Genomic DNA, 72,089 nt, shown 5'->3' on the forward strand with positions numbered 1-72,089 from the left:
TAATCAATGTGCGGCGTGCGCGGCGTAAATTCTAATTAATCCCTTTCTCACGCAGGCCTTTATTATTGCAGATTATGCGGCGGCATCCATCACAAAGGCTCGCCGTGGGAATTTGTGCACGGGCCCCCGCGTGCCTCCCCTCTCCCAATCTATTCATACTTTCAGCTTAATCCTTTATCTTCCCTAACAATGGTGCCTGCGCGCTCAAGCGTAATTATCCTAACCATCCGTGACTATGCGCAAGAGCCCCTGCGGTCCCGCTACTCATGCTGTCCCGTCCCTCCCCTGCTTGCCTCGTCGACACGTGGGTGGTGTGTGTGGGGGATGCGTTTCAACCGTGGTGGCCGAATGCCCTTCGCCGCGGCCATACCATCTTAAGGCCGGTCGCAGCGCCGTGGTGCAAAGTAGCGTCGGGGGAGGTCGTCCAATTCCCTGATCGCCGGAAACCGTGAGAGTTAATCCCGATAAGGGTTTCTCGGATAAAAACCGGTCGATCAGGTGACCTCCCCTTCCAGCTCTATGGGGGGGGGGGGGGGGGGGGGGGGAATGCGTGCGGGTGTGTTCATGTGAGGTGAGGTGAGGGGGACGAGGGGTTGGCTCCGTTGCTTGGTGGTGGCGAGGTCGGGGATGGGACGCCTGCCGAACGGCTTCGTGGCGGCGGCATCACATAGCCCCCCGAGGTGCCAGTCCCCGTCCCGGGTTGACTGGAGCACCTCGCTTGGGCCGCGCCCACGAGGAAACGTTGCGGGGTCCGGGGGATCCGTCCGGACCTGGTGGCTGGTCTCGGGGCGGGTGGTTCCGTCCTCTGTAGCTCCTGCGGCGGCCTCCTCCTCCACTCCAGCGGCTCTCCCCGTCCTCCGGCACCTGTGGGCTGGGGCACAAACTCAGCAGCGGAAGGGTTTAGGGCCGTCGTCCGCGCCGTCTCCGGACTGGATCGGGGCGTCTCGGGGGCCCGGCGGGGCCCATGTAGTGTGCGAGGCCCCCCAACACGAGGGGTGCGGGTACTCCGGGATTTCGGGGCCTTCGGGTGACGGGGTTCTCTCTCGCCGGGGCCGCTTTCCACGGTTTTAAGCGGCGGACATTGACCACCGTCTCTCGACCCCTCTCCCCGCCATAAATTAGTACCGTCCAGGGGGAGATCTGCCGCACCACGGTCCAGGGTCCCCGCCAGTAGGTCGTCAGTTTCCCCACCTGCCCGGCCCCGACGCGAGGGGTGTGTAGCCACACCTTAGCGCCTGTCAGGAATAAGGGGGGTTCCATGCGGGGTCGGGTGCCCTGTTCCTGCCGCCGATGCGCGGCTTCCCCTTGCGGGTATGCTCGGCCTCGGGCTTCTCGCAGGGTCTCCACGGGGCGGCTTCCCTCCTCCGGCTGGGGGGAAGGGACGCCGAATAGCAGATCTGCGGGTAAACGAGACTCACGGCCGAACATCATTAAAAACGGGGTTTGTCCCGTCGACGTGTGTACGGTGGTGGCGTAGGCGAAAAGGGCGTAGGGGAGGTGTTCGTCCCAATCCCGTTGATTTGCGGCCGCCATACGTTTGAGTTTCCCCGCTAGGGTCTGATTCATGCGCTCTACCATACCGTTCGCTTGGGGGTGGTACGCTGTGGTTCGGTCCTTCTGGATTCCGAACTCTCGGCACAGTGCCTGGAACAGCTCGGCCTCGAACTCGCTACCCTGGTCGGTGAGGACTCGTTCTGGGATCCCGTGCTTAAGTACGTAATGTTCCACGAATGCCCGGGCCACCACCAAGGCCGTTTTATCAGGGATGGCCACTGCCACGGGGTAGCGGGTGAAATACTCTACTGCGACTAGGATATACCGGTTGCCTCGATGGGATCGCGGGAATGGCCCCTGTAGGTCGATCCCGACCAGCTGATTCGTGCGGCTGACGCGGAACGGCCTTAGGGGTACCTGGTATCGTGCCGGTTTCGGCCCGCACTGCTGACAGGCGCGGCAGCCCTGTACCCAGGCCGCCACGTCTTGTGCCAATTTGGGCCAGAGATACTGGCGACGCAGGGTCTCTCGAGTGCGTCGTTCCCCATCGTGGCCCCCGAGTGGGTGGTCATGCACCAGCCGTAGCAGCTGGGGTCGCACCTGGGCAGGAACACAGATGCACCCCGGCTGGCCGGCCTCGGTTAACTCCCGTACCACTCCGTTCTGCACACACAACCGGGCATACAAACCGCTCCAGGGTCCTGGTAGGGCGCTCTTTTCCTCCCGCAGTGCCGCCTCCACTGCCGCCAGATCCGGATCTCGCTGCTGGGTCTGTCTCAGCTGCTCGTCGTTTAGGCCCGGGAAGGCGCAGCCGACGTCCTCCTGGATCCGTCCGATCGGGTCCCGAGCCGCGGGTCCCGCGCTTGCCGGGCGGTCGACGGGATCCTCAGTGCCACCTGTGAGGGTCTCTGTGGCGCACACTGCACTCTCTCTCGCTGGGGGGGGTCAGTGGCCGCGGCCTCTCGGGGGTCCGTTGCCTGCCGGCAGCGTCCCCCCGTGAAACACGGGCAGGCCTCCTCCGCCCTTGTCTCGGCGTACACCGTGGGCCGCCTCGACAAGGCGTCCGCGTTTGCATGCGTCCGGCCAGCCCGATACTCGATTTGCAGGTTGTACTCCTGCAACTGCGCCAACCACCGGGCCATCTGCCCCCGCGGCTCCTTGAATGTAAGAAGGAAACTGCAGAGCATAATGGTCAGTGCGTACGCGACATCTCCTGCCGTACAAATACGGCCGGAACTGTTTACATGCGAAAATCACGGCGTACAACTCTTGGCGGGTCACGCAATAGTTCAGCTCGGCCCCACTCAAGGTCCGGCTGGCGTACGCGATGACTCGTTCCGTCCCATCCTGTACCTGTGACAACACCGCGCCCAGCCCGCTGCTGCAGGCGTCGGTGTCCAAAATAAAATCGGTGGTAAAATCGGGGAAAGCGAGGGTGGGGGCGTGGGTGAGGTGGTCTTTGAGAGTGGTGAAGGCCGTCTGGCAGGCCCCCGTCCACTGATAGGGGTGCTTAGGGGAGGTGAGTTGGGTGAGGGGGCGTGCAATCTCGCTGAATCCCTTTACAAATCGACGATAATAGGTGGCGAGCCCCAAAAATGATCTGATCTCCGTCAGATTCCTTGGCCGTGGCCACTCCACTACGGCGCGTACCTTCTCCGGATCGGTGTGCACGCCTGCCTCGCTGACGCGATGCCCGAGGTACCCCACCTCGCGTTGTGCGATGTAACACTTACGTGGCTTGAGCTTGAGATGAGCCGCTCGCAGTCGCTGGAACACCTCTCGAAGCCTGGACCAATGCTCAGACAAAGATCTACTGAACACTATCACATCGTCCAAGTAAATCAGGCACTGTTCCCATTGCAAGCCCCGCATCACCAACTCCATCAGCCGCTGGAACGTCGCGGGCGCATTGGTGAGTCCGAACGGGAGTACTCGAAACTCGAATAGCCCATCGGGGTGGTGAATGCGGTTTTCGGCCGATCCTCCTCCGCCATCTCCACCTGCCAGTACCCGGACGCGAGATCGAGGGTGGAAAAATATCGCGCTCCGGCGAGGCTGTCGAAGGTGTCGTCGATGCGGGGTATGGGGAAGGCATCGCCGAGCGTGACTGCATTTAGTTTACGGTAATCGACGCAGAACCGGGTTGACCCATCCTTTTTCGTTACTAGTACCACCGGGGCTGACCAGGGGCTCGCCGAGGGCTGAATTATGTTATCGCGAAGCATGTCCCCAACCGCCTCTTTGATTTGGGCGCGTTCGGGTGCGCCCACTCGGTACGCAGGGAGTTTGATGGGTCGGGCTGCACCGGTGTCAATTTGGTGCTTAACAAGATCGGTCCGACCCACGTCCGAGTCGTGTTCACTGAATACGTCGGCATACTCCCGCAGTAACTCGCGCAGCCGATCGGCCTCTCCCTTAGGTAAATCCGCCCATGGTACATGTAACGCGTCGAGCAGGGGAACGACCTCGGCTCGGGGAGTCGGGCCGACTCGCCAGGCCAGGTCCTGGTCACCCTCAGGACGACCGGGGTCCTCAGCCCAGAGTGCGAACACCGAGTCGTTAGAGTGGCGTGCGTGCAGGGGGTGTACTGTGGCTATCGGGGTGCGCCGTCGCAGTATCGCTGGGGTATTGTGGGGGTTAAACATCCGCATAAACAATCGGTCCCCATCTGCGTTTACCAACGTGGCGGATCCCACAACCCCATACCGTTTTGCCAACTCCGGGTGAGGAGTTAGCATTACCTCCCCTGATGGTCGGAGCGCGGGGTCGGTGGGGGATGTTGCCACCGGCACCAGCATCTCGGTGAGCGGGCCGATGGTGACTGCCGTCGCCAGGATAGCGGCCACAGGTGCAAAGCGGCGGCGCGTTGGTTCTCGTCCCAGGAACGGTATCCGCTCGCCGTTGCTCTCCATGGTGGCGCATCGCTGGCGGGGTTGCACGTTGAGTCCCAACCGTTCTAGGAGGTCGGTGCCTGCGATACACTCGTGACACAACGCACTCGACACGTAGAACTCCTGCGTGCACACCTGGCTGCCTATGCGGACCTCTAGGGTGGCTCTCCCCAGCAGCCCCATTCCGGCTCCGCTCGCAGTGTGCAGCGCGCGGTCCGGGGCCTGCAGGTGACGCACGTCGACCCCGATCGCGCTGCAGTGCGCTGCGCTCACGAGCGAGGCCACCGCCCCCGTGTCCAGCAGGATTCGGGTACGCACTCCGTTTACCTCCCCTTCCACCAGCGACGTGGCCCCCGTGATCCCCGCCACCAGCTCCCGCAGCCAGTCGCCAGGAGTCACCGTTTCTGTGGGCGTTGTTGCTGGAACCTGTGTGGAGATCACTCGCTCGCCATTATTCTCACAGCTTGTTTGTGTCGGGGCTACGTCGATTTCACCCCCCGGTGGTCCCCTCTCTAGGGGGCCTTAGTGTTTGACCTTAGCTCTTGTCTAGCTCGGGCGACCTGAGGACAGTCCCTCACTAGATGCCCTCGGCGATCGCACATATAACATGCCCGGGGAGGGGTGGCGGCTCCGTAATGGGCTCTCTGCCCACTCCCTCCTCCCCCAGTGCGCTGCTGCTCATACTCTGCTTCTAGTCGCGCTATCCTTCCAGTTAGCCCTCCTACCGTGGAGTCTAGTTCCCCCATCTCGGATCGGATGGTCTCAACGGAGGATTGCAGTTGGGTCATATTTTTATTCGTTTCCTCGCGTACTTGGTTTACCTTGTTGTCTATCTGGGTTACCTGGCCGGAGACATCCTTTATACCCGTTTGTATACCGGCAACCCATCCCGGGGTTGTCTCGCGGGACACTGGAGGCTCTCTTTCCCGGCCCCTTACCGTCCTCGCGAGCTCCTGTTCCTCCTCCTCGTCTTCCGAGAGCAGGCTCGCAATGGCGCGCTCTCGTCCCAGCCCCCGGAGCTGCGCGCGTTCGCTGTGAATTCTTTCACACTTACGTGCGCGCTCGACAAGGGTGTTAAAGGGAAGACGTGGGCAGCTCATGTCTGGCTGCCACCACGCCGTGCGAGACAGGTACCGCTGGATTTTCTCGGCGGCCAGTTCCTCAATAACATCAGTTGCGTACCCCGGGCGTGCGATCTTTGTTAACTCGCGCACATCCTCGGCGTAATCACGTAGATCTTCGCCAGGTTGGCGCCGGCGCGCCTCTAAGGCCGATTTTGCTTCCTCCTCGTCACGCGTGCCAAAACGCTGATCGAGTCGGCGCATCAGCTCCTCTAGCTGTGTCTGTGCGCTCGCGGGTAACGCTTCTACAAAATCGGCTGCCCGCCCATCAAGATTCATATTAAGTTGACGTACTGCCTGCGCGTCCGTCCATCCATTAATTTCCTTGGCCCCTAAGAGATTGCGGGCGAATGCCTTCCACGAAGGGGCCCCCCGGCCGGTAAATATTAGTCTTATTTTAGCGTGAGGTAACGCGGGGGTCCGTACCGCTTCTGACACCAATTTGTGGGGGTTGCTAGCCCCCGAGATCCCTCCCTCGATAATGCTAACGGCCGGGCTAGCATCATCAATCGCCCCCCCGCTGCTAAGCGAACCGCTGCTAAGTTCCTCACCTATGGTGTGGGAGCCGTCGCCCGCGGATTCCCCTCCACCGCGGGTCCGCGTAATGGGCATGGTTAATTACCGATTAGTATTCTGCCCCTCTCTACTACGATACTTCCCTTTCCTAATCGCGCGCCTGCAACCCACGCGGAGCGAACGCACGCACGCCCACACACACGCCGCTCCGCGCACTCCAACTCAACTCACGTTATACTCGCGCACCTGTATCACACACGGAGTGAACACACGCGACACCCACTCTCGCACCGCTCTGCGCAGCGCTCCCCCGAGGCGAGCCGCAGCACTACAGAATCACTGCGTACCCACGCGCAACCCGCGCGCTCAGCTCCGCGCAGCGCTCACTCACGTGGCGAACCACTGTGCACACAGCGCACCCACACGCTCACACTGCACGACAAGATCACGCGAGACCACGCTTCGCTATTAATGATTTATTATATGCCACCTGCGAATTGATGTTGAATCAGTGAGTCGACGAGGCTGGCCTATTCCACTAAACCTGTACCTATTCCCTATTTATCGGCTTACGATACCCTACTTCACCTCCCCACTCACTGTTTGGTGCCCGCGGAGGTTCGCTGCTCTCTGCGCTAACAGCGTACCTCGATGCGTCGCACGGACGTCCGGGTCGCTGGCTGGAACTCCTGCTGGTCCGCTGGCCTGGAGAGAAGAGCGATTTCCCCTCTCCGCTCCTCTATTTATCCTCCCTACCTCAAAGGGGATGCTGCGCTGAACAATGGGCTCGTGCACCCCAAGCCCGCGCACGGCGGTTCCCGGGCGCTGTTGATATGCTAATCAGTGCGCGACGTTGGCGGCGTACATCCTAATTACTCCCTTACCCTTCCTAACAATGGGGCCTGCGCGCTCAAGCGCAATTATCCCAACCCTCCATGACTATGCGCAACAGCCCCTGTGACCCCGCTATTCATGCTGTCCCGTGCCTCCCCTGCTTGCCCCGTCGACTCGTGGGGGTGTGTGTGGGGGGAAATGCGCCTCAACCGCGGTGGCCGAATGCCCCACGCCGCGACCACACCATATTAAGGCCGGCCGCAGCGCCGCGGTGCCACGTAGCACGGGGGAGGTCATCCAATTCCCTGATCGCCGGAAACCGTGAGAATTAATCCCGATAAGGGTCTCTCGGATAAAAACCGGTCGGTCAGGCGACCTCCCCTCGGAGCTCTATGGGGGGGGGGGAAATGAGTGCGGGTGTGTTCATGTGAGGTGAGGTGAGGGGGACGCGGGGTCGGCTCCGTTGCTTGGTGGTGGCGAGGTCGGGGATTTGGTGCCTGCCGAACGGCTTCGTGGCGGCGGCATCACAACTGCTCCAGCTGTTGCTACGTCCACGGAGGGTGACCCACAGATACAACTCCCGCCGGCCGCCTTTGTCTCTCTCAGCGCCACACGCAGGTACAGGCTGCTGCTGCTGCTGCTGCTGGAGAGATCAGCTGTAGGTGCCAGGCTAGGTGCGCGTGTCTCTAGATGTGGCACGTGTCTCTAGATGTGAAGTTTCGTCACTGCAAGGATCCACAATCTTTGGTGCAATTCTGTGAAGTTGTTGTTACTTTATGCTTACCCACGTGACTTCACCGAGTAGAGTAGGTGCACGTGCAGTGCTGTCAAGCAGCACGTGCAGTAGGCCTCGGCAATGTAAGGTAATTTACCCTTGTTACCGGGTAAAGGTAAAGGGTAAAGATACCGACATGCCAAGGGGTAAGGTAAAGGGTACAGGATAAAGGTAGCTAGGAAGAGTTACCCGGTAGGGTAAAGGAAGCGTGAAGTGTTACCCGGTAAACACGGCGCCTTGTTTAGCGCTAGAAACTCCGTGGCGCAGTCCGTGGCCTCCATATAATAAGTAATATTTTTAAAAACTTTTTTAAACACGCTTTTATTAAATGTACTAGTAGTGGCAGAACTACACGACTCCAGGAAGTGCCACAATGTAATGGACCGTGGCCAATTACAGCCAACGTCAGTTGAGCGTGGACAATTAGACCCAAGCCGAAACATAACATGTAAAAAATATTGTTTAAAAATATGTTTTTTTTATTTTCAATGATAGAATATAGTGTTGTCATCAGTATGACATCAGTATACCAAGTTTGCAGTCGATACCACATTGGGAAGTGGGTCAAAATTGAGTTACAAGATTTGAAGATACAACAACAACAGACAGAGTGAGTTCAAAGAAAGCGTGTACAATTGGAATCATCGAGAATATTCTATATGTATAAAGCGTTCTACCTTAAAGCATTTACCGTTATATACCTTGTTCATGTCGTAGTAGTACCTCAGTAATTACCCTGTAATCGGGTCATTTGTATGGAGTAAGGGTAAAGGTAGGCTCGTTGCTTTTTACCTTTTGCCTTACCTGCTAAAGGGTAAAAGATAAGGTAGAGTGATTGTATTGTGGTAAGGTAGAAGGTAGAGTAAAGGTAGGCTCGTTGGTGTTGACCTTTTACCTGTTACCTTACCTGCTAAAGGGTCAAAGGTAATGGTAGAGTGATTGTATTGTGGTAAGGTAAAAGGTAGGGTAAAGGTAGGCTCGTTGCTTTTACCTTTTACCTGTTACCTTACATTGCCGAGGCCTACGTGCAGTGAAACCCTGGATTGCGATTAACTTGGTCTCGAGTGTTTTGCAAGATAAGCAATTAAAACAAATATATGGATCAACCAGCGAGGTCTTGCAATAGGAGAAGTTTCATTGATCAAGTCGCACAAACAGATCCCAGTGAGCTCAGCGATGGCAGTGGCTCCGTTAGTGACAGGGAAAGTTGTCCTACACAATCACCATCCTCCTCCTCTCTCTCATCTCCTCTCTCTCATCTCCACGATTACATGTAATGGACACATTTGATTACTTTACATTGCATTTAAATACAAATTTAAAAAAAGGTACAGTACTTTGTAATTCATAATTTTTTATATAAATATTTTTTGGGTTGTGAAACGAATCGTCTTGAGTTCCCATGATGTCTTATGGGGAAGTTCGCTTTGATACACGAGTTGCCTTGGATTACGAGCACATTTCAGGAACGAATTATGCTCGCAATCCAAGGTTTCACTGTACTAGTAATCAATGCTCGATTGGTTTTAAACATACATCGATTCTTCTACCGTTCAACAAACGGGGACGATTCTATCAATCAATGATCGATTCTATGTATCGATTAGCGATTGTGTTGTGTGGGGAGCGGTGGGTGTAGTGGTCAGCGCTGCGTTGCACTACGAACCTGGCGACCCGGGTTCGATTCCCGCTCACGGCCAACACCGTCAGTGGCGATTATCGGAAACCGGTCCTGGGCCTCCCCTAGGTCGACTGAGCCTCAAATGAGTACCTGGTGCGGTGTGTAGTAAACATCGCTAGCACTGGGGAGACAAAGGCGGCCGGGCGTGGTGCTGGCCACCCACCCCTCGTGTGCCACAGCGCCGGTAGCCTTCACAGCTGCTGCTACTTGCTACTCGCTAACAGCACTTGCCCCTACAGTCTGATCCTGACCCTGACGACGGCTGCTGCTGCTGTAGCTGCTGTATGTTTGAAGTGGTGTCTCTCTGTTTCTCTGCCAGGTGCCCCTCAGACCACGACGAGATGGAGGAGGAGGAGGTGGAGGCCGAGCAGGAGATGAGGGGGGCTGGAGGTGGCGACCCTCAGAGAGGAAGGGGAGGAGGTGGTGAAGATGATTGGGCCAGGATGTGGGCTGGTTGGGGAGGGTGGCGTGGGCTTGCCGGAGAGGGGGCCTTGCGCTCCTATGATGGTGATGGCGGCGGTAACTATGGCGGTGGTGGCTACGGTGGTGACGGCGGTGGTGGTGGCGGCGGTGGCTACGGTGGTGACGGTGGTGGTGGTGGTGGTGGCGGTGGTGGTGGATATGGTGGTGGTGTCGGTGGTGGTGGTAGTGGTGGTGGCTATGGTGGTGGTAGTGGTGGTGGTAGTGGTAGTGGCTATGGTGGTGGTAGTGGTGGTGGTGGTGGTGGCTATGATGATGGTGGTGATGATCCCACGATCGATGACGTGCTACAGAGACTCCAGCTGGTGCAGTGGGGAGATGTAGGTGGAGGTGACGTGTCTGGTGGAGCTGAAGGAGGAGGAGATGTAGGAGGTGACGGATCTGGTGGAGCTGTAGGAGGAGGAGGTGGACACGATTGGGCCAGGATGTGGGCTGGTTTGGGAGGGTGGAGTGGGCCTGGCAAGGAGGGCGTCTGGTGGCGCTATGATGGCGATGACGGTGGTGCCACCATCGATGAGGTCCTATGGAGACCCCAGCAGGTGCAGGGGGGAGACGTGGGAGGAGGTGACGGATCTGGAGGAGGTGAAGGAGAAAGTGAAGGAGAACGTGAAGGAGGTGAAGGATCTGGAGGAGGTGAAGGAGAAAGTGAAGGAGAAGGACAAGAAGGAGAGCGCCAACAGCAGCAGGTGGTGAGTGTGGTGGTGAGTGGTGGTGAGTGTGGTGGTGAGTGTGGTTGGTGGTGAGTGTTGTTGTTGTATATATGGGGTCTTGAAAATATAATTTAAAAAATTTAAATGGAAAAAACTACTTTTGCATGATCCGTGTCTGACCTTCTCACAATGAACCGGAATTCCTTTGATTTTGCTCTCAGCCTGTGGGAACAGCTGTTTGTCCGGCCTGTGTGTGTGTGTTCTAATTCTATTGAAGTAATATAAGTTCCATCAAGGCCTGGATCCTGTCGCCTTCCTCAAAGCCTCAAATCTTTTTAATCCGTGGAAAACAGATGTCCCAAATTTCTACGCCCCGATTTATTATTTTGCAATAAACTCTCTTCGGAGGGAGTTTCTCCTTGTGAGTGCCATTCCCCGCCCCCCTCTTCCCTTGCGGTGGGTGTCACATTTGATCTCTTTCAGAGAGGGGCACCTCTTGCTTGCACGTGTAATGTTCTTGGAGGGAGACGGAGTCTTCTTAGAGGCAACACGCTTTATTTCACCAAACAGTTACACTAATTTTTCGATTTAAAGCTTTCGCGATTGCAGGGATTCACCTTCTTGGTTCTTTCGGTAAAGTCAGGTAGAATGGAAATAATAAAATAATAAAAATAAAACGTCGTGGGAATTATTTTATTATGTTTTATTTTTATTGTTTAATATTTCCATTCTACGTTACTTTACCGAAAGAACCAAGAAGAAGTTACACTAATCCTGAACACAAAGGGGTAATGGCCCCTTTCACCCACAACCTGGGGAGGTACAGCCTCTGGGCTATAGTACCTACGACTCTCCCTACTCCAGCCCTCCGGCTATCTAACCCTCGGGGAGGCGGACCCACCGCTGGCCCGGTGGGTCTCTGACCACTGGCCCGTCCGGACCTGGCCTCCCTCACAAGGACATCAAGCCAAGGGAACCTCAGGGTCCTAGCCCCACGACCACCGGCACCGCACTGAGCCTCGGCCCTCAGAAGGATGTCGGCGGCTTGGGGTCCAGGGTCTTCTTCTTCTTGGTTCTTTCGGTAAAGTCACGTAGAAGGGAAATAATAAAATAATAAAAATAAAACATAGTAAAATAATTCTCACGACGTTTCGGCCACAACGCAAGCAGCCGTCCTCAGGTGAAGACAGACCTGGTCTTCACCTGAGGACGGCTGCTTGCGTTGTGGCCGAAACGTCGTGAGAATTATTTTAATAATGTTTTATTTTTATTATTTTATTATTTCCCTTCTACGTGATGACTTTACCGAAAGAACGAAGAAGATGAATCCCTGCAGTCACGGAAGCTTTACATCGAAAGGTCTTCTTCTTCTCCAGGCGGCTTCTGGCTTCGGCTTGAGACGGACTGCCTCGCGCTCTCAGGGACCCGCCTTATATACTCCCTCCCCTCCCTGAGGGGCGGGGCTCTGGGGGATCGTAGCTCCCCCCAGCCCCCCTCCCCTCAGAGGGGTTCCAACCGCCGTTGGCCCGACCGGTCTGGACCGGTTCCTACCCCTCCCCCCCCTGGTTGTGACGCGCGTGTGTCCATCATGGCCGCCACGCACGTGCTGTGTGACGGCCTTCGAAGCCAGCGAGAGATTTCCTCAGAATCTCATTATCACCCCCCCCCCCCCTTCTCTTTTGTTTTGGGATTTTTTGAAATGACCTTTTACGGCTTATCTCCTTGCTGCCTGGTGTGGCTTGTGGAAGGCAGCTGCTGAGGGGTGAGGGTGGTTGTGGCGTGTTCGTTTGTGCCTCATGCTGCACCCCGATTGATTATTAAGAAAACAAATATTGGCAGAATTATTCTTAATCTCAATTTTGGAAAAAGGCCGATATATACACCATGGTGGTGAGCGCGGTGGTGAGTGAGTGTGGTGGTGAGTGAGCGCGGTGGTGAGTGCGGTGGTGAGTGATGAGCGCGGTGGTGAGTGCGGTGGTGAGTGAGTGTGGTGGTGAGTGCGGTGGTGAGTGTGTGTTCATGTTAAACTTGTATAGCGAACTGGCAGATGTTGATTTTCTCCCTGTCCCCTCTCCCCCACTCTCCTCCCAGCTGACTCACTGCCCAGTAAGTCAACCCGTGACCAATCTCCCCCCCAGGGAGAATCACTCCCTGGCGATGTTCCACCAGGCGCCTGTCAATCACCCCCAGCTGGTGGCCTTCCCGCAGCCTGGTCAACAGCTGAGTCACCCCGGGGTGATGAACCCCCAGATCAAGTACGGCTGGGTGAGCCACCCCCCCAGCTGATCTACCAACAGCTGGGTCAACCTCCCCAACTGACTCACCCCTCCCAGGTGATATACCCACCACTGACTCAACCCCCTCCCAGGTGATTTACCCACAACTGACTCACCCCCCCAAGTGACCCACCACCCCCCAGGTGCATCAACCCCCCCAGGTGATTTACCCACAACTGACTCACCCCCCCAAGGGAACCAACCCCCCCAGGTGCATCAACCCCCCCAGGTGATTTACCCATATTGGGTGGTGTGGGATCGTTAGGGGTTACTGACATGCTCAGGAAGTGGCGCTAACCGCAAAATATGAAGATGTAACAGATACAGCCTGGGGTGTCAAAAACACCTGCAGTGTTGTATGTTTTGTGATGTTCAAAAAGTTTTATTGAATACAGAAATGTTACAGATACAGCGTGGATTGATGTTGTATATTTTGTGATGTAAAAAAAGTTTGATTAAATATGGAAATTTAACATATACAGCCTGGATTGAGTATATTTTGTGATGTTAAAAAGTTTATTAAATATGTAAATGTAACAGATACACCTGGGTCTGCCCCGTGACCTCCTGCCAGCGGGCATTCGACACTTCACGTTCCCTCATGGTGCACATAGCCTGGCACAAGCGTCGTGGTGACGTCACCGACACTTCTTGGCGAATGGTTGTTGTTGTTGTGTCTCTGTGTCTGTGTGTGCGTAAGTCCATGTGTGTGTGTGTGAGTCTGTGTGTGTGTCAGTCGATGTGCGTACAGCAATGTGTGTGACAGTCCATGTGTGTGTGTGTGAGTCTATGTGTGTGTCAGTCGATGTGTGTACAGCAATGTGTGACAGTCTATGTGTGTGTGTGAGTCTCTGTGTGTCAGTCGATGTGCGTACAGAAATGTGTATGACCGTCCATGTCTGTGTGTGTGAGTCTGTGTGTGTCAGTCGATGTGCGTACAGCAATGTGTATGTGTGTGACAGTCTATGTGTGTGTGTGTGAGTCTATGTGTGTCAGTCGATGTGCGTACAGCAATGTGTGTGTGTGTGAGTCTGTGTGTATCAGTCGATGTGCGTACAGCAATGTGTGTGACAGTCTATGTGTGTGTGTGTGAGTCTGTGTGTGTGTCAGTCGATGTGCGTACAGCAATGTGACAGTCCATGTGTGTGTGTGCGTCGATGTGTCTGTGTACGTCCAAATGTATGTCTATGTGTGTAGATCCATGTGTGTGCGTGAGTCGCTGTGTGTGTAAGTCGATGTGTCTGCGTCGGTCCATGTGTGTGTGTGTGTGTAAGTGACGTCACTTAGTCGATGTGTGTCAGTGACTGCCTGTATCTATGGGGAGCGGTGGTGTAGCGGTTAGCGCGCTGCGCTACGAACCCGGCGACCCGAGTTAGATTCCCGCTCACGGCCAACACCAGTGACGATTATCTGAACCGGTCCCGGGCCTCCCCTAGGTCGGCTCAGCCTCAAATGAGTACCTGGTGCGGTGTGTAGTAAACATCGCCACTGGGGAGATAAAGGTGGTCGGGCGTGGTGCTGGCCACCCACCCCTCGTGTGCCGTTCTGGCCTTCATAGGTGCTCGCTAACAGCACTTGCCCCTACAGTCTGTTAAGGCTATACAGGGGATCTTTGTCTTTGTATCTATACCCCAAGATGAGGTTTCACTAATAAAACTAAGGATTTAACTCAAAGAGCTGACGAGTTCAAGTGAGCTCGACGACAACATTGTTTGAATATTTCTATTTATCAAGTGTTAGCCAACACAAGTGTAACAGGTTCCGGAGACACTTGTAGAGGTAACTTCTTTATTACAATACAACACTTCAACAGTCCAACGCTCCAACAGTCCTGATACTCTGTTACAGCTTAGGTACACAGCCTAGCTACACAGCCTAGATACTCTACTCTGGCTACACTCCGGAACTCGCCCTCACAAGGTCGTAGCGTCGGGAGTTCCAGAGTCCCAGCGCTGGCTCTCGCAGCATCCCAGGGTCTTCATATGGCTGGTCGTGGGTCTTGGGTCTTGAGTTACAACTGGGCCCCGATCGTCCAGGGAGCTCCGCTTATATGCCCAGTCCCCAACAAGGGGTGGGGCCGTGTGCGCCACCAGACATCCCACAGAGCACACACAGCCCCCCCCGTTGGCGGCGCCCAGAGGCTTAAGCGTCTGGACCTCCTGGGAACCCAGCGCCTGGCGCCCAGGGGATTACGCGTCTGGACCCACCTGGGAACCCAGAGCCTACAGCAGCCCCTCCCTTCTTATGTCACTACATTACCCCCCTCTATGTAGCCTCCAGCCGTCCCGGCTGTCAATAATTAGAAAGTTTAAATTAACGAAAGGGAGAGAGAGAAGAAAAAAAATACGCGAGCTTCAACAGGAAAAGAAAAGAGAACAAGAAAGCAACCATAAATACCATAACCAACCTGTACAACTCTACACTATATACAAGCATCAATCAACAAAAAGGTGAAGCAATGACACGTGAACAAACGACCCGCGGCACACCTAGCCCTCCTCGGGATCCGCATAGAAAACGGGGAATTAACAACAACAAATATACAGATTCCGACGCGTTGGATGCACAACCAACACCGGTAATCGAACCGAAATCACACAATCACCGCATGGATGGCAGGGATCCACACCACCCTGCCAGCCTCCCATCCGTCAGGTGGAGAGAAGGCGAAGACCAACATGTCGAGCATCCCTCTACACGCACTTATCCGGACGTCTGTCTACGTCCCGGGTCGAGAAGTCGTACTTCAGGGCCGACCCATGTACTGGGCAAAGAAGTCGCACTTCAGGGCTGCTCCAGTATCTACATTTTAAATATATATATATAAAATTTACATGACACAAACAAAATAAATCTGCCTGCTCCTGTCCATAAATGGTGGCCGCACGCATGAACCGCATCTCCAAAAGGCATCCCGTGCTTGCGTCCCAGCAGCCCTCAATGAGGACCACCACCGACATTACATGTCAACCGTTTGCACCCCCCGCCTTTCCAACGTGGCGTCTCCATCCTAAAACCCCGCACGTCGGCCATATCGGGGGGACTTCAACCCAGTCTCTCTCCAAGACTCGCATCGCAGCATATAGCTGTACCGACCGATCTGAGACCCAACCTCTCTCCAAGACTCGCATCGCAGCATATAGCTGTACCGACCGATCTGAGACCCAACCTCTCTCCAAGACTCGCATCGCAGCATATAGCTGTACCGACCGATCTGAGACCCAACCTCTCTCCAAGACTCGCATCGCAGCATATAGCTGTACCGACCGATCTGAGACCCAACCTCTCCCCAAGACTCGCATCGCAGCATATAGCTGTACCGACAGATCTGAGACGACCCATTGTTCACTCCCTGCACAACATGCACCCTAACAACTGAGGGATACAGTCCCAACGTAACGGGACAACTATACCTGAACACCACGAATCTCCAGCCCACTGTTTCAACGCGCCTCGGAGTGTTTCAATCTCCGGGCCGTCAGGGCGAGCCTACTGCTCCAGACGTACCACGGAGGGTCTCAACCTCCGGGCCGTCAGGTCAAGCCGTCAGCCATAGCATGACGGGACCACACTCTCCGAGCCATGTGAGCACACAGCCCACTAGGCTAGACATGCCACGGAGTGTCTCTATCTCCGGGCTGTCAGGTCAAGCCGTCAGCCATAGCATGACGGGACCACAACTCTCGTGTTAGACACGCAACACCCGCTGGGACATCCTGGTCAGGATCTGCACCCCAAGATATTTGAGAGCCAGCATGACAATTCCAATCCTTGGCAGCATGTCACCATCTCAAGATAAATGCCCCATACAGTATATACATCGTTAACAATGACAGCACAAGCTATACATTAACAATCACGAACAAAGCTCAATATAAACCATACATTGTTAACAATCACAAGCAAAGTTTCGCACACACATTGACAACACTCACGGGCGAAGCTCCACACAGTTTACCCAACAACAGTCACGACTCCCCGACGACAACGAAGAAAATGTCAACAAAAAAATAATTAATCCAGAGCGTGTAAATGTACGAAGTGTCAGGGGCCTGGTCTCCCGACCTCCAACCTTTGGCCAGAGCAGCAAAGGCGGCGACCAGCGAGTCGGTCCATGTGCCGGCCCCGGCGCTGGTTACAGTAAGAATGGCGCCCTCACTGTCCGGTCGCAGCGCTGATGACGCGGCGTTGCTAGGTTGCAAACAGCTGTCACCCGGCGGTGAGGGACGCAGCGCTGATGACGCGGCGTCGTCGGGTTGGCCCACGCTGGGCCCGGAAGTGACGTCGCTCCCAGCGGTCATTGCTCCCCCGGCAGAAGTGACGACACACCCAGAAGCATCTCCCACATCCGTGGGGGGAATGGCGGCGGCGTCCACCATGTTTGTGGCGGCGGGGCGGGCTCGGGCGAGCGCCGCGCCTCCTCTCTCCCTCCCGCCATCGGCCGCGAGCACCGCAGCTCGCCCAGGAGGGAGGCGGTGGCGCAGAGCAGCTCTGCGAGGCGAAGCAGCGCCTCCTCCATCTCTGCTCCCGACGCTGGAGAGGGGACGGTCGGCGGAGCAGACAGCTGCTCAGCCGGCGGTGCGGCGTTGTTGTCGGCCGGCATTGGCCGCCCCATCGCTGCCTGCTCCTCTTCATCGCCGTCAGGACTGAAGGTACGTGGCTTACTTCTTGTCTCCATAGCCACTTCTGACGCCAAATGTAACGGGTTCCGGAGACACTTGTAGAGGTAACTTCTTTATTACAATACAACACTCCAACAGTACTCCAACAGTCCTGATGCTCTGTTACAGCCTAGGTACACAGCCTAGGTACACAGCCTAGATACTCTACTCTGGCTACGCTCCGGAACTCGCCCTCACAAGGTCGCAGAGTCGGGAGTTCCAGAGTCCCAGCGCTGGCTCTCACAGCATCCCAGGGTCTTCAGATGGCTGGTCGTGGGTCTTGGGTTACAACTGGGCCCCGATCGTCCAGGGAGCTCTCCTTTTATGCCTGATCCAACGAGGGGTGGGGCCGTGTGCGCCACCAGACATCCCACAGAGCACACACAGCCCCCCCCCCTGTTGGCGGCGCCCAGGGGATTAAGCGCCTGGGAACCCAACGCCTGGCGCCCAGAGGCTTAAGCGTCTGGACCCCCTGGGAACCCAGCGCCTGGCGCCCAGAGGCTTAAGCGTCTGGACTCGCCTGGGATCCCAGAGCCCCAGCAGCCCCTCCCTTTTTATGTCACTACACAGAATTTGTCTTGAAAGGGGGGAAAAGTCAATCGACAATTTTTAAACAAACAATATCAATTGGACCTCAAAGCAATAGCATATGCACCATAAACTCGTCCTGAGATTCGGAATCTGCGTCTCCTAAATTCTAGAAATATCAAATGATACAGCAACCCAAGGTTTGATAGCTTGGGTTACGGTGTACATTCTAATTTGTTCTTAGGGGGTGGCCAATTTGATCGTCCGTATTTACGTATTTGCAGCAATATATCTCAAGCAGCCATGGCTTGGTTAAGTAACACTGGTCAACAACAAAACAAACATTGTTTTCTGGCCTGGACTTTTGCAGCTGTTCTAGACTAATTTGCTGATTCCAAATCTGATCTCAGATTTGCTCTATCACATCTCATTTTCATGCTATCGGCATACCCCATTTTCATTGATTTTACCCGAAGTTAACTCTGTCACTTATGATTGCAAGTTGTTGCGAGTCAGTGACTGCTTTAGTGTTAAAATATGATGCTGTATTTTTAGCAGTGTGTTGATAATATCATTTTATGTAGATATCCACATCTATTTAATATTTTTCTTCCGCAGTTTTTATTGAAAATGCAATATTTGATATGTCAAAAACCTCACGTGATAGACAAAAACTGATGCCAGATTTGGAATCAGCACCCCAAAATTACCTTAAAACCTTTTCGATTTGAAGCTTTCGTGACTGCAGGGATTCATCTTCTTGGTTCTTTCGGTAAAGTCACGTAGAAGGGAAATAATGAAAATAAAATAAAACATAATAAAATACAATTCTCACGACGTTATATATATATAAGCTTTTATGAATAAAGTGTATTAACATACCTTATCATTACATAAAAAAAATACAATTCTCACGACGTTTCGGCCACAACGCTGCAGCGTCTGAATGAACACCACCAAGCTTGGCAGCGTATATATTGCTGCCAAGCCTGGTGGTGTTCATTCAGACGCTGTCTTTCCGACAGACCTGTTCTTCACCTGAGGACGGCTGCTTGCATTGTGGCCGAAACGTCGTGAGAATTGTATTATTTGATTGTTATAATTTTTATTATTTTTTTATTATGTAATAAATGATAAGGTATGTAAATACACTTCATTCATAAATTGCATAATGACAGTCTCCATGTATACTTATTTTACTTGCCCATCTGCCTACGACATAAACGTACGAATTGTCCCTCTGACAACCGCACGGCAGATGGGCACTTGCCCAGAGAGACGGCGCAGTCCTGACACACGACGAGATGCCCGCACGGCACGAACACAACGGACACGTCCTTGTCCATGCACACCTTGCACGTGTGCTGTTCCTGTAGCCGCTTGAGCTCCTGTTCCAGCAGCAGCGCTACCACGGAGAGCACACAAGTACACACACTTTCAGCTTTTCACAAACGACGGTTGATCATTAAGAGCCTACGTACATATTAATGACGACGACTAATAGCAACTGTTAAGTAACTTGGAATAATACCGACGATCCAATGACAGGGCTACATTGTTGGTAAATCAATTCTCGAGATTAATTACATAACCATCATACATGTATTTGTATAATCTTAATTTTGGAGCTTTCGTGACTGCAGGAATTATTCTTTGGTTCTTTCGGTAAAGTCACGTATAAGGATAAAATAATAAATTAAATAATAGCATAATCCGACGTTTCGATTGCAACACAAGCAATCGTCATCAGGTATAAAAGAAATAGCAACAAAAATCTAACCAGAAAACTATAGACAGACATATAAGCAGACAGACATCGCAAAGATACAGAAAGAGAGAACAATTCTTGAGAATTTTGTTGCTATTTCTTTTATACCTGATGATGATTGCTTGTGTTGCAATCAAAACGTCGCATTATGCTATTATTCAATTTATTATTTTATCTTTAAACGTGACTTTACCGAAAGAACCAAAGAATGTATTTGTATAATTTCTGGAATGGAGTATTTACATTCTTCATTTTTTAGTTCCTTTTTCTCAGCAGCAGCAGCAGGCTTCTGTTGTTCTGTTGAAGATACATCCACACGGCACGTTCAACATAGGCAATCACAACCATGTTCGCATAAAGCTGAGCCGAGTACTGGTTTTCAGTATGGTATATTACACTGGTCAACACACTTTGTCTGGCATAAGGTATTCCAACGGTTTAATGCAATTTTGGGGCGTTGCTGATTCCAAATCTGGCATCAGTTTTTGTTAATCACGTCAGGTTTTTGAGATATCAAATATTGCATTTTCGATAAAAACTGCGGAAGAAAAATATTAAATAAATGTGGATATCTACATAAAATGATATTATAAACACACTATCCTAAAAACACAGCACCATATTTTAACACTAAAGCAGTCACTGACTCGCAACAACTTGCAATCATAAGTGACAGAGTTAATTTCGGGTATAATCAATGAAAATGGGGTATGCCGATAGCATAAAAATGAGATGTGATAGAGCAAATTTGAGATCAGATTTGGAATCAGCACCCTGAAATTAGTCTGAAACAGCTGCAAAAGTCCAGGCCAGAATTTTTGTTGTTGTTGTTGACCAGTGTTATCTATAATACAATTATACCTTGACATACCTATCTGATCAATCAAAAACACGACACCCGTTCGCCTGCTATTATGTGTACCACACAATGACTATCCGTAGTTTCCTCAATTTAATCAGCAACAAAATTACAGGCAAATGGAAATTGCAAGTTCAGTTTCTGTTGCTGGGTATGTACCCTGAACGTAATTTGCGGATTTCTTCGGGGATTCTTCTTCTGCATTAAGCAGGTCTTTGACGAGCTCAACGACAGAGCTGTACGTCTCCCCCTTAGTGAGGTAGCGAGTGCGCATCAGAGATTCCACCACCGGTGCAAGGAAGCCCATCTCAAGCACACCCTTGACCACATCGCTCTTCATCAAGGTCTCATCAGCGCAGCCGATGCCTGCACGCAAAGACGACGCTTGCAAAAACATGCAATTAGCGGATAAAAAAAAAAACGACCAGACATTAAACGTGCACTTTGGATAAAGAGTTCAAATGTGTTGTAATGATAGCCTTGTGAGATGCACAAATGTACACATTTTGGCACAAATGAATATAAAAACATGACAATCCTGTTGTGTACAAAAATATATCACCTTACCATTCACATCTTGTGCTGATGCATTCTGTGATCTCTGTCTGAATACCTCATCCTAAAAAAGCAGGATCTTGTCAATTAAAAGCATTTAGATCACTGGTGTTACACAAATAAAAATATATATAAATGGTACAAGCCATGCTTTCTAAAAGTTAAAATCACAACTTTGCCCGTTATTCTAGGCTCTATTTACAATGAAGCATATTGGTAACCAACCAAATATTGTATATTCTTACACTGAGTGATTTACCGCATTTCTGTTGCATGCTTAGTTTAATATTCTTGGTTCTTTCGGTAAAGTCACGTACAAGGGAAATAATAAAATAATAAAAATAAAACAATAACATTCTCACGGCGTTTCGGCCACAATGCAAGCAGCCGTCCTCAGGTGAAGAACAGGGCTGTCGGAAAGACAGCGTCCTAATGAACACTGCTAAGCTTGGCAGCGTATTTAAGCTGGGTGGGAGGAGGAGAGCGCCTTGACAAAGGAGTTTACATATCAACAGGCGAATTTAGCATGTTGATGACAAATGCAGATATGGGGTGAGTCACTCCTTGTGGAATGTGTAGGCGGTAGGGGGTCTCAAAGTCATATTATGCTCGTAGTGTATTATGTAGGATTAGCAGTAATAAAGGGAGGGAAGTTTTACTAAAGGTACTGCTTAGTTTAACTTTAGTCTATTTTGTTTAACAGCTGAGAACTCATTGGCCTAGGTCACCAAAATGACAAAAGCAATCGCGTAAATGACATACATCGAAGCCAATAGAAATCAGAACAGAATGAATACATTGAAATCAGCGCAAAACAATGACACACCGAAAAGCTTCAAAATAACAAACAGAATTCAGAGCAAACCCAATCACGTAAAACATTTTTTTTAAATACCGTATAAACATAAATCTACATCAACTACAAGAAACGAAAGTTGGCTCAGACAAATGTATTTTTACTACATTTAAGGCCAACGGGAACTGTGTTTTTAATGTAAGTACATTATATAATACTCAACAAAACAAGTGTACATTACCATAAGTTCTGACAACCGTGGATGCTGCATCATTATTTCATTAACGAAAGCTTCACCCTTCTGTTGTAAAAGAAATGCACATCTGTAGAGAACATAGCAGAGATGTCAGCAAAGCAGTCGTCATTTGCGATTCAACATCAAAGTGTGTTCACTTCAAGCCCCTCGTCAGCTCTGACAGCCATCGTGTTGCTCGAGTATGTGAAGTGTCTATCTGGTAATTGTTTTTTTACCCTTCTATCTGGCAACAAAACTGACACCTTTTTACAAGGAGTCATGTTTACATAGACCACAATACCTGCAGTCATAATGCAAACAAAAAAACACAACTCTGATAATGTATGCACTGTCATTGAAGTTGATTGGTCCACACCCGAGACAGCTTTCCTTAGAGCCTAATCTCACATGGGTTGGACCAGATGACACCAAAAGGCGCACAACTCAAAGACAGAGTATGAGAGCTCGGGGTAAGCATTTACACCATTGGAACCTCATTTGCCAGTAGCAAAATATATAATTGTTTTTTTAAAAAGTGTCAGTTTTGTTGCCAGATAGAAGGGTAAAAAAAACAATTATCATTTTTTACTGGCAAATTAGGTACCAATGATGTCCATCTGGTACTGACGTCACCGCACAGCAGGTGACATTAGCAGGTGCCGAGTGCGTTACCTGGGAAACCACTTGCCATGTTCATACCAAGGGTTGTCTCCTCGTTCCCAGTTGCGTAAACCACCGTCACAGTGGAAGCACTTCACATTGTCTCCATCACCTAACCAACATACACACATGTTATTTCTGTACCAGAGGTCGCAACCGGGTACCCGATACCCGTACCCTACCCGATACCCGGCTACCCGTACCCGGCCGGGTACGGGTAGCCGTTTGCGACCCTGGTGCGGCCGGGTACGGGTATGGGTAAGGAATCAAAACCCATTTGCGACCTCTGGCGTGGGACCGCCAGCGGCGCCGTCCACAGGCGTGCCAGGGAGGACAGAACGACCGCCACCCGCTTCTTCTCCTCCCCCTTTCATCTTCTTCCTGGGAGGGGCGGCACCCGTTGGGCCATTTGACAGTCATCCCCGTGGTCCCAGGAAGCAGAGGTCGCAAACGGGTTTTGATTCCTTACCCGTACCCGGCCGCACCAGGGTCGCAAATGGGTACCCATACCCTACCCGATACCCGGCTACCCGTACCCGGCCGGGTATCGGGGAGGGTACGAGGACGGGTACCCGATTGCGACCTCTGGGATGAAGCCACGTTGCAGGCGCGGGTGGGTTGATTCTAGGAACTTGATTTGTGAGAAGAGACAAGACGTTGGGAAATGAGTGACAAACGGTGACTCACCAGTGACTCACGGCCTACCCGTACCCGTACCCGGCCGCACCAGGGTCACACACAGCTACCCGTACCCGGCCGGGTACGGGTAGCCGGGTATCGGGTAGGGTACGGGTATCGGGTACCCGGTTACGACCTCTGCCAGGAAGCCCATTCTTGCCCCGCCTGGGGGCTCGGCGACGAGGACCCGTTCCAAAACTGTTTGGTTCAAATAACCCGCCCCTTCCCATCGTCCTGTTTACTCCAACACCGTCTGGCGGGTAGTCGCAGACGCGAGCCGGGCCGTGGCTGTCGCTTGAACCGAGGTCCTTCCTGTGCTCACAGGCTGCGGCATGCTGACGGTCGTTTTGTATATTCCTGGGGGCCGGGTTATTGGCGTGCGTACGCGATTATTTTTTTATCGTTCCGGTTATTAATTGTTATTGTTAATTAGCTCGCGAGTGGGACGATGGTTGCTGCTGTTGTTGTGTTCATTGTCCTGCTACGCGAGGAGTGGAGGTCAGCCGGGACGGCTGTTTTTTTTCACAGGGGGGGGGGGTGATGTAATAACATGGAATGGGTCGCTACGGCGGGTAGCGCTGTTTGCTGGCAGGGAAGGGGGTCTTGACCTTTGGTTTAAAAAAAAAGGTTAGGACCACACATTTACACCTCACAGAGAATGCTCTTGCCATACCGGTGTAATAGAAGCCAGCAATTGCGAGTGAATGGGCAGCTACATTGGCAGTGGATGGCCAGGCCTGGTAGGTTGCAAGCCGGGCCACCATCAAATGCATTTTTGGATTTCTGGCCCGCGTCCTCGCCATAGGAGATGCAGAACGCGCACGGCTTTGAGTGTCCGGCAAAAATGAGGCCTGCTAGAAAAGCACCCGAAAAAGAACAGAATTACTCATCAAATGTAACGTTCTTCTTGACGTTCAGTACTTTTTGTCAAGAAATGTCATCTATATTCTTGGGTTTTTTCGGTAAAGTCACGTAGGTAAAATTTTTTAATTAAAATAAAAATCACGACGTTTCGGAGACAACACAAGCCTCCGTCTTCAGGTGGAACCGTCACAGCACGATAGCTGTTTTAATTTATTTTTTTCACTTGATACAGCAAGCGTGCTGTGACGGTTCCACCTGAAGACGGAGGCTTGTGTTGCCTCCGAAACGTCGTGATTTTTATTTTATTTTTTACCTACGTGACTTTACCGAAAAAACCCAAGAATATGAATCCTTGCAGTCACGAAAGCTTCAAATCTAGAAATGTCATCTAGATTCAACAAAGTACAGGGTGATCCCCTTATAAAAACCCCACTAAATAGTATGGAGAAATTCTTTATCACTCTCCTCTGTAAGGTACGGAGGCATGGCTATCACAATATTCACTGACCTGTTGGGAAAAGAGTTATAAAAAATCAGTAGGGTGCCTATAAACACAAAGCAAGACATGCCCCAAATGTCGTGGTCATTTTGAAGGATGAATGTAAAAGACATCCTGGGTAATGCAAAGTAAGGTATTGACCGTGCCCGGTGCCAATAGAAGTATTGAGATCTGGTTACACATGATTCAAGTGGCCATGGCAGAAATAAAGGCCACATACCTAATTACAAAATGCACCCTCAACGTATTGCTTTTAAGTACAGGAAAGATAGTGCATCTTATAACGCAGAGAATATGGTTATAGGCAAACATCTTTAATTAATTGAGAAGCATCCACATAAATATGCTAAATTCCTCTTGATATGCAAATTCCTTTGTCAAGGCGCTCTTCCCCTCCAACCCAGCTTAAATATACGCTGCCAAGCCTGGTGGTGTTTCATTCAGACGCTGTCTTCCGACAGACCTGCTCTTCACCTGAGGACGGCTGCTTGCGTTGTGGCCGAAACGTCGTGAGAATTATTTCATTATGTTTAATTTTTATTATTTTCCTTCCACGTGGTGACTTTACCGAAAGAACCAAGAAGAAGAAGACATCCACAAGACCATTTAGCAACACCCACCTGGGCCTGAGCGAGTGGGATGTTACCGGTGTCGCTGCAGCCCATCACGAAAGCACAGGTGGAGAAATGTCGCTCGTGCTCCTTGACAGGGACATCTCCCTCCTCCCAGTGAGACATGACGCCGCAGCAATAGAAGCACCTCACCCGGTCGCTGGGACCCAAGTAGTACAGTCCGGCCCGTGCCAAGTCCGCCGGCCGGACAGGAGATGACTCTGGCCACGTGGAGAATGACAGCAGCCTGTTTGCTTCGACGCGCATCTCTGAATTCGATGGTGCCCCTGCCTCCACGTGTGGCAAGGAAGTTGGAGAGTTTTGCAGAGGTGGTTCGTTCAGAGAGTGATGATGGGTGATTTCGGATGCGTTGTTGGTAGCCGCCACCACATGTCTTGGTACAGATGCTCCAGCGGAGGTCTGAGCATCTGTAGCTTGTGCCAACGACCGAGCAAATGTACAATTTGGAAAACTCTGCAAATGCTTTGCAATGGCCGAGTCACCTGACTTCCAATTACCGATCACTCCTTTGCACGAGAAGCATTCCACCTTGTCTTCCTTTCCAGTGTAGAAAAATCCAGCTTTGACCAGGTCCTGTATCAGTGGCTCTAAGTTTGATGGGCAATTGACAAACCGGCCAAGGCGATACATGCGTTTTGAAAGGTCGTCGATGGAAAATGCCATGCCTCCTTTCTTCACTTTGAGAACTCCTAAACATGGAAAACAAGTAATTAAAACAGATATGATAATTGGTTTTTTACCCTTCTATCTGGCAACAAAACTGACACCTTTTTTACAAGGAGTCATGTTTGCATAGACCACAATACCTGCAGTCATAATGCAAACAAAAAACATAACTCTGATAATGTATGCACTGTCCTTGAAGTTGATTGGTCCACACCCGAGACAGCTTTCCTTAGAGCCTAGTCTCACATGGGTTGGACCAGATGACGCCAAAAGGCGCACAACTCAAAGACAATGCACCATCAGAGTATGAGAGCTCGGGGTAAGTATTTACACCATTGGAACCTCATTTGCCAGTAAAAAATATAATTGTTTTTTAACCAGATGACGCCTATATATTATCAGAGTTATGTTTTTTTGTTTGCATTATGGCTGCAGGTATTGTGGTCTATGCAAACATGACTCCTTGTAAAACAAGTGTCAGGTTTGTTGCCAGATAGAAGGGTAAAAAAACAATTATCATATTTTTTACTGGCAAATGCGGTTCCAATGGTGTAAAACAGATATGTTTCAGTCACTTTAAATATTTTGTTTTCCCATAATTGTTTCCGTGGTTTCTGTAAGGCTTTGAGTGCTACCCTTTATAACTCAACCTGCTAAACGTTTACAAAAAATAAACAGTCAATATTACCGCCTAAAAATGAAATATACGGGGTGATATTTATTTAATAAATCACAAAGGGTAATTTAATATACTTTAACAAATGTTCAAACTGAATTCCATTAACGTTAATGCACGCATGAATTCTGTTTCGAAAAGAATTTAGGATTCTTTTTAAGATTACAGGAGTAATATTTGAACATTCATTATTACACTGGTCAACAACAACAAAAATGTTTTTCTGGCCTGGACTTTTGCAGCTGTTCTAGACTAATTTCAGGGTGCCGATTCCAAATCTGATCTCAGATTTGCTCCATCACATCTCATTTTTATGCTATCGGCATACCCCGTTTTCATTGATTTTACCCGAAATTAACTCTGTCACTTATGATTGCAAGTTGTTGCGAGTCAGTGACTGCTTTAGTGTTAAAATACGGTGCTGTATTTTTAGGATGGTGTGTTGATAATATAATTTTATATGTAATATTTTCTTCCGCAGTTTTTATCGAAAATGCAATATTTGATATCTCAAAAACCTGCTGTGATAGACAAAAACTGATGCCAGATTTGGAATCAGCAGCGCCCCAAAATTACATTACAGCCGTTGGAATACCTCATGCCAGAACAACAAGTGTGTTGACAAGTGATATGTTGTCTCACACCACACACAGACACACAGTCACACACACAGTCACACACACACACACAGACACACAGTCACACACACAGTCACACAGACACACAGTCACACACACACACACAGTCACACACACACACAGACACACAGTCACACACACACCACACACACAGTCACACACACAGACACACAGCCACGTGTGCGACCCACTAGGCCCAAACTCACGCTGAGCGAAGCGTCGATGTCCGTGTGTGTGCACACGTGGGACTGTTGTTGTTGTGGTTGTTGTTTCTGCTGCTGCTGCTGTTGTTGTTACACCTCCCAGCGAGGTCTATCGTCTCTCTCTTCTCGTCTCACGATTTCCTTCACGAGTCGCTGGGAATTCCCCGAAGTCTCTGCCGCCCGTTGTTGTTTCAGTGGCAGTAGACATCTTCCGGAAGACGCGGTGGATTCTGGTCTTCTGAGTGGGTGAGTGAGTGGGTGAGTGGGTGGGTGGGTGAGTGAGTGGGTGAGTGGGGGGTGGGTGGTGGGTGGGTGGGTGAGTGGGTGGGTGGGTGAGTGGGTGGGGTGGGTGAGTGGGTGCGTGGGTGAGTGGGTGGGTGAGGTGGTGAGTGAGTGAGTCGGTGGGTGAGTGGGTGAGTGGGTGGGTGGGTGGGTGAGTGGGTGGTTGGGTGGGTGAGTGAGTGGGTGAGTGGGTGAGTAGGTGAGTGGGTGGGTGAGTGGGTGAGTGGGTGGTTAGATGGATGAGTGAGTGGGTGAGTGAGTGGGTGGGTGAGTGGGTGGGTGAGTGAGTGGGGGAGTGAGTGGGTGAGTGGGTAAGTGAGTGGGGGAGTGAGTGAGTGAGTGGGTGGGGGAGTGAGCGGGTGAGTGAGCGGGTGGGTGAATGAGTGAGTGGGTGGGTGGGTGAGCGGGTGAGTGAGCGGGTGGGTGGGTGAGTGGGTGAGTGAGTGGGTGGGGGGAGTGAGTGAGTGAGTGGGTGGGGGAGTGAGTGAGTGAGTGGGTGAGCGGGTGAGTGAGCGTGTGGGTGAGTAAGTGGGTGGGTGAGTGAGATGGGGGGGGGAGATGGGGGAGATGGGGGAGAGATAGGTGAGAGATGGGGGGAGGGATGAGGGGGAGAGATGGGGGGAGGGATGAGGGGGAGATGGGGGAGAGAGGTGAGAGATGGAGGGGAGATGGGGGGGGGGAGAGATGTGGGGGAGAGGGAGGTGAGAGATGTGGGGGAGAGATGTGGGGTGGGGTGTTTATTAAAGTGACTTTTTAATTAACATACAGCTGTGTGTATCTGTGTGTGTGCGTGTATCTGTGTGTGTGGGTGTGTGTGCCTGTGTGTGCGTGTATCTATGTGTGTGTATCTATGTGCCTGTGTATCTGTGTGTGTGTATCTGTGTGCGGGGCCCGGGTAAAACTACGTGGCCGGGAGTCGGAGCCTTTCCCTGTACACCTTGGGGTGCGACAGGGATGTCCTCTGGCTCCCACATTATTTAACATCTATTTTGACCGCGTAGTTCGTGAAGCCTTCAATAGCTGTACCGGGGGAATTTCCATTTGGTACAGATATAATGGGAGGCTGATCGATGCCCGGGTGCGATCAAGGGATGGCTCCCTATTGGTCAACCACGTTATGTATGCCGATGATTTGGTAATAGCTGCTCATTCAGAAGAGGAGTTGGAGACGCTGCTGCTGAGACTGGAGCGTGCCACTAAGAGGTGGGGCCTTACCATCAGCCCCACCAAAACTAAGCACCTGCCTGGGTATTTTGTACCATCGGACACTCCACCCCCACAACTCCCAATTGGTGATGGGGCAGTTGTGGAGAGAGTGGAGAGTTTCCCATACCTGGGCAGTGTGCTTATGACCGGCTCCAGTTTATCAGCAGAGGTCTCACTCCGAATCAGTCGAGCGGCAATATCTTTTCATCGGTTGCGTAACGCTGTGTGGAAGCTACCTGGTCTGTCGCTCCGCACGAAGCTTCAGGTCTTCTCGGCCACGGTCATTCCCTCCCTTCTCTACGCTTGCGAAACGTGGACCCCCCTAATGGAGCATCTTCGCCGGTTGGAAACATTTAGGCTGGCCTGCCTACGATCCATCCTGGGTTTAACCAGGCTGGATTGTGTGAGGAGCTCACAAATCCTTGAAAGATCTGGGCAAAGTCCCATCAGTGAGCTCCTCCGGCAGGCAAGGCTGCGTTGGCTGGGTCATGTAGCCCGCATGCCCAGCCACCGCATGCCTAAACAGCTTTTGTTCGGCCGGATCGAGGGGGCTAAACGGGCGCGGCACGGGCTGAGAAGAGATGGAGTGATGTGGTACAGGAGGACGTGGAGCTGAGTGGACTTGCCGATGACTGGTACCAGCGGTGTCAAGATCGGCCTCAGTGGAGGAGGCTCGTGAAGGACGCTACTGGGCAGTTGGAGGCAGTCGCCCTCCAACAACAACGGAGGGCGGAGGAGCGACGCTCACAACAACGAGCGGAGCGCCGGGTGGCTAAAGCACAGCAAGTTGGTACAGTAGGGGGCACAGGTGGTGCATCAGCCAGTCATCTCGGTCATCTCGGTCAGTCGACCCGTGGCACCTGGGTCTGCCCCGTGACCTCCTGCCAGCGGGCGTTCGACACTTCACGTGGCCTCAAGGTGCACTTGGCCTGGCACAAGCGTCGTGGTGACGTCACCGCCACTTAGTGGCGAATGGCGGTTGTTGTTGTTGTTGTGTGTGTGTGTGTCTGTGTGTGTGTATCTGTGTGTGTGTGTGTGTGCGTGTATGTGTTTGTGTATCTGTGTGTGTGCGTGTGTATGTATCTGTGCGTGTATCTGTGTGTTCTGATGATGATGGCGATGGTTGTGACATCCAGAGAAGAGCCATGGAGAGGGGAGTGAGGGGAGGAGCAGGAGGAGCAGCGAGGAGAGGACACGGCAGGGAGGAGGCCCGAGAGATGCTGACCGCAGACGGGGTCCAGTGGCGGAGAGAGGTTCCCGTGCGGAGGTCGGTGAGCCGGACGGTGCCCAGCGGGAGTGACGTGGAGATGGCGGTGCACGACGCGGAGAGACCCGGCAGGCCGCTGAATGCCACGGCGGGACGAGTGGCGGTGGGGAGAGAGAGGCTCGCGGCGGGCAGGAGGCCTGCGTGGGCCAGAGAGGCGGGCACGACGAGGCGGGCCGATCGGAGGGTCGGCGACTGGCGGACAAGGAACGATGCGATCGCGAGGGACAACGAGAGGTCGCTCGACAGGGACGTGCGGAGGGCGATGGAGGCGACGAGGCGAGCGGCGGGGAGGGCGAGAGAGGGCGGCCGGCGGGACGTGGAGGGGGGCGGCCCGAGGCGGCGGAGCGGAGACGATGGTTGCGGCGGATCACCGAAGCCGTGGGCGCCGTGGGGCTGCCGGGAAGGGTCGTGCCGATAAGGGACCGGCGGGCAGAGAGAGAGGCACTCGGACTTGTGGGGAGGATATTGCCAGCCAGGGAGGGGGAGGGTGGAGAGGGGGAGGGGGTGAGAGAGGGGGGGAGGGCGGAAGAGGGGCAGGGTGGGAGAGGGGTGGAGAGGGAGGGAGAGGGGTCTGTTGAGATTTTTGGAGAGAATCGTTCCGATTAGGAACCGAGTGCAGGAGAGGGAGGGAGCGAGGGAGTGAGAGGGACATGGGGTGATGAAATGAGAGAGGGGGAGGGTGGGATGTGGGAGAGGAACGGAGCGAGGTGGCTGTGGCTCACTGCAGGTTCACTTCCCTGCAGAGTGGTGCTCACTTTAGTTGTGATGATGATGATGGGCTGAGTCACGACCCCAACCAGGGATTGAACCTGGCCCCCTTTCCCACTGACCCACGTTGCCGGGGGGTTCATCGTTAACTGCTCGTTCACCGTTGGTTCTTCACGGGCGATCATATTTTAATATTTTGACTTGAAGAGGATTGGTCATTTGTTTGCCGAACACGACGATTGTGCGTGTATGCGCCATGTGCTGACGCGTCGCGAGAATCGTAAATTTGAGAGTTAATTTACAAACTGTAACTCGATGTCGGGATGTTCAATTGTAGTTACTTCATGTTCATTGTAAAAAAAAAAAATGTTTGATCATTTCCACCGCCCTCTGCGGGACATCGATCGCTCAAACCCGAATGCGAGAGAAACACACAGAGAGACAGACAGAGAGACACAGAGAGACAGATAGACAGAGAGAGACATACACAGAGAGAGACAGAGACAGAGAGAGAGACACAGAGAGACAGATAGATACATGGCCACACAGAAAGATAGAGAGAGACACAGAGAGAGAGACCAGAGAGACAGAGAGAGACATGCACACAGAGAGACAGAGAGAGACAGACACAGAGGGACACAGAGAGACAGAGAGAGACATAGACACAGAGAGACAGAGAGAGACACAAAGAGACACAGAGACACAGAGAGACAGAGAGAGACATGCACACAGAGAGACAGGGAGAGACAGAGAGAGACAGAGAGAGACAGAGACAGAGAGATACATGGCCACACAGAAAGACAGAGAGAGACACAGAGAGACAGAGAGATGCATGGCCACACAGAAAGACAGAGAGAGACACAGAGAGACAGAGAGACACAGAGAGACAGAGAGATACATGGCCACAGAGATAGATAGAGAGAGACATGGGGAAAGAGATGGTGAGATATCCACAGAGGGACGATGTTAATGATGTTGATGATGGAGTTGACGCAAGGTAAATCAACACCCGTTCATAATAAAAATCATCCATCCACCACGACCGCTGTTGCTTGTTGCCAGCTCCTAGTGGTGCGATTCCGACCTTCTGCAGTCCGATCCAGAAATTGCCATTGGCCTGCGAGTGTGCCGATGCGAGTGGTTGGCGTTGACCACCCGGTCAGCCGTCCCTTGTGTAACGCGTGTCTGACGAGGCACACGCTGGGATGGGAGGCACCACACTTTATTTACTTGACAGTAACAGCTACGGCAAGGCTATTCTACACCCCAACGAGAGGGAGGGACGATTCTTCATGCCCGGAGCCTCAACACTCTCGGCTCCCACCGGCGTGACCGTGCACCAGAGGTCGCAAACCGGGTACCCGATACCCGTACCCTACCCGATACCCAGCTACCCGTACCAGGCCGGGTACGGGTAGCCGGGTACCCGTTTGCGACCCTGGTGCGGCCGGGTACGGGTAGGCCGTGAGTCACTGGTGAGTCACCGTTTGTCACTCATTTTGCGTAGGGTACGGGTACGGGTAGGCCGTGAGTCACTGGTGAGTCACCGTTTGTCACTCATTTCGGGTAGGGTACGGGTAGGCCGTGAGTCACTGGTGAGTCACCGTTTGTCACTCATTTCCGGTAGGGTACGGGTACGGCTGGGGAACGGCTACCCGTACCCGTACCCGGCCGGGTACGGGTACGGGTACCCATTTGCGACCCTGGTGCGGCCGGGTACGGGTAAGGAATCAAAACCCGTTTGCGACCTCTGCCGTGCACCATGCGAGCCCCACACTCACCGTCCCACACTGTCCCAAGGCCCCGCATCCTTGTTCCCTTCCCCGAGCATGGCCCCCCCCGCCTCTTGCCACGTCACTTCCCCTGACTCTCTCGATGGCACCCGAGCCAACGTGACAGGCCCTAGAGTCCCATCGGCAGGCGAGTGCAGGTGTAAATTATGCAGGAGACGAGTTGACGGAGGCAACACGTATTTATTTATAACACCCTATACAGCCTAGGAACACAGCCTACGGCTACGCGTGCCTGACACCGGCTACGCTCTCAGCTCCTCCGGCTGAGTACTTCCTAGGGGAGGCTATCTGACCCGACCTAGCCAGGGTACGGGTCCCAACCACCGGACCATCAAACCCGGCCCTGATAAGGACGTCAGGCCGTGAGTACCCAGGGTCTCACCACTGAGCCACACAGAGTCCCGGCCCTGATAAGGGCGTCGGGGCAAGGGGTCTAGGGTCCTATCCAGCTTGCTCCGTCTTCATTCTTCACTGGCTTCAACGACTCCCCGAGCTCTCTCGCGCACCGCCCTATATACCCCCCTGCCCCCGAGGGGCGGGGCTGTATGCGGACGTCGATGTAGACACCCACGCACGGACCGTGATGTAGACACCGCAACGTGACGGCTCGCTACACCGCGGTACGTACCACCTCTACACAGGTGAGGGAGCGCGTCACCACACAATAGTCACACCCCAGGGACGCCATTTACGTCCCTACATCACCCCCACCCTCCCTTTGTGAAACTCGGCCGTCTCGGCAGACCAACCTGTATATACGACGACGCTACACGTGGACCTCCAACATCAACGCAGCAACAATAACAACTCGAACTAAGCGAAATACGTATTTACACAATATACAGAACACGGCGAACAAGAGAGAATAGCGGGGTCAATTAAAGTCCTCATTATACCTGTGCAATAACACCATCATCATCACCACATTCATCGAACTGCACAGGTCTGTCATCGTCGTCATCGTCATTGTCATCGTCTTCATCGTCATTACTGGAGTCAAGTCTCAAGATACTACTGTCATTGGTGAGTGTAGAACACCATAATACGTATCGTATGAGAGAGAGTGAATGTATAATATTAAGGTTTTATAATTAAATAGATTTAAGTAAAATATATATATAAAGTATAAATATACATATTTTAAACATTCTGGTACCCACACACATATACGGAAATTCCTAGGGGGCCAATCCTACTTCGCGGATTGTCACCTATCGCGAGGGGTTCCGGTCCCCATTAACCGCGATCAACGAGGGATCACTGTACAACTATTTACAAGGCCGGCCCATCACCCAGACAAAACCTCCCCGCACATGTGGCACCGCACCCGAACACACGATGAGCCCGGATTAGCCATTTACCCACGTGGCACCCACGACTGCCGTAAGGTAGAGATGTTCACGATGACCCAAGACAATCGTGGATGGGTGGATGGGGTGAGGTGGGGGTCAATACAATGAGGACAACTTTGTGGGAAAGTCGACATGTTTCTTGCCGTGGAGAGACTCGGTCCGCTCGCCTACCTCGCCCCCCCCGTCATGGGAACGTGGAGTTTCCAGCGTTGTCACATTTAGGAATCAACGTGCAGTTTCATGGTATTTTGCAGCTGCACATTCCCACGTTACAAGCCACTTCGTTGAGCCGTCATTTGTGGCGAGGTCGCTTCTGAAACAAAGCCACAGACACTCAGTGGGCCCTGACCTTGGTAATGTAAAAGTGTGGTTGAGTTATATTCTTGGTTCTTTCGGTAAAGTCACGTAGATATGAATATTTTTGTATTTAAAATGTTTTATTTAATTTAATTTTATTTATTTCGGTAAAGTCACGTAGATATGAATATTTTTGTATTTTAATTTAATTTTTTATTTTAATTAGATTTAATTTTATTTCTTTCGGTAAAGTCACATAGATATGAATATTTTTGTATTTTAATTAGATGTTTTAATTTAATTTTATTTCTTTCGGTAAAGGCACGTCCATAGAAAATTTAAATAATAAAATATAATTATAATAAAAGCAAAAAACCCACAACTATGACCACTTTGAAAAACGTCGACCAGCCAAATAGTCTCCAAACGCGCGACGTTGATTCTATAAATGTGGAGAAAATTTCACGCGACCACGGAGAGACACCACAAAGTCTAGATTTGAAGCTTTCGTGACTGCAATGATTCATACTCTTCAGTTTTTTCGGTAAAAGTCACGTAGGAAAAATAAATAATAAAATAAATAATAAAAATAGTTTTTATTATAAATAAGAAACATAAATAATACAAATATATAACAAAACTACTTTTTTATATTATAAATATTTTTTATTATAATTTATTTTTATTATTTATAATAAAAAATATTTTTTTATTTTTACCTACGTGACTTTACCGACAAAAACCTAAGAGCATATAGACACCGCAAAACTCAGGGTTGGGATCGAACCCACGACCCTGCGTACCAGGCGAGGTAGTTAACGTCTCCTAGCCACCGTGATGATGATGAGAGAGAGAGAGACACGCGGCAGACTGTATGAAAATTCATCTTCTCGGTTCTTTCGGTAAAGTCACGTAGAAGGGAAATGATAAAATAATAAAAATAAAACATAATAAAATACAATTCTCACAAATTTTATTTTATGTTTTGTTTTTAGTGAGAATTGTATTTTAGTGAGAATTGGAATTTATTATGTTTTATTTTTATTATTTTATTATTTCCCTTCTACGTGACTTTAGCGAAAGAACCAAGAAGATGAATCCCTGCAGTCACGAAAGCTTTAAATCGAAAACTGTATGAACATTTCCATTTGAAGAGAGACTAAGGCGGCCGGGCGTGGTGCTGGCCACCCACCCCTCTGCTAGCAGCACTTGCCCCTACAGCCTGCTACTACAGGCTACACGGGGCATCTTTGTCTTTGCCTTCATAGCTGCTGCTGCTACAGCCTGCGCGAGGAGCTGCGTGGTCCGTGTGTGTACGGTACAATGATTCGCGTCTGTGAACCGCTATTAAAACGTAAATAACAATGTTTAAAGCACGGCAACGTCACAATGAAAGCTTATAGCCCACGAGTAACATAAACAAATCGTTGCAAGTGCACCAATGTGAACGTGAGAGGGCGAGATATGATGGGTAGTCACCAGGCCTCGCCTCACGTCGGGGGACCACGGCCTCGCCTAGCGACTCCGGCCCACGAGCCGGGCCTGAGATCCAGGCGAGCGCCGAGGCTGAGGCCTAAACAACCTCCTCACCAAGCTCCCAACATTGATCGTTAAATAATTAATTATTGATTTTTTTACTAATTATTTAACGATTAATTTTTGCAATCGAACAAAATCTAATTGCTCATCAATGCGGCAAAGTCACGTAGGTAAAAAAATATACAATTTTAGTTTTGTTAATATAATGAATGCGAGTGAGTGATGTATGGTGAATGTGGATATCCGTGTGTATCTTTACAGCACGGGCTGGTTACTGGGGAGACAAAGGCGGCCTTCATAGCTGCTGCTGCTGCTGCTGCTACTCGCTAACAGCACTTGCCCCTACAGTCTGTCAAGGCTACACGGGGGATCTTTGTCTTTGTAAGCTACAGTGACGGCCTTCATAGCTGCTGCTACTGCTAACAGCACTTGCCCCAACAGTATGTCAAGGCTACACGGGGCATCTTTGTCTTTGTAAGCTACAGTGACGGCCTTCATAGCTGCTGCTGCTGCTACTCGCTAACAGCACTTGCCCCTACAGTCTGTCAAGGCTACACGGGGATCTTTGTCTTTGTAAGCTACAGTGACGGCCTTCATAGCTGCTGCTACTCGCTAACAGCACTTGCCCCAACAGTATGTCAAGGCTACACGGGGCATCTTTGTCTTTGTAAGCTACAGTGACGGCCTTCATAGCTGCTGCTGCTGCTACTCGCTAACAGCACTTGCCCCTACAGTCTGTCAAGGCTACACGGGGGATCTTCCCCCCCCCCCACCTCGCCACTATGAATAGACGCGAGTTAATTGACGCGTAGGGGTTTTCATCGAAGCCTTTCGCCGACCCGCTGCTGGATGAGGCTGACCTCGAGAGGGGAGATTTGTACTTTTAGTTCTTTCGGTAAAGTCACCATGTAGGTAAAAAATGAAATTAATAAAAATAAAATAATAAAATCACGACGTTTCGGAGGCAACACAAGTCTCCGTCATCAGGTGGGACCGTCACAGCCAGATTTGCTGCATCAAGTGAGTCAGGGATTCTAATTAATTTAAATTTCATTTTTTACCTACGTGACTTTACCGAAAGAACCAAGAGTATGAATCCTTGCAGTCACGAAAGCTTCAAATCCAGGGGAGATTTGCTTGACCCCCGCTTCACGTCGCTGGCCAATGCGGCCCGGAGAAAGGCAGGCGACTTTAGACTTCGGAGCCAGAGAAGTGCTCCTGTGCACAACAGCAGTGCTCTCTCTGCAGCCTGTTGAGTACATTGACAGCCGTGAGGCTGCGTGTCTCTCTCAACATCATGGTTTGCTAGGAGATGTTAACTACCTCGCCTGGTACGCAGGAGGTCGTGGGTTCTATCCCAACCCTGACGCTTCTACTGTCTGTTTGGAGTTTTGCGGTGTCTCTCTCCGTGGTTGCGTGAAATTTTCTCCACATTTATAGAATCAACGTCGCGCGTTTGGAGACTATTTGGATGCTCGACGTTTCCACGTGGTCATCATTGTGGGTTTTTTGCTTTTATCATTTTCAATTTGTTATCTTTTTAATTAAACATTTCTATGGACGTGACTTTACCGAAAGAACCAAGAATATAACTCAACTACACTTTTATATTACCAAGCTCAGGGCCCACTGAGTGTCTGTGGCTCTTTTTCACAAGTGACCTCACAGCAAGTTGGTTTCTTGCCCGTCTCTACATCGCCTGAAGGCGCGATAACCCACTTATGCCTGGACTTTCTCCCCCGTGGCTGACTTGATTTTTCAAGGAATTATTTTGTCGCTGGTAGTAGACCGGAGTAGGTATGCATGTGCTCATGTTTGCTGAACTTATTTTGCACCGTACGTAGCCAAGGAGTGCTCATCGGAGTCAGGACCATCGTGACAGGTGTAATGGATGATGATGATGATGCAACAGTGACGTCCACTGTAACACTAATGACGACCACACTCTCTCCGTCTCCACCACAGCATTCACCTGACCAAGTACTGAGACTAAAACGACTTCACCGTCTCCAGCAACGCCTTGGAGAAAGTCCTCGCCGGAGGGGTCAGAGGTCAGCGGTTCAGAGGTCACTCTGCCCGACTCCTCCGTCTCCTGCTGCCGACATCGCGCGTGGGTTCACGATGGCCAGCTGGAGACTGCTTCAAGCGCAGCTGCTGCTGCTGCTGCTGGGCGCAAGCGGTTGGCCTCGCGCAACCGGTACGAGGCTCTGTCTTGTTTTAAAAACTTTTGGCGTCATCTGGTCCAACCCATGTGAGACTAGGCTCTAAGGAAAGCTGTCTCGGGTGTGGACCAATCAACCTCAAGGACAGTGCACATTATCAGAGTTATGTTTTTTGTTTGCATTATGACTGCAGGTATTGTGGTCTATGCAAACATGACTCCTTGTAAAAAGGTGTCAGTTTTGTTGCCAGATAGAAGGGTAAAAAACCAATTATCATATTTTTACTGGCAAATGAGTTTCCCATAGTTTATTGAACCAGTTAAGGCGCCCACTGAGATTTTTATTATATATTATAGCTCTTTGTCAGAAGCGACCTGGTGATCACAGGTTATAGCTCCACAAAGTGGCTTATTGGCACGTGCACATTTATAGTAGTGGCCAAATACTTTCATCATCATCGTCGTCATCGTCGCGAGACATAAACCGGAGGACCCGGAGAAAAACGAACGCGACCACGGGGAGGGAGACATGCAAACTTCATGTCTACAGCAGGCATCACGGTCAGGATTGAACCCATGAACCTCCTGCAAAGATAGCGACGGAGTGAGATGAGAAAAAAAAACTGATAGAGACGAGACAACAACGTAGTGAATTGAGAAGTGATGTGCATAAGAGAGGGGCGCCGTGGCGGTGAGATGTTGACTACCTCGCCTGGTGTACAGGAGGTCGTGGGTTCGATCCCGACCCGGACACCTGCTGCTGTATATTTGGGGTTTGCGTGTCTCTCTCTCTCTCCGTGGTGAGATGTTAACAACCTCGCCTGGTATACAGGAGGCCGTGGGTTCGATCCCGACTCCTGATGCCTGCCGTATATTTGGAGTTTGCCTGTTCTCCCCGTGGTCACGTGGATTTTTCTCCAGGTCCTCCGGGTGTTCGCTGGACATTTAGAATCAACGTGCGTTTTAGAGTATTTGGCTGCTATAAATGTCCACACGATAAGCCACATCGTTGAGCTGTATAGCTCGTTCTCTCTCTGGCAGGGCGAGCGATAGCCTTGCAGAGCGCTACAAGTTGAAATCGTTGCTACTGTTGGATTGCAATGGGGGTGTTTGGGTGCTCATCCCAATTGGACATCCTGGAAATCCCACATTGGCGGTGACACTTGTGCATCACAGCAAGCAGCGCCTGGGTTCAAATCCCGACTTGGGCACCTTTCTGCATGGAGTGTGTTGTTGTTGTTGTTTCCAAAGCACGTGCGTACTTTAGACGTCTTTGGCACCGTACGTAGCCCACCGTGCTCATCGGAGTTGTGGGGGAAGGACAACAAACGAAACACAAACTGAAAAATTGGATTCCACCACACAGCAGCAGCAGCAGCAGCGGTAGCAACATCGGCCACTACGGTGAAACCCTGGCAGGACCCTCCTGGACAATAACCCTTGAGACTCTGAGGCGTTTGCTTGGGTAAGCGGCCAATCATAATAACAATGATGATGACGATAACGACCTCTTGACCTTGTCCCAGAGGTCGCAACCGGGTACCCGATACCCGTACCCTACCCGATACCCGGCTACCCGTACCCGGTCGGGTACGGGTACCCGTTTGCGACCCTGGTGCGGCCGGGTACGGGTAGGCCGTGAGTCACTGGTGAGTCACCGTTTGTCACTCATTTCCCAACGTCTTGTCTCTTCTCACAATTCAAGTTCCTAGAATCAACCCACCCGCGCCTGCAACATGGCTTCATCCCAGAGGTCGCAATCGGGTACCCGTACCCGTACCCTACCCGTACCCGGCCGGGTACGGGTAGGGAACGGGTACCCGTTTGCGACCCTGGTGCGGCCGGGTACGGGTACAGCCGGGTACGGGTATCGGGTACCCGATTGCGACCCTGGTGTGGCCGGGTACGGGTAAGGAATCAAAACCCGTTTGCGTCCTCTGACACAGACCTACACACACCTACACACACCTAAACAGACCTACACACACACAGACTGACCTATACACACACGATAACGACCTCTTGACCTTGTCCACCTCCGCCCGTCCGTCCTGTCCGTCGCAGGCTCCGAGTTCCCGGTGCGGCGGGAGCTGTCGTGCGAGGGTCGCCCCGTCGACCTGCGCTGCCCGGGCAGCTACGTCATCGCCGTCAGCTCGGCCTTCTACGGCCGCACCGACGGACAGATCTGCGAGTCCGAGGCGGCCAAGATGCAGAACACGGCCTGCTTGCAGGTCGAGAGCTTCCACATCGTGGCTCGGAGGTGGGCGCCAGTGTCGTGAGCGTGTGTGTGTGTGCATGCGCGAGTGTCGTGTGCGTGTGTGTGTGCACGCACGCGTGTGAGCGTGTGTGTGTGTGTGTGCACGCGCGAGCGTGTGTGTGTGTGCACGTGTGAGCGTGTGTGTGTGTGTGCATGCGCGAGTGTCGTGTGCGTGTGTGTGTGCACGCGCGCGAGCGTGTGTGTGTGTGTGCGTGTGTGTGTGTGCACGCGCGCGCGTGAGCGTGTGTGTGTGTGTGTGCACGCGCGCGAGCGTGTGTGTGTGTGTGCGTGTGTGTGTGTGCACGCACGCGCGCGAGCGTGTGTATGCGTGTGTGTGTGTGCGCACGCACGAATGTCGTGAGCGCGTGTGTGCGTGTGTGTGTGCGCACGCGCGCGAGCGTGTGCGTGTGTGTGTGTGTGTGCGCGCGCGTGAGCGTGTGTGTGTGTGGGAGTGGTCGTGTAGTTGGCACAGTAAGGGCAGGCACAGCCTCTCCCTGTGGTCGCATGGATTTTTCTCTGGCTACAAACGGTGCAAAAGAAAGTCTCCATACATACATAGAGACCCACAGACTCGGATAGAGACCCATAGACTCACACAGACACCCACAGCCTCAGAGACCCATAGACTCGCATACATACACGTACATACCTCCAACACAGCATGCACACGTACAAACTCGGGGCACCGGCTACGTGTCACAGTGCGCTAACCCACTCAGCCACCGTCTATCCCTGCCCGCGGTAACATAGTGGTTAGCGCTACGCCGCGCTATGAACCTGGCGACCCGGGTTCGATTCCCGCTCACGGCCAACAGCAGTGACGATTATCTGAACCGGTCCTGGGCCTCCCCTAGGTCGACTCAGCCTGAAATGAGTACCTGGTGCGGTGTGTAAACATCGCCACTGGGGAGACAAAGGCGGTCGGGCGTGGTGCTGGCCACCCACCCCCTCGTGTGCCGTGCCGGCCTTCATAGGTGCTCGCTAACAGCACTTGCCCCTACAGTCTGTTAAGGCTATACGGGGGATCTTTGTTTGTGTCTGTGTGTGTGTCTGTGTGTGCGTCTGTGTGTGTGTCTGTGTGTGGGTCTGTGTGTGTGTGTCTGTGTGTGTCTGTCTGTGTGTGTGTGTCTGTGTGTGTGTGTCTGTGTGTGTGTGTCTGTGTGTGTGTGTCTGTGTGTGTGTGTCTGTGTGTGTGGAGGGAGCGGCAGTGTAGCGGTTAGCGCGCTGCGCTATGAACCTGGCGAACTGGGTTCAATTCCCGCTCACGGCCAGCACCAGTGACGATTATCTGAAATGGTCCCGGGCCTCTCCTAGGTCGACTCAGCCTTGGTGCAATGTGTAAACATCGCCACTAGGGAGACAAAGGGCGTGGTGTTGGCCACCCACCCCCTCGTGTGCCGTGCTGGCCTTCATAGGTGCTGGCTAACAGCACTTGCCCCAACAGTCTGTTACAGGCTACACGGGGGATCTTTGTCTTTTGTTTTGTGTGGGCGGGGGGGTTAACGCGCGTGCTCGTTACCCCCCTCCTCTTCCTCTCTACGCCGCTCCGCTCCCCCTGCCCCCCCCCGCAGGTGCAACAACAGGACGTGGTGCCACGTCGTCGCTGGCAACGAGCTGTTTGTGGACCCCTGTCCCGGGACGTACAAGTACCTGGAGGTTTGGTACAAGTGCGTCCCCTACAGTGAGTACTTGCGGAGCGCGCACACGCACACGCACACACACGCACGCACATGCACGCACACGCACGCACACACGCACGCACACACGCACACACACGCACGGACGCACACGCGGGCAAAGATCGCCCCCCCCGTAACGCCCTTTGACAGGCTGTCGGGGCAAGCACCGATGAAGGCTGGTACGGCACATGAGGGGGTGTGAGTGGCCAGCACCACGCCCGGCCGTCTTTGTCTCCCCAGTGCTAGCGATGTTTACGCACTGCATCAGGCAACCGAGGGGAGGCCCATGACGGGTTTAAACAATCGCCACTGATGTTGGGCGTGAGCACGAATTTAACTCGGGTTACCGGGTTCAAAGCTCAGCGTGCTAATCGCTTGCAGTCCACCACTGACCCGTACATTTTTTTGTTTGCACCTGCGGACTGGAAGATATTCGGTGTGATTACGAAACACACAAACATATGTACCACGCTTAGCTTGAGACACAGCTGATAAAACCAAAGAATTCAATTGTGTGCGCTCACCAAAAGTTATGCAGGTTGTAAATAAATATTTATTATGAAATCGAATCAACGCTTTCCTAACAGTTTTCGGCGTTAATTGACAGCATGGCGATTACGTGACATCGTCATTGCCTTGTTTCGTGTAATTGTTGACCGCATTTTTGGCGTAACTGTCAGCGCTGTGCGTTCATGAGCCTTATAGACTGCATTGATTACAATAGAACTAACACGCTAAATACGAGTACTACAACGTTATTGGAAAATCGTCCTATTGTGAAATTTGATGTCGTATCGTGAAAAAATATTTTGCGGCAATCCCAGTAACAACACCTTCGGTTGAAATTCGTTTAGGCTCGGCCTCAGCGCATCCTGGGAAACCCCACAATCCTCTGCATGCCCGCTGTTTCTGTGCAAAAGCTGAATGGCCTGTGTTCACGACGCTTTCATTTCAGCCAAGTGTTTAACCGACGTGCGACGATGAATCTGTCGATTTATGCCACACACAGTAAGCCCCCGATGCACATGCCACGTGTGTGTTTAAGAATCGCGATCGTTCCCTGTGGACATTCGGCTTCGTCAGGCTCTGCTGCGACACAGACGGCACCTATGTTGACACACACCCATCAGTACACGTGTCACGTGAGGTTATATCCGGGTCGTTGACGGATTACAACTCGTCACGATGATTGGCTCTACCGGTCCTGGTCCACAGCCAATGGGGGGAAGCCTAGGGGCGTGGCCCTGACGTGATGGGAAGGTGACAGCTGTAGGTAGATGATTGGTTCTGCTGACTTTGGCCACAGCCAATGGGGGGACGAGTCAGGGGCGTGGTCCCGGGAGCCTACGATGGAGTCTGGAATATTCCATAGAGGCTAACCAGGATTGGTAGAAACGTACCACGTGACCCGGGTATTAAATAGGGGTGGAGACGAGCAACACGTGGTCAGAACTGTAACGAACGGAGGAGGAGGCCACGCGAGAACGGGGGTCCAGGCTGCCACGTGGTCCAGGCTGCCACATGGTCCAGGCTGCCACGTGGTCCAGGCTGCCACGTGGTCCAGGCTGCCACGTGGCAGTGCGTCTCTCTCTCTCTATCCCTCTCACGCTGCCTGTCAGCAGCGTGAAGGAAGTGCTGTAATGAAAAGTGAATAAAGACCGGATTCCAGAAGTCGCTTCAACGACCTCTATTACACACGCATGCAAACGGTGGCGAGATGTTAACTACCTCGCCTGCTATACAGGAGGTCGTGGGTTCGATCCCGACCCTGACGCCTGCTGCTGTATATTTGGAGTTTGCGTGTCTCTCTCTCATCATCATCACGATGGCTAGGAGATGTTAACTACCTCGCCTGCTATACAGGAGGTCATGGGTTCCATCCCGACCCTGACGCCTGCTGTATATTGGGAGTTTGCGTGTCTCTCTCTCATCATCATCACGGTGGCTAGGAGATGTTAACTACCTCGCCTGGTACGCAGGAGGTCGTGGGTTCGATCCCAACCCTGAGGCTTGTGTACTTGGAAGCTTGCATGTTCTTCCCCTGCGGTCGTGTGGAGTGCTCTCCGGGTCCTCCAGTTTTTCCCTCCGCGTTTAGAACCGACGTCGCGTGTTTCGAGTACTCGGACACCGCTGTACATTTCCACGTGATAAGTCACTTTCGTTGAGCTGCCATTGTGTGCGGCGAGGTTGCTTCTGCAAAAGAGTTACGTAGCTCAGTGGGCCTTTTATAGTATATCGACTAGGGAGCAGCCGCGAATGATGCTTGACCCGACCGTCCGTCCGTCCGTTCGTTCGTCTGTCCCCCGTTCCCCGTGGCAGTCTTCCCCTGCCCGGGCAGCGTCCGCCTTGTCGGCGAGGCCTTGCACCTCCTGCAGGCGAAGCAGAAGGCCGGCTCGTGGTGCCGCGACCCGCTGCGTGCCGACGGCAAGGTGTACTTCATGCCGTGGACGCCCCACCGCACCAAGAGGCTCATGGAGTATGCCTCTCTCCAGGACATGGCGGCCGGGCTGCCGCTCACCAACTACCAGCTGCCGCACCGAGTGGACGGCACGGGCTTCGTGGTGTACGACGGAGCCGTGTTCTTCAACAAGGTCGGTGCCCGGCGCGGCGGAGAGATGTTGGCCGCCTGATTTAGAATCCACGCACGTTTAGAGCGATTGGCTGCTGTTACGTCGGCACGTGATAAGCCACTTGGTTGAGCTCTCATTTTGTGTGGTGAGCTGCAATTGCCAGGTCGTCGGCATACATAACGTGGTTGACCAATAGGGAGCCTAAAAGTTTCTAACCCGCGAAGATGCTCCATTAGGGGGGTGCACGTTTCGCAAGCGTAGAGAAGGGAGGAAATTACCGTGGCCGAGAAGACCTGAAGCTTCATGCGGAGCGAGAGACCAGGTAGCTTCCACACAGCGTAACGCAGCCGATGAAAAGATAATGGCGCTCGACTGATTTGGAGTGAGACCTCTGCTGTTAAGCTGGAGCCGGTCATGAGCACACTGCCCAGGTATGGGAAACTCTCCACTCTCTCCACTACTGCCCCATCACCGATTGTGAGTTGTGGGAGTGAATTGTCCGATGGTACAAAATACCCAGGCAGGTGCTTAGTTTTGGTGGGGCTGATGATAAGGCCCCACCTCTTAGTGGCAAGTTCCAGGTTCAGCAGCAGTGCCTCCAACCTCTGAGTGAGCAGCAATCACCAGAGCATCGGCATACATAACATGGTTGACCAATAGGGGTCTATCCCTTGACCGCACCCGGGCATCGATCAGCCTCCCATTGTATCTGTACCAGATGGAAATTCCTCCGGTACAGCTAGTGAAGGCTTCACGAACTACGTGGTCGAAATAGATGCTAAATCATGTTGGAGCCAGAGGACATCCCTGTCGCACCCAAAGGTGTACAGGGAATGGCTCTGACTCCTGGCCACTAAGTTTTACCCGGGCCAGCTCACCATCATGAAGGTCCTTAATGAGCGTGAGCAGAGGGTCAGGGACTCCGAAAGCACGAAGAACAACCCAGAGCCCAGGCCTACTGATGGTATCATAGGCCTTGACCAGGTCAATAAAGCAGAGATGTAGGTCTTGTTGGAATTCCCTACACTTCTGCTGTAGTAGACGGACAGAAAATATGGCATCTGTGTAGGACCGCCCTTTACTGAAACCACATTGGGGCTCCGCAAGCCTCTCCTCAGCGTGCCTAGCAAGGCGATGTTGAATAATCCTTGCCAGACCTTTCCCGGCACACTGAGGAGTGAGATGCTCCTGTAGTTGTTACAGTCTGTGCGGTCCCCCTTCTGAAAAAGGGGGACCACCAGGGCATACTTCCAATCCTGCGGAATCCGTCCAGTGGTCCAGACTGTTGTTATGATGTCATATAGGGCAGTCTGTGCACAAACGCCACCCTCCCTAAGCATTTCGCTTGGGAGATGATCTGTGCCTTTCCTGGTCTCAGACTCTGGATCGCCTTCAGTACTTACTCAACGGATGGCACCTCAGCCAGCCACTCACAGGGGGTGAATTCCTCCTCCAATATATGAGGCACCGCAGCCTCATCCGCACTTTGTGCCATGATGTTTTCCAGGCTGAGGGATTCCCCCTCCCCCAGGACCTCAGAAATGCTCAGCAAATCTGCAAACCTGTTCCTGGGGGTCTGAGATTGGATCATCGTTCTTTCCCCTAGTGATGGTAATAGGTGTGGCGCTGTAGGTTACTTTTTGATGGAGTTAAATACCGAATTGTGATCGCGGGCCATTGAGGCAGATCTCATTTCCTCAGCAACCCGCAATCACCACCCATCATTGCAGCGCCTCACGGCTCTCCGAACCTACGAGCAAAGGCTGCGGTAAGCCTCCTCATTCTCTGACGTGGGATGCTGTAGCCGATGAGAGTGGGCCTGTCGCTTTTTCTCAACCATCTTGAACACCTCCTCTGTCAGCCAGGGTCTCTGGGGAGGTCTGGACCGCGTACCCAAAGCAGCCATACATACACACACACGCTCACACGCTCAGACACTCAAACACCTTCACACCTTCACCTCCACTCCCCCTCACACACTGTGAGGAGCGCCCCACGCACTTCACTTGTGCTCATCAAAGACAAAGATCCCCGTAAAGCCTTCAACACACTGTTGGGGCAAGTGCTGTTAGCGAGCAGCACCTATGATGGCCGGCGCAGCGTACGAGGGGGTGCTGTGGCCAACACCACCACGCCCGGATCTTTCACGCTCACACCTTCACCCACTCACACATGCACACACTCCCACTCTCCTCTCCCCCCTCTCACTCTCACCTTTCCTCTCCCCACCCTCTCCCACCCCTCTCCCTCACACACACACCCACCTCTCCGCCACACATACACACACGCTCACCTGACCTCCCCCTCGCAGGAGCGAACGCGCAGAATCGTCAAGTTCGACCTGGGCACGCGTGTCAAGAGCGGCGAGGCGGTCGTCCCCAACGCCAACTACTACGACACGTCGCCCTACCGCTGGGGCGGCAAGTCCGACATGGACCTGGCGGCCGACGAGAACGGCCTGTGGGTCATCTACGCCACGGAACAGAACGAGGGGCGCGTGGTGGTGAGCCGCTTGAACCCGTACACGCTGCGCGTCGAGGCCTCCTTTGAGACGGCCTACGACAAGCGCTCGGCCTCCGACGCCTTCATGGCGTGCGGCGTCCTCTACGTCCTGCGCTCCACTTACGAGGATGACGGCGACGGAGCGGCGAACGGCACCGCAGGAGGAGGAGGGGTGGGGGGGGGACGAGCGACCGCATCGATTACGTGTACGACACCAACTCGCGACGGGATGCGCGCGTCGCCATCCCGTTCCCCAACCCGTTCCAGTTCATCACGTCGGTGCAGTACAACCCGCGTGACGGCGCCCTCTACGTGTGGAACAACCACCACGTGCTGCGCTACACGCTGCACTTCGGCCCGCTGGATCCCACTACAGGTGAGCGGAAGGGTGAGGCGGCGACGTGGGGGTGGGTTGGAGGAGTGGGGGGGGTGTAGAAGGGTGGGTGGTGGGGAGCGGTAGCGTAGCGGTGGGATTGCGGTCAAGAGTCCCGCTGTGTCTCGCAGTCCTACGGCGGTGTCGATGGAATTATCACAACAATAATAATGGTGGTGAGAATAAAAATAAATTTGCTTGCTCATGTCACTGCTGGTGGAAGGGATTCTACTCGAGGGAGCTCTAGAGAGGGTACTTGGCCTACTCTTCCACACTGGCCAGACTCCTTTGAGAGGCGGGAGTACGGGGACACACTTTGGCCCAACATAGCGACCTACCCATCGAATACCAGGTGAGGTAGTTAACATCTCACCACGGTGAGAGAGAGAGAGACACGCAAACTCCAAATATACAGCAGCAGCCGTCAGGGTCGGGATCGAACCCACGACTTCCTGTATACCAGGTGAGGTAGTCAACATCTCACCACGGAGAGAGAGAGAGAGACACGCAAACCCCAAATATACAGCAGCAGGCGTCAGGGTCGGGATCGAACCCACGACCTCCTGTACACCAGGCAAGGTGGTCAACATCTCTTATGCACATCACTTCTCAACCCACTACGTTGCTGTCTCGTCTCTAACAGTTTTTCTCATCTCACTCCGTCGCTATCTTTGTGTCACAATATCTCTCATCCCGCCACACATCCATCTCCGTGTCAATATCTCTCTCATCTCACTCCGTGAGTATCTTTCATCTAAATATCTCCAATCTCGCTACACATCTGTCTATTGTCGACATTTCATCTGTAATCTCACTCGGATTCTATAAACTGCAAGGTCGGGGGGGAGGGGGGGGCTGGAGGGGGAGGGGAGGGGCCGGGTGCCCAGGAGCCACCCCGCACCAATTGGCCAACTCACACCGTCGGTGGCAGCCGCTGCGAGATGTCAACTATCTCACCTGGTGTACAGGAGGTCGTGGGTGCGATCCTGACCCCGACAATGCCTGTATATTTGCAGTTTGCGGTGTCGCTTTCCCCGTGGTCGCGTGGATTTTGGTACGAGGTGGCTGGGCATGCGGGCTACATGACCCAGCCTCCCCCCCCCCACGGGTCGAACTATGAAGCGGCACAAACTTTGAACTCTTCGGGACACCGGGGATGCCCTTCCTGAAACCGGGAACCTTCGTCAGAGGTCGCAAACGGGTTTTGATTCCTTACCCGTACCCGTACCCGGCCGTACCAGGGTCGCAAATGGGTACCCGTACCCGGCCGGGTACAGGTAGCCGTATCCTACCCGTACCCGTACCCTACCCGAAATGAGTGACAAATGGTTACTCACCAGTGACTCACGGCCTACCCGTACCCTACCCGAAATGAGTGACAAATGATTTCTCACCAGTGACTCACGGCCTACCCGTACCCGTACCCTACCCGAAATGAGTGACAAATGGTTACTCACCGGTGACTCATGGCCTACCCGTACCCATACCCTACGCGAAATGAGTGACAAACAGTTACTCACCAGTGACTCACGGCCTACCCGTACCCTACGCGAAATGAGTGACAAACGGTGACTCACCAGTGACTCACGGCCTACCCGTACCCATACCCGGCCGCACCAGGGTACGGGTAGCCGGGTATCGGGTAGGGTACGGGTATCGGGTACCTGATTGCGACCTCTGACGTTCGTCCAATCCAGGACATTTGGGAGCTCTGTGCCGCTGCTCTTGGGTTGTGAATGTTTGTGCGTTGAACTGTTTTCGCGCCGCACGTAGCCAACCGTCGATTGTGTAAATGTCAGTTGGTTGCTCCCGTGTCCTCAATATGGCCGTTGTTCTTTGTGTTTCCCACAATGCAGTGCACGAGAGTTCGACGATAGGGCCTTCCAGCGGAGGCAGCACCGCAAGTTCTCCGCGGAGCCACTTGGCAATGGTGCCGCCCATCCCTACGCAACTGCCTCAGGTAACGGTGGTGGTGGTAGCAGCAATAGTGTTGGCAGTAGTGGTGGTGGTGATGATGGTGGGGAGCAGTGGTGTAGCGGCTAGCACTATGCTGCGCTACGAACCCGGCGACCCGAGTTTGATTCCCGCTCACGGCCAACACCGCTGACGATTATTTGAACCGGTCCTGGGACTCCTTTCCCAGATCAAATCAGCCTCAAATAAGCACCTGGCGCGGAGTGTAAGAACATGGTAGTCGTGGCGAGCGGTGGCGTGGTGGTTGGCGCACTGCACCTGCGATCGGCACGGTTGGCTCCGTACGGTGCGAAAGAGGTTCAACTTACAACACTTGCGCTCGACTCTTCAATGGCGCGTCTCCACCGCAGGACACGACCGACGTGACACCGGGAGACGTGGCGCCCGCTGGCGGTGGCCAGGGCAGCACCAGCGTGCCCACATCGTGTCCCCCCACGCTCGCCCACGCCGTCCAGTGGCCCCAGCTGCTGCGGGGCAAGACGGCGGAGAGGCCCTGTCCTGCAGGCGCCGTCGGTGAGTCTGTCCGCCTGCCGCCTCCGCCCGTCTCCCTCCGTCTCCCTCTGTCTCCGAGTCTCTGTCTGTGTCTCTATCTGTGTCTCTATCTCTCACATCTCCCTCTGTGTCCGTGTCTCTGTCTCCCACATCTTCCTCTGTGTAAGTGTCTCTATCTGCGTGTGTGTTTCTCTCACGTCTCCCGATGGCTGTAGCTCCATCTTTCTTTCTATGTGTGTGTGTCTGTGTGTGTGTGTCTGTGTGTGTGTGTCTGTGTGAGTTTGTGTGTGTGTGTGTCTGTGTGTGTCTGTGTGTGTGTGTCTGTGTGTATGTGTGTGTGTGTGTGTCACTTTTTCTGCCCCCTGTCCCCTCGGTTTCCATTTTTGTGTCTCATGCTCTTATGTCTGTAGACCTCTCTCTGCCTATCTGTTTTTCTCTGTCACCCTCTCTCTGTATTTTATCTCTTTGTGCCTCTTTGTCTCTCTCTCTCCGGTTGTCTATCTCCTGCTGTCTCAGTCTCTCTTTCTGTATCCCCCCCCTACCCGCCCCCCTTTGTCTCGCTGTCTCAGTCTGTGTCGGCCTACACCAGAGACAGCAGCCTTCTTTCTAAAGCTCCCACCTATAGTCAGACTCATCCCCACCAGAGATGAGCCCAATGATGGTGGTGTCGTCCGCAAACTTCAAGAGTTTGACGGAGGGGTGACTGGAGGTGCAGCTGTTGGTGTACAGGGTGAAGAGCACAGGGGGAAGGACGCAGCCCTGACGAGATCCGGTGCTGATGGACCGGGAGTCAGAGACTTGTGATCCCAGTTTGCCACTGCTTCCTGTCAGACAGGAGGTCTGTGATCTACCTGCAGGTGGAGTAGGGCACATTCAGCAGGGAGAGCTTGTCCTGAAGCAGGGCAGGGATGATGGTGGAGTCCAGGTGCTGTAGGGTGAAGTGGAGGGCCATGTTAACTGCGTCGTCCACAGACCTGTTGGCTCTGTAGGCAAACTGCAGGGAGAGGGTCTGTGATGGCTTTGAGGTGTGCCAGCACCAGGCGCTCAAAAGACTTCATTACCACAGAGGTTAGGGCGACGGATCCGTAATCATTAAGTCCTGTTGGCCTTGGCTTTTTGGGCACAGGGATGATGGTGCAGGACTTGAGACAGGCTGGTACATGGCATGTCTCCAGTGAGGTGTTGAAGATGTTGGTGAACACCAGAGACAGCTGGTCAGCGCAGTGCTTGAGGGTCGCTGGAGAGACAGAGTCTGGCCCAGCTGCTTTGCGGGGGTTCTGCCGCTTGAAAAGTCTGTTAACTCTCCCTCCTGAATTGAGAGAGTCATCTCTGTAGTGGGGGGGGGAGGCCTCTTGGGTGGCAAGGGGTAGTTCAGGACAGTCCAATTGTCTTTCAAATCTGCAGTAGAACTCGTTCAGGTCGTTGGCCAGGCGGGAGTCGTTAGTGGTGTGCGGGGCTCTGGGCTTGTAGTTGGTAATCTGCCTGAGCCCTCTCCAGACAGAAGCAGAGTCGTTAGCAGAGAACTGATGTTTTAGTCTCTCTGAGTACAGTCGTTTAGCCTCTCTCACCGCCTTGCCAAACCTGTTCTTCGACTCTTTGAATCTGTCTCTATCCCCACTCCTGAACGCTTCCTTCTTCTCCAACCTCAACCTTCTGAGCTTTGCTGAGAACCAGGGCTTGTTGTTGTTGAAGTTCACCTTGGTGCGTGTTGGAATACAGCAGTCCTCACAGAAGCTGATGTACGACGTCACAGCCTCTGTGAGTTCATCCAGGCTATTGGTAGCAGTCGTGAACATATCCCAGTCAGTACAGTCCAAGCACGCCCGCAGATCACAGCAGGTCTACAGAGCTTTAGTTTGTGCCTGTATGCAGGAATCAGGTGGACCAAGGCATGGTCAGAGTGTCCCAGTGCTGCTCGGGGGACGGCGTGGTAGGCTCTACTGACTGTAGTGTAGCAGTGATCCATGGGGTGGACCAGATGGCGTCATCTTCGGGAGAGAGGGAGGAAGGAGGTGGGGGTGGAGACGGAGCGTGGTAGCTTCGGGAGAGGAGGGAGGAAGGAGGTGGGGGTGGAGAGGGAGCGTGGTAGCTTCGGGAGAGGGGGAGGAAGGAGGGAGATGTGGACGGGAGCTAGCGAGGGGTCGTGTCGGGTAGAACTGTGGAGAGAGGAAGAAAGAATAAACGGCGAGCAGCCCTGAGCGAAGACCTGGTCTCCGCGTGGATCTAAATACCCGGGGTGTCCAGCATGAAGACTCTACAATTGGTGTCGGAAGTTTCCGTCGAACCTTCGCAACAGGGACATAAACATTAGCTGGCATCGTGTCGAAAGCGACTGCTAAGAGGAAGAACGTACCAGCGGTGCTATCGGACGAAGACGACGCCATCGATGGAGTCGGGGACACTGGAGATGCGGCCTTCTGCGCCGCTGCTGACAGCGCAGGAGGCGGCCGGTGGTGCTCCCCAGACGCCGCCACCGCCTGAGGGCCAGCCGGAGGTCGCTGTCCAAATCGCCCAGCTCAGCAAACTCGGCCAGCTGTTCGCATCGGCCACACCGTCGCTGGACGCTCAACTCTGGACTGGTTGTCGGGGTTCTGGCAGCTGCCGTTGGATGAGGACTCGAAGCTCAAAACTGCTTTCCGCACACCCTAGGGCCGTTTCCATTTTAACTGCCTCCCGATGGGTCTCCATTCCGTCCCGGCCACCTTTCAGCGTCTTATGGAGATGGTCTTAGCGGGTCTTCAATGGGACTCGTGTCTCACATACTTGGATGATGTCATCGTTTTCAGCCGGACGTTCGAGGGATACTTACAACAGTTGCGGTCGGTCTTCATTAAGGTGCGGGCCGCTAACCTCAATGTTAATCCCCAAAAATGCCATTTCCTGCAATCGTCGGTTAAGTGCTTGGGTCACGTCGTGAGCCCATCAGGGGTGGCTACCGATCCCAACAAAACTGAGTGCGTGCGCGCGTGGCCGACCCCTAAGTCTGTGGCGAGGGCTCCGTTATTGACCCTCCTGTACGGTCCTCCTCATGCAGTGGGACGCAGAATCCCAGAGGTATCGTGTCGTCGTGCCCACGGTCCTCCGCGGGAAGCTTACCCAGGTTGTTCACGGTAAAGTGATGCACTTGGGGTTTCGGAAGACGTTGCTCACTATTAAACGTGACTGCTATTGGCCAGGTATAGAGGATGACGTGGCACTTTTGGTAAAAGGTTGCCAGGACTGCCCGTCGTAAGCCGCCGGTTCGGCAGGATCTGTCCCCGCTGCAGACGGGTCAACGGGCTTTCGACATCCTGGGCCCCTTCCCGGTTTCAAAAAGGGGCCATAACTATCTCCTGGTTGGGGTTGAGTATCTCACCCGTTGGCCTATGGTGTGGGCCTTGCCGGATCAGTTGGCCGCGTCCGTAGCCGATGCCTTTGTGCGTGACTACGTGTTGGACAAGGGAGCCCCCCCGAGCAACTCTTGACTAACCAGGGCCGAAATTTTTCCTCCAGGTTGCTCAAGGAGGTCTGCCACCTTCTGGGCACGGGGGAAATCAGGACATCACCTTACCACCCTCAAACTGATGGGATACGTAGAGCGATTGCATCACACCCTTACGTCTATGCTATGTCACCAGGTGGACACGTCCCAGTCTGATTGGGACCTGCACGTCTCAGGGATCTTCGCGGCGTACAGGTTAGCACCTCGTGCCTCCACGGGATTCTCCCCCTTTTTTTTACGTACGGGAGGGAACCGGAGTCCCCAATGCACGTCCAATTGGGCTTTGGCCAGAGGTCGCAAACTGGTTTTGATTCCTTACACGTACCCGTACCCGGCCGCACCAGGGTCGCAAACGGCTACCCGTACCCGGTTGGGTACGGGTAACCGGGTATCGGGTAGGGTGTCGGGTACCCGGTTGCGACCTTTGGCTTTGGCTCATCCGGTTAAGGATCCGCGATGCCCGCCCCATGCGGGTTGCGTCTCGACAGGTCGCGGGAGGCCGCGGAAAGTAATTCGGCCAGCCGGCAAGCGGCAAGTGACAGGCTGACGGTGCCCCGGGGGTCCGGAGGTTGGTTCAAGGTTCAAAGTTCAAAGTTCATTTATTAGGTATAGCCCTGTGAGCCATTCGGCTCTTGAATCGGTGATAAAGCCTGGCTGCATTGCCCGCAGGTGCCCCTGGGGACGTCCCGTAAACTATATCGGCCATGGCAGGGTCCAGTGGAGGTTTTAGAGGTCCGGAGACCGTAGTGCGTGCGCATCCGATTCGGCCGGCGCCGTTGAAATTGTGCAGCCCTCTCGGTTGAAGAGGTATGTGCCTTGATAATAGGATTTTTTCTGGCTACAGAACTGAAACCTTTTTGCAAGGAATGATGTCCGCATTAACCACAATACTGGTGGTCAAAATGCAAGCAAAACACACACTGATAATATATGCATTGTCCTTGAAACTGATTGGTCCACACCAAGCCGTCTCTGGTGTGGACCAGTCAGTTTCAAGGACAAGGCATATATTATCAGTGTGTTTTTTGTTGCATTTTTACCACAAGTCTTGCGGTTAATGCGGACATGATTCCTCGTAAAAAGGTTTCATTTTGTTGCCAGAAAAAACGGGGGAAAACCCTATTATTATATTTTGGTCCTGGTGTTGAGGTGCAAATGACGACGCGCAGGCAGGTCTTCTTGTAAGGGCTTGTGCCGGTTTATTAATAGGGGTTGTTGATAACTTCCACCAGGGGTAGATGCCCTACACTGGGTCCGTCTGTCCCTAGCTCGGCTAGCTCTTGGGCTCTCTGCCTCGAGTCGGATCGGGGGATCAGCCAACACCGACCGACCAGGGAGAGCAGCACCTTCCACAACTTGAGCCGCCTTCTCTCCAGACTCCCTGAGCTCTACCCCCGGCTGTCTCTTCAACCTCTCTCCATCCCGGGCTCCCACGGGGTCCCCCTTAAGTACCACTAGGAGACATGGCGTCATCGCACCGCCCAGCGCGCACGACGTCACGTCCCCATATTACTCCTCTACACCGGCAAAGGAGATCTGATGAGATACGTGCCTTGTTCCGTTGAATCATCCCTGATGTGTCCGACGAGCCGGGTCGCGGGTGTCGTGAGGCAGTGCGTCAGGGTGCATCTTCTCCTTGCTCCACCCGCAGGATCGCAGCACCTAGTCCCCACGGAACCGCCTGCGCCCCTACCCAGGGGGGAGCGGTCTCGCCGCACCGAAACGCCACCGCAGGACCAGGCAACGGCTCCAGGAGGCGGACCAGCCTCGGGGACGAGGCCCAGGAGCGGCTTGTTCTGTTGAGCACCCTTCCTGCACCCTCCGCACGACGGGTCATGGAATGGGGGGGCCTCTGCAAGGGCCATCTGGTCCCTTGTGGTTATCCTACCTTCTTGTGTTCCACGTTATTGTTCTGCTTGTTGTGTTGTTGGCTGCTGGTCGTAGGGGTCGCTCGAAAAATGTTATTTCCTTTTTTTTTCTCCCCCTCTTCTGTGACATCACGTTGGCAGCCGGGACGGCTGATTTTTCTTCACGGGGGGGGGGGGGTGATGTAGTGGAGCACCGCGGAGACCCAACGAGGGGCGAGCACGGGAAGAGGGACGGAAAAGGAAGAGCCGGGGAGAGAGCGGGGGAGAGGAGAGTGGGAGTGTGTGCGTGTATGAGTGGGTGAAGGTGTGAGCGTGAAAGATCCGGGCGTGGTGGTGTTGGCCACAGCACCCCCTCGTACGCTGCGCCGGCCATCATAGGTGCTGCTCGCTAACAGCACTTGCCCCAACAGTGTGTTGAAGGCTTTACGGGGGATCTTTGTCTTTGATGAGCACAAGTGAAGTGCGTGGGGGCGCTCCTCACAGTGTGTGAGGGAGAGTGGAGGTGAAGGTGCGAAGGTGTTTGAGTGTCTGAGTGTGTGAGCGTGACTGCCCTATATGACTTCATAACAACAGTCTGGACCGCTGGTGGTCCCCCTCTTTAAGAAGGGGGACCGCACAGACTGTAACAACTACAGGGGCATCTCACTCCTCAGTGTGCCGGGAAAGGTCCTGGAAAGGATTATTCAACATCGCCTTGCTAGGCACGCTGAGGAGAGGCTTGCGGAGCCCCAATGTGGTTTCATGTGAGCGTGTGTGTGTATGTATGGCTGCTTTGGGTACGTGGTCCAGACCTCCCCAGAGACCCTGGCCGACAGAGGAGGTGTTCAGGATGGTTGAGAAAAAGTAGCTTCGGGAGAGAGGGAGGAAGGAGGGAGGCGTGGACGGGAGCTAGCTTGGGGTCGCGTCGGGTGGAAGTGTGGAGAGAGTAAGAAAATAAACGGCGAGCAGCCCTGAGCAAAGACCTGGTCTCCGTGTGAATCTAAATACCCGGTGTGTCCAGGAGGAAGACCCTACATGTGTATTATTTAATAACTAGACCCAATCACCGTACCCAATCAGGTGCAGAAATCAGAGGTGGCGGAGGTGGGGGAGGGGTTATTGTAATGATATACTACGTTAGTAATCAGTTAATTAGTATGTGTTTCCCCCTATAAGGAATTGTAATTGTAATCTATATATAAAAGGGAAATTTGTGAATATGTGTGTCTGCTCAAAAGTTTAGCGTACTTCCCGACATGAAATTTGCCATGTGGGTACTTTCCAGACTGTACACCATGAACAAATGATAAAATAGACTTTGTATTTTTTTTGGTGAGGGGGGGGGCGCAATAATGCAGAGATTTTGCACGGCAATTGAGCTGTGACGTCACATCTCTGTCATGTGACCCGTATGCGGAAGCGTCACGCAGTGTGCCTGCTCATGTCACGCACCCCCCCCCCAATCCTCCGCGGGGAAAGTAAAACACAAATGTGTTGCAGGTCTAAGGCGTTCTTCGCGTAGCATTGCTTTAATATTTCAGTCGTTTACTGCCGTACGCAAAGTTGTGTGTGTCTGCAGCAAGCGCGTGTGTGTGTGTGTGTGGGGAGCGGTAGTGTAGTGGTTAGCGCGCTGCGCTACGAACCCAGTGACCCGAGTTCGATTCCTACTCACTGCCACCACCTGTGACGATTATTTGAACCGGTCCTGGGCCTCCCCTAGGTCGACTCAGCCTCAAACGAGTAACATGTGTGGTGTGTGAACATCGCCACTGGGGAGACAGAGGTGGCGATTTATTTTGTGTTCTTTTAGTCTTACGCTGATGTTTCGTCCCGTCTGTCCAATATAGCATCTGCCACATACACAATTAATCCGATATGCAACTTCTGTTAGTAATTTACTAATTAACAGATTACTAACGTAGTATATAATTACAATAACACCCTCCCCACCTCCGCCACCACTTATTTCTGCACCTGATTGGGTATGGTGATTTGGTTCAGTTATTATATAATACACATTACAACTCCTTATAGAGGAGTCATAACAATTGACTGATTACTCATCTAGTATATAATTACAATAACCCCCCCTCCGCCTCAAATCTCTGCACCTGAATGGGTTAAATGATGACGTCACCCTGCTGCTGCTGCTGCTCTATGTAAGACCGGGAGCAAGTGGAGGGCTATACAATTCTAGCAAATCGCCCGATGATGCTGGATGATGTAATTACCAGCGAAACGTCGTACTACTGAAAAATTGTAAATGTTGTGGATTCACTCTTCAACACACCGGTGGGCTAAAGTAGTGAACTATTTATTTTTTGTCAACGTGACACTTTTTTACCGATTGGCCGTGTCGGGTGGTGGAGGGTTGCAACACATTAATAACGCGATCTAACCCAAAAAAGTTTATTATGAATGATATGGGTCGCGAAAGCCTGCTACGTGTCATTGTATCATATCATATAGCTATAATAATAATGTACAGGCCTTTCTCAATCCACTGCTGGATGAACTCCCATGACCGACACACTATGTTGGTTTGACCATACTTCACCACGCTGGTCAGTGGACATTGGTGAAGGTTGGTAGTCGCCCATTGCCAGTCTAGATATCACTCCGGACCAGATGATCGCTGCGCGTGCGTGCTAACCGATTGCCACGCAGAATCATCATCTTTCGGAATCGGAGTCTCTGTTCATCCCGGAGAAAATCCGATGGACCACGAAGCTCTTTTGCCTTTGGCGAGCGCTTATCAAGGCTGACACGGTGCGCTAACCGCTGTGCCGCCGCTCCCGTGGTCTAGACGTTCACTACCTCGCCTGGTAGTCATGGGTTCGATCCCAACCCTGGCGCGTGTGGATTTGACGCTTGCATGTTTCACTCCCCGTGGTCGCGTGGATTTTTCTCCGGGTCCTCCGGTTTTTCCCTCCACATTTAGAATCGACGCCACGCGTTTAGAGCGTTTGGCCGCCGCTATGGATTTCCGCGCGATAATCCACTTCGTTGAGCTATCACTTGTTGCCAGGTTACTTCTGGACAAAGAGCTATACAGCTCAGTGGGCACCCGCTAAACTATTGTTTGTGTTTAGTAGCTTAATAGTAACACGGTGCGCTTCGTAAACAATATCGCCGAAGACACGAAGGCGGCCGGCCGTGGTGGATGGCCACCTACCCCATCGCGTGCCGCGCCGTCTCTCATAGGCGCTCGCTAACAGCACTTGGCCCAGCAACGTCTGTCTACACGGGGGATCTTTGTCTTTGTGTGCGCACGCCAGGCACGGCGCTCTACACCTGCGATGCCATCACAGGAGTCTGGTCTGCCCGAGGTCCCGATTTAAGCAACTGCACTTCCGCCTGGGTGAACCAAATCACGCAATGGGTGAGCCATCACCTCCCTGCCTCCCTCCCTCCTTCTCCCTTCCCCCGTGTGAGATATTAATCGAATGGTCGCAATGCCCGCAACCCCACCTCGCCCACGCACGTCAACTCGTCTCGTCCGCTCCGTCTGCGCGGCACTCCTCGCCCGCCTCGTCCATCATCGCCTTCGCCCGGCTGTCGCTCATCTTATTTAATTTATTGTTTTATCTTTATACGTGACTTTACCGAAAGACTGAAGTCCTGTACCAACCTGCTCCTGGGAAACCCTACACTGAGCCCACCATGTTTGTGAATGGGCAAAAGCTTTCAGCCGTTGACAAGTTTACTTACCTTGGTAGTACTCTGTCTCGCGCTCTGAACACAGATGATGAAGTTAACATCAGGATTGTCAAGGCCAGTGCAGCCTTTGGGCGTCTACGTGACTCGGTATGGGAAAGGGCTGGCATCAAGCAGGAGACAAAACTGAAGGTCTACCGGGCTGTTGTCTTACCAACTCTTCTGCATGGGTGCGAAGCCTGGACAGTCTACCAGCGCCATGCCAAGAAATTGAATCATCTCCACTTGAGCTGTCTGAGGAAACTGCTGAGGATCAAGTGGCAAGACAGAATCCCTGACACAGAAGTCCTCAGCAAGGCCAATATCCCCAGCATCCACACCTTGCTTGAATGACGAGTTGGTCACCGTCCTCCTCCTCCCCGTACCCCCCCCCCCCAGACGTCTGACCACTTCAGCCCCAGCTGCTGCTTCTGGAACTGCTCATCCCACACCACGAGGGGCGACTGGTGGAGCCACGGCTGCGACAGCACGCACACCAACAGCACGCACACCGACAGCACGCACCCCGACAGCACGCACACCGACAGCACGCACACCGACAGCACGCACACCGACAGCACGCACACCGACAGCACGCACACCGACAGCACGCACACCACCTGCTCCTGCAGCCACCTCAACAACTTCGCTGTGCTCATGGCGAGGAGCAACGTGAAGGTGCGGTGAGATTCGGGAGGTGATGGTGGTGATGTTGGTGGTGGTCAAGTTTGGATGAGGTTGTGGTGGTGAGTGTGGTGAGGGTGGTGATTGGAAGTGATGATGGTGATGTTGGTGGTAAAGAGGTGGTGGTGAGGTTGGTGATTGGAGGTGATGGTGGTGATGTTGGTGGTGGTCAAGTTTGGATGAGGTGGTGGTGGTGAGTGTGGTGAGGGTGGTAATTGGAGGTGATGATGGTGATGTTGGTGGTAAAGAGGTGGTGGTGAGTGTGGTGAGGTTGGTGATTGGAGGTGATGGTGGTGATGTTGGTGGTGGTCAAGTTTGGATGAGGTGGTGGTAGTTGATTTGATAGTGGTAATGTTTATGTTGTGGGGGAGCGGTGGCCCAGCGGTTAGGGCGCTGCGCTACTCACGACCACCAACTAATTATCTCAATCGATTCGGCCTCAAGTGAGTGACTATTGCGGTGTGTCAACATTGTGCCACTTGGGAGACAAAGGCGGCCGGGCGTGGTGCTGGCCACCCACCCCCTCGTGTGCTGTGCCAGCCTTCATAGGTGCTACTCGCTAACAGCACTTGCCCCGCCAGTCTGCTAAGGCTACACGGGTAATCTTAGTATCTTGTGTGAGTGTGTGTGTGTGCGTGTGTGTGCGAGTGCGTGTGTATGTGTGTGTGAGTGCGTGCGTGTGTGTGCGTGTGTGAGTGCGTGTGTGTGCGTGTGAGTGCGTGTGAGTGCGTGTGCGTGTGTGTGCGTGCGTGTGTGTGCGTGTGTGTGTGTGCGTGCGTGTGTGAGCGCGTGTGTGTGAGTGCGTGTGAGTGTGTGAGTGCGTGTGTGTGCGTGTGAGTGTGTGTGAGTGCGTGTGTGAATGTAATGGGGAGCGGTAGTGTAGCGGTTAGCGCGCTGCGCTATGTACCTGGCGACCCGGGTTCGATTCCCGCTCACGGCTAACACCAGTGACGATTATCTGAACCGGTCCCGGGCCTCCCCTAGGTCAACTCAGCCTTAAATGAGTACAGTCTGTTAAGGTCTATACGGAGGGGGGGATCTTTGTCTTTGTCACTTGTCCACCTTTTTAGATCTAAATCTCAATTGACAACTAATGTCTTTAAGAACCTGTTCACATTTAGTTTGCTGTCCTTCCCCCGCACCTCCCGTGAGCACAGTCCCTGATGCGTGCGTACACCTGCCCACACGCCCTCACGCCTCCCCCGTGTGTCCCGTGCCTGCGTCCCGTGCCTGCGTCCCGTGCCGCCAGTACGGGCACCGCGCCCACGAGCTGCTGCTGCTGGTGATCACGTGGGCGGGCGTGCTGGTGTCGCTCGTGTGCCTCGCCGTGGCCACCTTCACCTTCTGCTTCTTCAGCGGCCTCCAGAGTGACCGCAACACCGTCCACAAGAACCTGTGCCTCAGCCTGCTGCTTGCCAAGCTGCTGTTCCTTGTGGGCATCAACAAGACTCAGTACACGGTCCGCCCGCCCGCTCGCCCGCCCACTCGCCCGTTCTCTCGCCCACTCGCCCGTTCTCTCACCCACTCGATCTACCTCTTTCTGTCTCCGTGTGTCTCGCCCGCTCAACCACCCGTCTTCTCGCACTGGCGCTCTTTCATCCGCTCACGCACTCACGCACTCACGTAGCCACCCACCCACTCGCACGCTAACCCACCCACCCACTCACTCGCTAACCCACCCACTCACACGCTAACCCACCCACTCACACGCTAACCCACGCACTCGCTCACGCACTCATGTAGCCACCCACCCACTCACACGCTAACCCACCCACTCGCTCACGCGCACACCCACTCACACGCTAACCCACCCACCCACTCACGCGCACACCCACTCACGCGCACACCCACTCATACGCTAACCCACCCACTCACACGCTAACCCACCCACTCACACGCTAACCCACCCACTCACATGCCTCGTGTTGTTTCGCTGACCCCTGTGACCCCCCTACCGGTGGACATCTGTCATCAAACAGCTTCTTGGCTCATCGGATTTCTCCCTCCACGTCCGAATAAAGACTCACATTCTGCGTAACGCCAACTCCACAGGTGGCGTGCTCCGTGCTGGCGGCGCTGCTGCACCTGCTGTTCCTGGCGGCGTTTGCGTGGATGTTCCTCGAGGGGTGCAGCTCTACCTCATGCTGGTGGAGGTGTTCGAGGGGCGCCGCTCGCGCCGCAAGTGCTTCTACCTGCTGGGCTACGGCCTGCCGCTCGCCCTCGTCGCCGCCTCCCTCGCCGTCGACTACACGGGCTACGGCACCGAGCGCGCGTCAGTCACCACGCCCTCCCGTCAACCCTCTTCGACGCCCGCTGGCGCCCGGGGCTTGCTAGCCGGAGCTCGGTGTTGCCGGTTCACACCTGGTGTTGACACCTGACGCCCGGGCTTGCTAACCGGAGCTCGGTGTTGCCGGTTCACACCTGGTGTTGACACCTGGCGCCCGGGGCTTGCTAACCGGAGCTCAGTGTTGCCGGTTCACACCTGGTGTTGACACCTGACACCCGGGGCTTGCTAACCGGAGCTCAGTGTTGCCGGTTCACACCTGGTGTTGACATCTGACGCCCGGGCTTGCTAACCGGAGCTCGGTGTTGCCGGTTCACACCTGGTGTTGACACCTGGCGCCCGGGGCTTGCTAACCGGAGCTCAGTGTTGCCGGTTCACACCTGGTGTTGACACCTGACACCCGGGGCTTGCTAACCGGAGCTCAGTGTTGCCGGTTCACACCTGGTGTTGACACCTGATGCCCGAGGTTGCTAACCGGAGCTCGGCGTTGCCGGTTCACACCTGGTGTTGACACCTGGCGCCCCGGGCTTACTAACCGGAGCTCGGTGTTGCCGGTTCACACCTGGTGTTGACACCTGGCGCCCCGGGCTTACTAACCGGAGCTCGGTGTTGCCGGTTCACACCTGGTGTTGACACCTGGCGCCCCGGGGCTTGCTAACCGGACCTCGGTGTTGCCAGTTCACACCTGGTGTTGACACCTGACGCCCGGGGCTTGCTAACCGGAGCCCGGTGTTGCCGGCTGGCGCCCGGTCTCACCAGATGTAGGGAATGTCCTCACATACAACAAATGTTACAAATCTCCCCCAATGTTACCAGATGGGGGCTCAAGCGCTACTGAACGGTGGCAAATGTTACCAGATGCCGGCGAGTGAAACCAGACACGTGAATGCGCTATCCCGGCCTGTCAGGCTAACCGGGCGATCGTTTGTCCTCTCTTGCAGCTGTTGGCTCAGGACTGACAATCATTTCATCTGGAGTTTCCTTGCGCCCGTGGCCACCATCATCCTCGTGAGTACCGTGCGTGCGCGTTGTGCCGGGGGACGGGAGGTGCGGCGTCGTTCTCCCGCCAACGAGACGTGTCGCTGTGTCTGCTGCTCGACGTACGCATCTGCGAGAGGTCCCGTGCTGAATCTGATGCGATTCCCACGTTCGTATTGGGCGTGAATTCCCGAAATCGTCTCGTGACAAAATCCCGTCCAGTTCTAAAGTCCAATTTGCAGGCAAGCACCTCTGATTGCCACACCGACGCCAGTATATACGTACGTGTGTTGAACTTCTTTTCCACCGTACAGTAGAACCTCTGGTCACGACCATAATTCGTTCCATAACTTTGGTCGCAACCCGGTTTGGTCGTGACTTGAACCTAACTTCCCCATTGGATTGTATGTAAATACGATTAATCCGTTCCAGACTCCTACGAACTGTATATAAATATTGTTTTTTTAAGATTTTTAAGCACAAAAATAGTTAATTATGCCATAGAATTCAGTGTGTAATAGTAAACTAAATGTAACAACATTGAATAACACTGAGAAGACCTTGAAACACAGAGTAAACTAACATTGCCGCGTCAAGGTTTAGAATCGTTCAACAAGATGATTGTTTCGTCTGCTACATCAGTCGGTCAATTCTGAGAGAGAGAGAGAATATTCGTACGAGCAATTCATGTTTCTATTGAAAGTAAGTTAACAGTAATATTTGGGTACAGTATTGTTTTTGGAAGCATTCACCGTAATATCGTATGAACGTTTACTTCACCGCATCATCGTATGAATGATGCGAGAAGAGAATAACGGGTTCTTATATTAGCGATTTACGTACTCAGCGCTTTCGCTCTCTAAATTACGGCTTGAATGAGGGGGGAGGGGTATAACTACACTCACAAAATTAATATCTTACTAAGCGAGACTGACTGAGCAAGTGGCCACACGTGGGTCGCTGTTGTTTGCAAACAAACGACAGGAAATTTGGCGCTTACAAAAATATGGCGCGGAAGGGGAAATCGGCCGCGGCCATGTTTGATCGCCACGAAAAATTGTTCACGTAATCTAACCCAAAAAGAAACGTCTTGTGGACTCGTTGACTCGTGTGTACGCGTGGTGCGTGTGTGTTGTCACAGGTGAACTCCGTGTTCCTGCTGATGACTGTGTACAAGATGGTGCAGCATTCGGCGCCACTCACGCTCGAGAACATCAAGTGAGTGGGGTGGCCGCCGGGTGTGGGGGGGGGGGGTGTGGTTAGTGGGGGGGGTTCATCACTTGAAGCGACCGCATTTCCCGTGAGGCTCAGCGGAGACACACGGTGGGTGAAGCTGGCAGTTTCCCCGCCAGCCAGACCACTTTTCACAATAGGGCCCTCCCTCGCCTTTTCGCTCCACCAACTGGTCCCCAGACACCCGCGATTGAACCCTGGAGTGTTGGTGGTTCTCAGCCGCGGTCACCAATGACTCCCGCACAAAAATGCGACCGTCATTTCAAATTGGGGTTTTCGCTTTGATGAGCTCAATCCAGCTCTCGCGGACCATAGGTTCGCTTTGGCCCATCGTGTGACGATCGCCCTTTGCACCATTCCTCTTCCGGTGACGTACGTAGGCGTAACGTCATCCGTTTTTTTCTTCCGATTCCATTCCGATGAGAGGGGGGGGGGGTGTGGGGGACACGTCGTGTATTTTTTAAATGTGGCGGAGGATCCCGGAGGAGAGAAATCCACGCGACCGCCACGGGGAGAGAGAGAGAGGAGAGCGCGAGAACACACGCAGACTCCAGATATACACAACAGGCAGCAGGTCGTTGCGGTCCGGGATTGAACCACCCACCAACCTCTTGCGTATGTAATGCGGGCGCGGGCGACCTCCCGGATGTGACGTCACGGAGAGGTGGAGTTAGGTGACGTGGGAGCAAGGTTAAGGTTCTTAAGGGATGAGACCGGAAGAGGAGGGGGGAGAGTGAGAGACTGGACAAGAGTAAGGCCACGTTGGGCGAAGCCAGGAAGAGAGGCACCGGCGGCCAGCGGTGGCCAGCTAAGGGAGCAGCCAGCGGAGCTGCGAGAGAAGACAGCAGTGTGGCGGCTGGAGAGAGGGTGGTTGAGGAGCTGCTGTGAACACAGCCGGCGAGGCTGTGTGTGTGAGAGGCTACGAGAGCGACGAGGAGAGAAACAGCAGCGAGTGCAGCCAGTGGGAGCTGCGTGAGGGTGACAGCGGCGAGGCTGCTGGACGGTTACGAGAACAACGGGAGACAACAGAGGAACTGTTGGCGTGACGGGGTTAACAGCAGTATCAGTATCAGTGCGGAAGGCTTATAGAAGGACAGCCGTGTGGGTTGCGTGGAAGAACCGAATAAAGGGACACCAAGCCAGACTTCGTGGTCGAGTCCTTTATTACACGTAGAAGCCGAGGGAGATGAGCTTTCGGGGGTAGAGGGAGATTCTTCAATTTGTATCCAATTTCTCTTCGAATTGTTATGGCTACTTGCAACAACAACCAAAAACACCCACTACCCACCGCTGTTCCACGTGGGGACACCGTTACACCGCACGCACGCCGTTGCGGGGGGAGCCCCCGCCTAGACAGGCTCGTCCCGACCAATCGCACACCTCCGATTAGCACGGACGGCTACGTAGGGCGCGAAAGAAGTTCGACTTATCACGGCGCTGACTTTTGCCACCGTCGTGATCGTGGTTATTGTTTCCCCCTCCCGTGCGCGCAAGTCCTGTGCGCTGGGCGTGGTGGCGCTGCTTTGCCTCCTGGGCATCACCTGGGCCTTCGGGTTCCTCCTCGTCGACAAGACCACTCTGGTCATGGCCTACCTCTTCACCATCTTCAACTCCTTCCAGGGCACGTTCATCTTCATCTTCCACTGCGCTCTGCAGAAAAAGGTGCCGATCCACCCTTTTCCCGTCGCACCGTTTTTGAATCCTTTATATTAAGTTCACTTGCTTGCGCGCTTACGAGCGTGCAAATCTTTCAGTCGTTTTTTAACCCGCTTCCCGTGATCCAATCGAGCTGACATTTTGCACACAGACTCGTTGTGCGTGACAATTAATTAATTAATGTTCCAAAATGTTACACTTTTTAGGACAAAAATATTATATTTAATTACCAATTGCTTAATGGTGCAATGCAATCATCTAACCCATAGGTGGCAGCCATCTCAAGCCAGAGGACGAGAGGACTCTAGCCGCCACGTATATGAAGGATTTATAGTGAAAAACTTTGTTTTTACAGGTTATACTTGTTTGTTTGTTCTGACGTGGAAGTGCGCCCACAAATCTTAACAACTCGTAATTCGATCATTGTTTTTTTTACCCTTCTATCTGTCAACAAAACTGACACCTTTTTTTTCAGTTTTGTTGCCGGATGGAAGGGTAAACAACCAATTATCATATTTTTTACTGGCAAATGAGGTTCCGATTGGGTAACTCGTAATTCAAACTTTTTTTTTTTAACCAGGTAAGGCCCACGGAGCGATATGGCTCTTTTTCAGGATCTTGAACAGAATCAGGATATGTGTTTCTAACTGGAGGAGGAATCCGATGAGCTATGAAGCTCTTTCTCATGGATGTCCAGTCAGGGCACAGAGTCAGAGCGTCACAACAGCAAAGCGTACCTAAACACAACAGGTGTGCTAGGTTGTGGAAAGGGAAACAGATCGAACAACATTACTCATTTTCTATTTCACCGGGTAAGTCCCACTGAACCTTTATACAAGTGATGGCTCAACGGAGTGGCTCGTCACGTGGACATTCATAGCAGCAGCCAAATTATCTATAAACGCGCAAAGTCAATTCTGAATGTGGAGGACCCAGGGAAAAAATCCACGCGAGAGAGAGACACCGCAAACTCCAAATACACAGCAGGCGTCGACAGGTTCGAGATCGAACCCTGACCGTAACCCCGACTCTGAATGCTACCTTGAACACCATACAACCCTAACTCTAGGCCTGCTTGAAAACTCTGACCCCCTACCCCTCGCCTCCTACCTGTGCAGGTGGTTAAGGAGTACAACAAGTGTGTAGGGCATGCCGAGTGGTGCGGATGCTGGGGAAACAACTTCTCTTACGCGTCACTCCAACGGCAAACGCTGCTCTCCCAACGTGCAGGTACGCACGCTACGCACTACATATACTACATACACACGCTACATACACTACACACACATCACACACACATGCTACGTACACTACACACACACCACACACATACACACGCTACATACACTACACACACACCACACACATACACACGCTACATACACTACACACACACCACACACATACACACGCTACATACACTACACACACACCACACACACACACACACGCTACACACACTACACACACACCACACACATACACTACACACACACCACACACATACACACGCTACACACACTACACACACACCACACACATACACACGCTACATACACTACACACACACCACACACATACGCACACTACATACACTACACACACACACCACACACACACACACACGCTACGCACACTACACACACACACCACACACATACACACGCTACGTACACTACACACACTGCACACACAACTACACGTGCTACTCTCCCAACGTGCAGGTACGCTGACGTTGAGGGAAAACAAGTGAGCCGATGAGAGCGACGTCGACGTTGCCGGTGGTGGCGGCGGCTGTGGCCGCAGCCCGACCCGGATCCCGTGCGAGGTCGCTCACCCGCCTCGGTGGCTCACCCGCGGTGCCCCGACTCGGTCGCTCACCCGCGGTGCCGCCGCCGCCGCCCTCGGCGATCGTCGCCAGGGAGGACGTCCACCCTCCTCCTCCGACCGCGTACTTCACATCTGTCACGTGACCCACGCGTGTGGAAGCGTCACGCATCGTGGCGCAGCGATTAGCGCTACGCCGCGCTACGAACCCGGCGACCCGAGTTCGATTCCCGCTCACGGCCACCGCCGGTGACGATTATTTGAACCGGTCCTGGGCCTCTCCTAGGTCGACTCAGCCTCAAACGAGTAACTGGTGCGGTGTGTGAACGTCGCCACTGGGGAGACAAAGGCGGCCGGGCGTGGTGGATCCAAGACCCGGGCGAAGCCGGGTAGTAAAGCTAGTCACTTGTATAAAGGTTCAGTGGGACTTACCCGGTGAAATAGAAAATAAGTAATGTTGTTCGATCTGCCGGGTAGTACAGCTAGTAGCTTGACAAAGTCAAAGATTCTCCACTTGTTCAACATCGTTGTCAACGCGTGGCCTGGAATTTTCTCCACGTGGTCTCCAGGTGCCCACAGGCACATTTGTCGTGGTGGTGGTGTTGGTGTTGTTGTTGCAAATTCTCAGTAGTGTTATGTTTTTGCTGCCCGAACTGCAAAATGGCGGCAGAGGGCGGTGGCAGGGGACGCGTGGATGTCTTGTGTTGCTGGTTCAGCGGTAATGTTACGCATGCAACGCATTTACTAATGCAGATGCGTGCTTATTGCGCGTCATGACGGGACACATTGTACATGATTGCACGTAAAGAATATTCAGAATGTTGGAAATAATGTCTTCTACTTACATAATAATTGTTTATGTATATCATGTGCACTACTTCGCTGCATCGTGTCGCATATCCTGCATTGCGCAGTTAATATTGGTAACTGCACACAAATGCACATTTTGCATTAACCACGCAAGGGGTGGTAACTATTGCAAATAATGCATAATTACGTAAAAAAATGTTCATGTTTGCAAATTATGCAATAAAGTACAAAATGACAGTTTGCAAATATTTGATTGATATTGATTGACTTTCACTTTCTTGTACAGACACTCATTGTATATGGTCTCATCAATATCAGAAATGAATTTACACCGATTGCATTGTCCAATGCATTACACGCTCATCAGATGGTGCACAACTCCGCCTTACAATAAATCACGACCGAGGATCATTCCGTTTGCGACACTTCGCTATGAACCTGGCGGCCCGAGTTCGAATCCAGGCCACAGCTAACATCATTGTGCTGACAGTATTCAACTCTGCAAAGCCAATTATCAGTACAAAACGGACTTTCATGACCACATGCATTATCAAGGTATCACAGGTCATTAAAATGCTCTATCAAAGCAAAAGTGTCCTGTGCAAAACTGAGGTCCATCGCAACATTGACCCACTGATGTTTATCAACAGTGCAGCTACGTGAAGTAATTGTCATGCGAGCGTACGCTGGTTTACCCGCCCCAGCCCCTAAGCCAACCAGGCGACACGAAGAAATAAAGAGACGGAGACACAGTTTTGTTGACTGTTTTCTGGGGCAATGCCACCGATATATGTTCGCTAATGGAAGAAACACAAAAGAAATGTCAATCTCCCTCGGCCTGGGGCTCCATGCAAGATCTCACCTCGTGGAGTTGCAATGATCATGAGAACGGTGAAGAATCAGCCCAGAACTACACGGGAGGATCTTGTCAATGATCTCAAGGCAGCTGGGACCATAGTCACCAAGAAAACAGTTGGTGACACACTACGCCGTGAAGGACTGAAATCCTGCAGCGCCCGCAAGGTCCCCCTGCTCAAGAAAGCACATTTACATGCGCGATTGAAGTTTGCCAATGAACATCTGAATGATTCAGAGGACAACTGGGTGAAAGTGTTGTGGTCAGATGAGACCAAAATGGAGCTCTTTGGCATCAACTCGCCGTGTTTGGAGGAATGTTGCCTATGACCCCAAGAACACCATCCCCACCGTCAAACATGGAGGTGGAAACATTATGCTTTGGGGGTGTTTTTCTGCTAAGGGGACAGGACAACTTCACCGCATCAAAGGGACGATGGACGGGGCCATGTACCGTGAAATCTTGGGTGAGAACCTCCTTCCCTCAGCCAGGGCATTGAAAATGAGTCGTGGATGGGTATTCCAGCATGACAATGACCCAAAACACAAGTTACGACTTTGCTTGGTTAATAACGTCCTTTTGGCGTCATCTGGTCCAACACCATGTGAGACTAGGCGTACACACTATGTGTGTGTGTACACTGTGTATGCACACAGTGTGTGTGCACTGAGAGTGTACACGGTGTGTGTGCATTGTGTACGTACAGTGTGTGTTACATGTACGCACACAATCAGACAAGTATTCATTCTAAATTATTGACAGGCATATGCACAAAATGGAATTACTGCAGTGAAATATACTGCATCAGATAACATCTTATTCTCTGGTTCTTTCAGTAGTCACGTAGAACGAAATTTTATAGAATACGTTTCGATTGGAACACAAGCAACCATCGTCAGGTACAACAAGTGAATGAAAACACAAACATAGTGAACTTAGAAATATAATGCAACACAACACAAGAGTCAGCCAACACAACAGTCAACAACCTACCTGGTTGATTACATTCTTCAAAAATTGAACAATATAGTTTAGATAACATCTTATTAACAAGGAGCTATTTAAAGAATGCACCCTCTACTGAACAGTGGATGTGAAACACACAATTATGCAATTCAAAACGAGTAGGCCTTTGCAAGTTGGCGTCTGGGTCAAAAATGTAGCAAATTATAAACATTACCTACAAACGACACAGCTGAGATGACAGATCAATCATCGCCCCTACTGACAGGCTCTTGACAATATTCAGGCCGGTGCAGGGCCTCCACCTTGTGCAACACAGGGGCAGCTGCCACTTGGGGTGCTCTTCGAGTGTTTGAGACGAGATACGATACAAAACTCCGAGTTGCTCAGCGGATTAAGTTAGCACCATGTAAAAGCAATTATAACATCGTGAATGCTTGGGAGCTTATTGGCTCTCTGCTGGTCAGAGATCTACCCAACACACAGGTCCACAAAGACTGGCCGCTCTTACCCTGCAGATTGAACCTAGGAACTGAGTGTTCAACTTCACGTTATTGTCATTAAAGGCCAGTGACAAAGGTGCATCTATTGGAGCGACATCGTCTCTGGCTTACACATCTACCGGGTCTCCATTTGACTTTGTATTGTCTCAGAGGAAGTCCACCCACACCTCCACCTCCAAAAACTGCTGGGAGTTGCCTCGCTCTGCCTCAGTCAGAATTCTCCTCCTGCTCCACGTTGCCTCCATCCATGTGAAGGTCACATTCTGGACTTGAATCTTCATCTTCACACTTTACCTTCACTTCTTTACTCTTCACCATCACTTCTTCACATTCCACCTTCACCTCTTCATATTTCACCTTGGTACCTTTAAAAGTGTCCAAGCTGGGATTTTCTTCCGGTTCCTGTTTGATGAGGGATGGGCTCATTGCAGCACTTTGACTTTCACAAGCTGATTTCACACTCCAGTCCTTGTGGATCTTCTGATGCTTGTGTCTTCTCTGGTGTACTTGAAGATTGGAAGAATCTGAAAACGCCTTCCCGCACAGAATGCACTTGAAGGGTTTCTCTCCCGTGTGTGTTCTCTGGTGTCTTTTAAGATCTGATGACCGTGAAAGTGCCTTCCCACACACACTGCACTTGAAGGGTTTTTCTCCCGTGTGTGTTCTCTGGTGTTTTATAAGAGAAGATGACTGTGAAAATGCCTTCCCACACACAGTGCACTTGAAGGGTTTCTCTCCCGTGTGTGTTCTTTGGTGTGTTACAAGAGTAGATGAATGTGCAAATGCCTTCCCACACACACTGCACTTGAAGGGTTTCTCTCCCGTGTGTGTTCTCTGGTGTCTTACGAGATGATGTAAAAAAGAAAACGCCTTCCCGCACAGAGTACACTTGAAAGGTGTCTCTCCTGTGTGTGTTCTCTGGTGTCTTTTAAGAACAGATGACCGTGAAAGTGCCTTCCCACACACACTGCACTTGAAGGGTTTCTCTCCCGTGTGTGTTCTCTGGTGTTTTTTAAGAGAAGATGACTGTGCAAATGCCTTCCCGCACAGAGTACACTTGAAAGGTTTCTCTCCTGTGTGTGTTCTCTGGTGTCTTTTAAGATTATTTGACTGTGAAAATGCCACCCCACACACACTACACTTGAAGGGTTTCTCTCCCGTGTGTGCTCTCTGGTGTCTTTTA

At 52.6% G+C, this 72,089-nt stretch overlaps 1 protein-coding gene across 1 annotated transcript; it reads right to left on the minus strand.

Annotated features, from left to right (window-relative positions):
* Positions 1-19,119: 19,119 nt before the first annotated feature.
* Positions 19,120-27,844, minus strand: LOC121851771 (baculoviral IAP repeat-containing protein 7-like). The gene is given in 10 exon segments (XM_042345851.1): positions 19,120-19,166; positions 19,169-19,312; positions 19,919-19,972; positions 20,694-20,900; positions 21,102-21,153; positions 22,127-22,208; positions 22,793-22,892; positions 24,132-24,312; positions 25,442-26,142; positions 27,772-27,844. Coding segments are annotated over 10 exon segments (1,641 nt in total).
* Between the last annotated feature and the right edge of the window lie 44,245 nt (positions 27,845-72,089).

Source organism: Callorhinchus milii, unplaced genomic scaffold, assembly GCF_018977255.1.
Source record: "Callorhinchus milii isolate IMCB2004 unplaced genomic scaffold, IMCB_Cmil_1.0 Scaffold117, whole genome shotgun sequence".
In the NCBI taxonomy this organism is placed as follows: Eukaryota; Metazoa; Chordata; class Chondrichthyes; order Chimaeriformes; family Callorhinchidae; genus Callorhinchus; species Callorhinchus milii.